This window comes from Cervus canadensis, chromosome 8, assembly GCF_019320065.1.
Source record: "Cervus canadensis isolate Bull #8, Minnesota chromosome 8, ASM1932006v1, whole genome shotgun sequence".
Taxonomy (NCBI): domain Eukaryota; kingdom Metazoa; phylum Chordata; class Mammalia; order Artiodactyla; family Cervidae; genus Cervus; species Cervus canadensis.
In genome coordinates this window covers 14,777,630-14,829,175 of record NC_057393.1, presented here as the reverse complement: position 1 = coordinate 14,829,175, position 51,546 = coordinate 14,777,630, and the positions used below count along the sequence as shown (strand labels likewise).

At 39.0% G+C, this 51,546-nt stretch overlaps 1 protein-coding gene across 2 annotated transcripts; it reads left to right on the top strand.

The window, feature by feature from the left end:
- The first annotated feature begins 2,600 nt into the window (after positions 1–2,600).
- PNLIPRP3 (pancreatic lipase related protein 3) lies at positions 2,601–39,293 on the top strand. 2 transcript variants are annotated; one of them, XM_043476223.1, is made up of 12 exons: positions 2,601–2,767; positions 12,740–12,900; positions 17,917–18,036; positions 18,686–18,817; positions 20,296–20,404; positions 25,421–25,540; positions 25,624–25,746; positions 28,803–28,921; positions 31,786–31,918; positions 34,921–35,032; positions 37,958–38,125; positions 38,409–39,293. In XM_043476223.1, the coding sequence occupies exons 1-12, from the start codon at positions 2,695–2,697 to the stop codon at positions 38,470–38,472; spliced, it is 1,434 nt and encodes a 477-aa protein (XP_043332158.1). In that variant the 5' UTR covers positions 2,601–2,694; the 3' UTR covers positions 38,473–39,293. The 2 variants fall into 2 exon arrangements, with proteins under 2 accessions (XP_043332158.1, XP_043332160.1); XM_043476225.1 differs by lacking the exon at positions 25,624–25,746.
- The last annotated feature ends 12,253 nt before the right edge of the window (positions 39,294–51,546 follow it).

The window sequence follows — 51,546 nt, the reverse complement described above, 5'->3', positions numbered from 1 at the left end:
CTTGAATGATATGAGATCAATGAAATCTAAGACTACATGTTTTTCTCAACAAAGACTGACCATATGTCTACTATGATAGAATTATTGCTAGATGCTGGAGCCCAAAGATAAACAAAAACCTGCCCTTGTCCCAGAATGATTTAGTCTGGGGAAGGAGACTAATAGGTAATTGCCTAATAAGTCTGTGATATGCTAAATGCTATAGCAGTTTCATTGAAAAGTTCTGTGAAAACATCGAAGAGAGATTTTTTTTTCATTTAACCATGTTTATTAACCACCTCCAGCACTGTGGTGCTGGAGAAGACTCTTGAGAGTCCCTTGGACAGCAGGGAGATCAAACTAGTCAATCCTAAAGGAAATCAACCCTGAATGTTCATTAGAAGGACTGATGCTAAAGCTGAAGCTCGAATACTTTCTTGGCCACCTGATGTGAAGAGCTGACACATTGGAAAAGCCCCTGATGCTGGGAAAGATTGAAGGTAGGAAGAGAAGGAGCTGATTGAGGATGAGATAGTTGGATGGCATCACTGACTCAGTGGACATGAGTTTGAGCAAACTCTGGGGGAGATAACGAAAGACAGGGAAGCCTGATGTGCTGCAGTCCATGGGGTCGCAAAGAGTTGGACACAACTTAGTGACTGAACAACAATATTAATTACCTGTTCATGTAGACATGAATAAGATGCAGTCTTCTGAGAGGTATAGATTATGTTATTCATGCTGATCCCACATGTGTGACTGAAAACATTGGATCTTGAAATGCCACTTGGGAACAATGTCCAGTTATAACTGGTGAAACTTTTAGGGCACACCTTTTTTGTGGTGTAGGGCACACCAACTGACTGAACTTGGTGCTGCTGGGTGGTTTAGGCTCTAATCACTACATGTCTGCACGCCAGGGTGGACTGGCTACTATGAGTTCAAGGAAATATTGCAACCAAAAAAGCACCCGAGACTTGTAACTAGTCTTATTCAAAATCTCTCCTTTGTCTGATTCTTGCACAGTGTTACAAGTTTTATATAAAAAGGCTGAATGCTTCATAAATAATTTAAAATTTTAATGCTATTAGGGTGAGACTGAAAAATTAAGAAACACTAAGAAATACTTTCAGCCATCTTCCATGAACATTTAAAAATTGAGAAACTGACCAAGGCATATCTGTGAGTTGAATTGCTCATCACTTAATGAAGTAGCCAAAAAGACAAATTTGTCTTACATTCAAGTGTATTATGAATCCTGTGTACAATGATGTATACCAAGTGTACAAGGGTATACTTAGCTATATGTGAACATAAACTTGCTCTTAGAACAATTAACATACTTGAAAATGGCAATAATAAAATTTACACAATATAGTACTTACTATATATTAGGTACTATTTGTATAGTAAGTAATTCAGTCATCTAAATGACCGTATTAGGAACCAGGATTGTCCCTGGTTTTTTACAGGCAGAGGAAAGCACAGTGAGCTTACTAGCCCAGGGTCATTGCTAATAAGTGCACAGCCAGAATTTGAACCCAGGTGATCAGGCTCCAATCACCAGGTAAATTCTATGCTATATTGCCACACAGGTAAGACAGCCAAATAAGCCATGTTCATTGTTTAATTCATAGCATATTCTGGCAGGGCCTTGTATTAAGTGGATGTTTTCACTCAGAAATGTGTTAGATAATATTCCATTGTTCCCTTTCTTTATCTATTCATCCATCAGTGAACATTTAAGTTGCTTCCATGTCGTGGCTATTGTAAATAGTGCTTCAGTGAATACTGGAGTGCATGTATCTTTTTGAATTATGTTTTTCTCTGGCATAAAAAAGAATGAAATAATGCCATTTACAGCAACATGAATGGACCTGATTGTCATCCTGAGTAAGTCACACAAAGAAAGACAAAAATTATGTGAAATTGCTTATATGTGGAATCTAAAAAAATTGATGCAAATTAACTTATCTATAAAGCAGAAATAGAGTCACAGATGTCGAAAACAAATTTATGGTTGCCAAGGAGGAAAACTGGGGGTGAGGGATAAGTTGCAAGATTGGGGCTAACATAAATACACTACTACATATAAAATATGTAACTAATGAGAACCTACTGTGTTACATAGGGACCACTTCTCGATACTCTGTAATGACCTGTGTGGGAAAAGAATCTAAAAAAGAATGAATGTAAATGTTTGTGTAACCAATTCACTTTGCTGCACAGCAGAAACTAACAACATTGTAAATTAACAACTGAAATTTAAAAATTAATAAAAACTTAAACAAAAATTAAAATAAAGAAATGTGTTAGGGAAAAATACATAAAATGTATAATCCTAGTTTGGAAAATTTTTTCTTTTTTTAATGTTTCTTAACTATAATACCATCCCAAAGTACTAAAATATCTTTCAAGAATGACTCAGTTTATGCCTAACCAAAATATTGCTAATGATGAAACAGCAACACCTCAGAAGTTTTAATTACCCATCACATAACACAAGGCACACCCTGCTAATTATCTCTCTTAACGTGAAGTTAGAAGTCCAGACTATGACATATTTACTTTGCAAGGCAGAAGAATTAAAGGTAGTGTGAGTCCCATGCTCTTCTGGACCTAGAACTTAAATACTAATTGATACCATTTTGAAGAAAACTGCTTGATATTTTTATAGTTCAGTGACTTTGCAAGCAAAAAACTTCAAGATTTTACATGATTTTTAAAAAATCAACTCAGATGTTTGGAATTTGGATTGCTGCACTTTTATTCTTTGACAAATCACCAGGTAAGACTCATAATCTATAATTTCTTTGAAACAGAGTATATTGACATCTTAAATGTAATTGACATGGACTTTGAAATATTGGCTCTGTTTATATTTTATTCTTCATAAAGTTATCTAAAGGAAAATGCACCAGTTTCATAATAATGAATCTGACAAGCATATGAAAAGCATCAATTTCCAATAAAATAAAAGTCACTGGACAGTCTTGTACTGGGCCTCCAGCTTCATCATTTAGTAGCTTTATGGCCTTGGACAAATAATTTATCCATTGAAGTTTCAGTTTCTTCAGTTCTAAGATGAGTATGTAGCAGTAAATAAAGACATACATATTTCCATTTTTATTACCTGATTCACAGTAGATGCTCAATAAATGTTTGAATGAATGAATGATTAATGCTGACTGGAAACTCCACATTGATTTTTTCCATTTGTGTCATGATCTTACACCTTATCTCAGTATTTATTGACTTCTGAACTTTATATTGTAAACTCCTTATGTATTAACATTACCTATGTAGTAGTTATTGGTTTCTTTTGTTCTTACCACCCTGCTTCAACATTGTGCATGTAAGCACAATAAAAGTTAGTTGATGCATTTTAACCAAAATAGAATCAAGGGATTTCAGTGTGTTTTAGTCCCTGCTGTCCAGCTCTCCCTATGGAATAAAAATAAAGGGATGGAGCCCTTGTTAGTTTTAGTATATGCCAGGAGCTATGCTCTATTTTCCATGATTTTCCTACCCCAGGACAGTTCCAGTTGAATGCTGAAAGCAGATTAATGAGTTCCAGAGCAGAATTAACTGAGTCAGGTATGCCCTGGTCTATTTTCTTGTATTGTCACATCTCTTCTCAGTGGTATCACCTCCTCCTAGAGTTCAGAGGCCTTCTTGCTATCTCTACTCCCAGCCCACCCCTCAAAATCCTCTCTGAACAAGGATATGAATACATTTTTCTTTTAAATCAACAAATACAGTCGCCTGCTATGTGCCAAGTACTGTGTTAAGCTCTGGAGACCCAGTTGTGATTGGTAAGTTCCATATCCATCAGAAATACGTGTTTTTCAAATATTTGCTTTCCAATAGGCAGTGACTTCTGTTTAGAATCTCACTGAATTAAGCACAAAGTATAAAATGGCAAGTACCAGAAGACTGAAAACAAATAGACTCTATTAAAAATTGAATAGGTGTGATATAGTTTACAAAACAAATGTGATATGGACTCAGTTTTTAAATTATGGCAGCTAAGATATGCATGTGTAATAGAAATATATATAACCTAAATTTTATATAACTATTTTTAAAAAGGCATTTGATCTGGCAGCTAACTGTCTCCTCAGTCCCCTCCTTACCCAGTTTTAATGTGATCAGTCATGCTTTTTCCTTGGTGTGCACACTGGACTTCTCTGCTGCTCTTGACTCACTTGGTCAACCATGACCCTGATTAAATCTGACACTTTGCAATATTGTGACTGCACTTGTATAGCTGAATGTGCCTGGAGAAAAACACATACCAGGCTGACTGTCTCACTGTGAAATCATGGTTGTTACACTAAAGTGGAGCATGAATCTGCCAAGCCATCATATTCGGCTTCCCTGGTTGTTTCATTTTCCCAGGCTCCTGGGTTACTTCACTCTTCTCCCTTCTTCTCCCCTCTACTCAAACCTCCAGTGCCTTCCTGTCCACTAACACTCTTGGCCGATGGGCTCGTTTCCTATTTCGAAAAGAAAATAGAAATAAAAAGAAGAGTCCCTTCATAAATCCCCAGTACCACACTTATCCAGTTACCTGTATTTCTATGGTAAAACTTATATGTTCACATTAAGTGGAATAAAGAAAAAAAATAGATATATATGGCTTTAGACCCATTTTTTTCTACCGAGTTTGCTGAAAACTAAAAAAAGGAAACAATAAAAACCCCACTTTTTTCCTCAAAGACTTTTAGATTTTGAATTTTCAGACTAAGGTGTCGTGGACCTGCCTCTCCCCACACCCCCCATCCTATTTCTTCAGTTCCATTCAGGGCAGCCTCCTCGTAATTCTTCATCATACCAGATGTGCTTGTACTTCTTCCCTCTGCCTGGAATGCCTCCCAGGAAATCCATAAAGTTTACTCCTCATCCCCTCCAGGTATGGATTCAAATGCCACTCTTCTTCGCTAGGTCTTCCCTGGCCACTCTATTTGAATTGTAACCCCTCCTGACAGAAACACACTTGCACCTTCACCCTTGTCGTGTTTTGTGTTTCTCCCAGCACTTGCCACACTTAAACATATACCATATTTTATGTATTCTTATCCATTGCCTGCCTTCTACCCCCAACTAGATTACATACTCCATGGGTGCCTGAACTACTTTTTCCACTGCTGAGTCCTCAGTGCTGAGAACCACCCCTGGCATATAATAGGCACTCAGATAAATACTTCTTCAATAAATTAATGAGTCTATTTTCTAGCTTTTCTATGTCATTGAAAAAGGCTGTACACAGTACCATAAAGAAAAGACTCATTTAGAAAGTGGAAATTAGGGAATCTGCTCTCATCTCTTTATGGCAAATAGATGGGGAAACAATGCAGTGACAGACTTTATTTCTTGGGCTCCAAAATCACTGCAGATGGTGACTGCAGCCATGAAATTAAAAGACGCTTGCTCCTTGGATTGAAAGCTATGACCAACCTAGACAGCATATTAAAAAGCATAGAGATCTTTGCTGACAAAGATCTGTCTAGTCAAAGTTACGGTTTTTCCAGTAGTCATGTATGCATGTGAGAGTTGGACCATAAAGAAAGCTGAGCACCAAAGAATTGATGCTTTTGAACTATGATGCTGGAAAAGACTCATGAGTCCTTTGGACTGCAAGGAGATCAAACTAGCCAATCCTAAAGGAGATCAGTCCTGAATATTCATTAGAAGGACTGATACTGAAGCTGAAACTCCAATACTTTGGCTACCTGATGCGAAGAACTGACCCATTGGAAAAGACCCTGATGCTGGGAAAGATTGAAGGCAGAAGTAGAAGGGGATGACAGAGGCTGAGATGGTTGGATGGCATCACCGACTCCATGGACGTGAGTTTGAGCATGCTCCAGGAGTTGGTGATGGACAGGGAAGCCTGGTGTAGTGCAGTCCATGGTTTCACAAAGAGTCGGACCTGAATGACCAACCAAACTGACTGAACAGAGGTGGCTCAGCAGGTAAAGAATCTGCCTGCAATGCAGGAGACAAAGGAGACATAAGTTCCATCCCTTGGGTGGGGATGATTCCCTGGAGGAGGAAATGGCAACCCACTCCCGTATTCTTGTCTCAGAAATCCCATGGACAGAGGAGCCTGGTGGGCTACAATCCATGGGGTTGCAAAGAGTCAGACATGACTTAGCAACTGAATGCACATGCCAATTTATGATTTCTTAGCCAATTAAAGCTAGTTTCATATAATGTGCTATATTTCAGATGCTCCTGTAAAGAACTTTTAGATCAAAGAGGAAACAAAACATTTCAGTTGAAAAATACAGCAAAATATGACTCAATAATAGAAGAAACTATAAAAGAACAATTAACATTGAAAGAAAATTTTAATTAATAAAAATAGAGGTTAATGCATTAGAAAAACAGGAAGAAAACAATATAATTGATAAATGTAAGTGGTGGTTGCTACATAAACGTGAAAAAAAAAATGAAGCCATGATGGCAGTTTTAAATAAACAAAGGGAAATAACCATGGATGTGAAAGACATTTAAATGATTACATTTTGTATAAATTTATGCTAAGAAAACTGAAACTCTGTATCAAAGTAAATCCCAGATAAATGAACATTTAAAAGTAAAAGAGTAAAACAAAAATATTATGAAAACAGAGTGAAATCATTAATGATCTTAGAGTGCAGATGGTTTTTCTAAACAAGAAAAAACTCCAAAGCCATAAAGGAAAAGATGGATTATGTTGTTGAATAAAATGCAAACTTCTATATGACAAAAAGTAAAATCTATTAAACAAAAATATATAACAACTAGAATGTCTTTGCTAAATATCTGAGAAAGGGTGTAAATATTTTTAACTGTTCAAAGAGTTTTTAAACATAAATAAAGAAAAATAACCTTTTAGGAAAATGTGCATACAGCATGAAAATCTCACCCGTTAGACAATGTGCAAATGCCAGAAATGCACAAAAAGATGTTCAAGTGTATAGGTAGTTAAAAAATGCAAACTAAAATGGCAAAAGTTGGTGCATATGGGAATTTAATGTGCATACCCTTCTGCGGTAGATTTTATTGTTCCCCCTTATTTACCCCGCCGCCGCCCCCAAAGGGTTCCACAGAGCCGCCTTTGTCCACAGGACACCGTACAGCAGAGAATAGTGCCAAGTCTGAAGGCCTGCTTAAAATCTGCCTGGTTCGGCTGTTACGTCCATTTCCTTGGCCCCAAGAGTGCTGAACAGGGTCTGTTCCTTAAGCTTGGATCCTGGAATAAAGAAGACTGATAGCTCAGAGCCACATCCAACCTAAAACCGTTGCAGTCAAAATACAACATGAATAAGAAATGAACTTAATTTTTATAAGCCAGTGAGACTTGGAAATCATTTGTTACCACAGTGCAACCTAGAAAAAACTAATTGACGACATACCTCCCAGTTCTGTTTAGTGATAGATTGACCTGCATTGTGGTTCATTTTTGCTTATGAAACATTGAACAAGGTGATCACCTTTTCTAAGTCTTCCTTTCATCACACATGACACATAGGGCTTAATCTGTTTTTGCTTTTTTAATTATCATTATTATAAGACAAAAAAGCCAATGTGGACATAATTTGGCGGAAAAATACTTTTTAGTTTTGTGGCTTTTTTCTTACTACAAAGGTAATTTATATTCATTATTGAAAATTTGAGACCATAAATGAATAATATGTTGGAAAAAAACAAAAACAATGCTAACACCATTGTTAATATTTTGGTGAATTTCCTTTGAATTTTATCTTTTCCCTCATACATTTTAAATGAAACTGTATATTCCAAGTAGTTTGCTTATCTGTCTTTTCCCACCAACACTATCATTCTCACTTTCTTTAAGTGTTTCATTGCAAATTCTCTGTAAACATTTAAATGGCTAGATAATATCTTTAATTCTATAATTTTAGAACTATATCCTTTGGTATTTAGGCTATTTAAATTACTGGCCCAATTTCAAGTTACTAATTTTATACCAAATGTGTATTTTTAAACAGCTATTAATCTTTCCATTTTTTTCCTAAATAGTTTTAATAGCTTATGATGTTGATAAGCTATTGTGTGTTAGTCGCTCAGTCTTATCTGACTGTTTGAGACCCCATGGACTGTAGCCCGCCAGGCTCCTCTGTCCATGAAATTCTCCAGGCAAGAATACTGGAGTGGTTGCCAGTTAAATCACATCTAATTTCTTAACCACATCTAATTTCTTCTACTTTAATGCCCTTTCTGTTGCCCTATGGGAAAAGGGCTTGATGACCAATACCCCTGATAAGTTACAAACATAGAAAACATGCAGTATTTACAATCTTCATTTTTAAACCCAAACTCTCTTTCCTTGACTGAATAATGTAGTTGAGAACTTAGAGTGTTGCAGTGGTGGGTGTGGGGGCGTGGGGCATGGAATGGAAAAACTAAGGCAGCTGGACTTTCTATGAAAAATAGATGGTTGTATTAGAAAGCTATTATCCAAATTGAAATCATTGGTTCAAATTGGAACTGAATGTATATGTGCTTCAAGAGGAAAAACAGAATGGATTCCAGGCAGGAGAAATACTGATGAGACGCGGCACTGTTCTAGGGATATATTGAAGAAGGCACATTTTCACACTTCCAACAGGAGGAAACAAAGTCAGCCAGAGAATCCTGGAAAACAGAAATGGCACACAAAAAGCATGATCTGAATGTGGAGTCAGATCAAGTGACACTGACCTGGAGGAATTTGTGTATTGTGGGAAATAAGAGTTCATTTGAATATTCTCCTTTGAAGGGAAGGGGTATGTGAACAATGGAAGTGCCGAGAAGGAAATAGCATGCTGGCTGGCTCTGAAGGGAAGAAATATTTATCGGGTCATAGTAATATAAATTTGGTTTATTGATTTTCAATTTTTTTAGAGTCAGTGTACAGATAAGACAGGGGCGATTTAATTATCGTCATAGAACAAGGACTGAATATTATCAGTCTTGACAGTATGAATGTAAAATTGCAGCAGACAGATATCAGAGATGGAAGACAGGCAGAGATGCAGTATCTCTTCAAACTTTGTCTTGCAAAGGCATGGAGACCTGGGTTCGATCCCAGGGTTGGGAAGATCCCCTGGAGAAGGGAAAGACGACCCACCCCAGTATTCTGGCCTGGAGAATTTCATGTACTGTACAGTTCATGGGATTGCAAAGAGTCGGACATGACTCTTGGACATTCACTTCGCACAAACACCCATCCAGGAGCAGCAACAGTAGTTTACGTTTCCCTAATACTCCCAGAACCAGGCACAGGCTGCCCGCTCAAAGAGGCCAGCCCCAGCCAGCTAGCACCCCTTTCTCAGAGGCCTGAATACCAGCTCCAACCCTGCCACCTCTTCTGTTTCTCTCACCAGCCCTTCTGCTTGCAGCCGCTCCCTGTAGGTTGTTCCTCCTTTCCTCTTCAGGTCTCCAAAACCTGATTAGTAACAATGTATTGTATTAAACTCTCACAGTTAAAGTAACTAGAGTGGTTTCTGTTTCTTGCCCTGGATGATCCAGGAAATAGGTAGATTAATGAAATCCTCATTTATTATTGCAGCAAGTTAATAGATCATGTGTGACTGACGTTGATAAATCAAAACCTAGTAGTGTAAACACATTATTTAGAGATATGGAGGTAACCATAAGAACTGCAGACATGTGTTTTCAGTTGTTGCCTCTGGGGAGAGGGTTGGGTGTATGGGTGGGTAGGTGAAAGATCAGAACATATTTTTAGCATACACACACTTCTTTGATTAAAAATGTTTTAATTTCCTTTCATCTATATTTATATTTAATATAAATGTAATTATATTTATATTAAATATAAATTAATAAATATACAATAAATATTATAATATATTTAATAATGTATAATAAAATATATTAATTAATAAATATATCTCATATATATTTACTATGGAATCTTATTCTTAGGGAATGAAGCAAAGCAAAATTTCCTAAAACTACGAAGTTAAAAAATAGTGGACTTGAAAATCGAGATTTATTTAATATATTTTGGTAAGGGATGAAAGAAAATCCTCAAATTCAAGTCTTCAAATAGCTCTAACCAATATTAATAAATAATCATAAGTTGAATAAATTATCAATTTTTGAATTGAATAACAGTAATTGAATAAATCATAATTATAAATTAAGATCATAATTGAATAAGTTAAACTATCACTCTGAAAAACAGTATGCAATTAAGTTTTTAAAGCATTTATTTATACAAAACAAAAAAAACAGTTGACCCGTTTATCCCAGGCCCACAACCTCCTGCCTCTGGCAACCCCCGGTCTGTTCTCTGTATTTATGAGCTTGATATATCATCATTATCTGATTTGTTTCATTTAGCACAATACCCTTGAGGTCCATTCATGTTGTTGCAAATTGCAAGATTTCATTTTTTAATGGCTGAATAATGTTCAAATGTATAAATGTATGTTCTACAGTTTCTATTCACCAGCTGATGGAAACTTAGATGGCTTCTCTCCTTTTGCTATTATAAATAATATTAAAATGAACATGGGTGTGCATGTGTCTTCTGAGGTTCGTGTTCTTATTTTCTTCAGATAAATACCCGGAAGTGAAGTTGCTGGATCATATGGTAGTTTTATTTATTTATTTGAGGAGTCTCCATACTACTCTCCATAATGGCTGTGGTGGTGATTTAGTCGCTTTGTTGTGTCTGATTCTTGCTACCCCATGGACTATAGCCCACCAGGCTCCTCTGTCCATGGGATTTCCCAGGCAAGAATATTGGAGTGGGTTACCGTTTCCTTTTCCAGGGGATCTTCCCAACCCAGGGATCAAACCTGTGTCTCCTGAATTGCAGGCAGATTCTTGACTACTGAGCCACCAGGGAAACCTGTAATGGCTTTACTCATATATATAATATAAATATATCATATATATAACATCAATATATAATATTATATAATATATAATATACTCATATATATATCATATATATAGTATCAATATAAATGGCTATACTCATTTATATTCCCACCAACAGTGCATAAAGTTTGCCTTTTCTCCACATGATGCCAACACTGGTTATTTTTTTTATAACAGCCATTCTAACAGGTCTGAGGTGATATTTCATTGAGGTTTTGATTTGTATTTCCCTGATGATTAAGCTGTGGGCCTGACATATATGGCCTTTATTGTGTTGAGGTATGGGCTTCCCAGGTGTCACCAGTGGTAAAGAACCTACCTGTCAAAGCAGGAGATGTAAGAGATGCAGGACATGTATGATCTTTTTCATGTATTATTGAATTCTGTTTGCTAAAATTTTGTTGAGAATTTTTGCATTGATGTCAATCAGAAATAATAGCCCCTAAGTTTCTTTTCTTGTGGCATTCTTGTCTGATTTTGGTATTCAGGGTATTACTGGCCTCGTATAATGAATTGGAAGAGTTCTCTTCTCTGCTATTTTTTGGATGAGTTTGAGAAGGGCTGCTATTACTTCTTTGAACGTGTGATAGAATTCACCAGTAGAGTCATCTTGTCCTTTTGTTTACTGGGAGCTTTTTGACCACTGATTCAATCTCCTTAGTAATTGATCTGTTCAGATATTCTGTTTTATCATGATTCACTCTTTGTAGGTTTGTGTTCCTAGAAATATATCCATTTCTTCTAGGTTGTCCAATTTGTTAGCATATAATTGTTCATAGTAGTTTCTTATGATCCTCTGTATTTCAACAGTGTCAGTACTGGCTTCTCTTTCTGTTCTGATTTATGTTTTTGAGTCCTCTCTTTCTTTCTTGGTGAGTCTGGCTGAAGGCTGGTCAATTTTACCTTTTCAAAGAGCCAGCTTTTAGTTTTTGTGTTCATCTATAAATGAAAGTGTAAGGTCATAGTGAAAAATGAATTAGAGTCAATGAATGAAAGAAATGATCAAGACCTAGTTTTCCCCAAACCTCTCATTTTAAAGATGAGTAAAGTGAGCTCCAGAAAGAACAAACAGTTAAAGCTGAATGAAACTTTGCTCTCATTTATCCTCTCTGAAGGGATTCCTAAGTGGTGCTAGTGGTAAATAATACACCTGCCAATGCAGATAAGAGCCACAGGTTTGATTCCTGGGTGGGTAAGATCCCCTGGAGGAGGGCATGGCATCCCACTCCAGTATTCTTGCCTGGAGAATCCCATGGACAGAGAAGCCTGACTGACTACAGTCTGTATGGTCTCAAACAATCAGACACAACTGAAGCAACTTAGCCCGTAGGCATACACTCTGAAACATTTTTCAGACTGTGTGCTGTGTGCCAGGCATGGTACTAGGCTCTGGAGACACAAAGATACCTTTCACCAAGAGTTATAAGTCTTATAAGAAAAAGAAGACCCTCAGGGAAGACACAGTATCCAATCTTATGTCTCTGGCCCACTTTAACGAGGACTATCCTGTGTAATGGTTCATTTAATCTTCATAACCAGGCTGTAAGGTAAGTGGAATTGTCTCCATTTTACAGAGAAGGAAACTGAGACTAAAAAAGGTAACATAATTATCCAAAGTCAGGGATGTGTCGTGTCAGATCTCCCACACTCTCATCTGCGGTGCTGAAGTCCACATGGTCATGGCCGTGAGATGGAGAAGGGGTGGGAGGGGAGGCGGAAGGGAGAGCAGTTTTTGGAAAAGACTCTCCTTGAGTCACACTTGTTTAAAGACTAATTTCAATAAACCCTCTTAGTGTGAAACACAGCCGTTCTCTGGGCCTGGTTCCTATAATACTAACACTCTATCTTTTAGCTGCAGGGGAAGAAGTTTGCTATGAAAGGGTGGGATGCTTTAAAGATGGTCTGCCATGGACTGGGACCTTCTCAAGACAGTTTGCAGGGTTACCCTGGTCTCCAGAAAAGATAAACACTCGCTTTCTGCTCTACACTAGACAGAATCCCAAAGTCCATCAGGTAAGTTAACTCGCTTCCTTCACACACGTATTATTCTAAAATAGAAGATGTTACTCCAAGCACAGAAACCATAGATAACGTATTCTGGTAGAAACTCTTGAGTTAAAGGGAAACATTTCTTTTTAGTGTTGTGAGCCACATATTTCTCTCATTATTTGCCCTGTTATTTAAAAACAAAGATTGCTCTGAATACGTTTTTCATATGGGATAAATTTGATATTTCGTTCAGTTAATATATTAATTGAGAACCTTCCACATTGTAAGACTAAAGAAGCAACAATACCTATTATGTACTAAATTGAATAAACAAGACAGTGCCTTAAATTTACTGCACTAGGAGAAATGAGATATGTAACCTAATAGCTTTGTTGCAGCATGATTTTGGTCTGTGATGTAAGGTAACAGATCAAAGACTTTGGGAACAGAGAGAGGAAGGGATTACCTTCCCCTTGGGAGTGGGGATGGGAAACAGGAAGGACTTTTAGGAGGGTTTGAGGTGTGTCCTGAAGGAAGGGCAGGGTTTTCAAATGCAAAGACAGGGAAATGGTGTGAATGCACACACACACACAGAGGAGAGAGACAAGAGGGAGTGTTTGATAAATGATACACTGTTGGGTTAGACAAGGCAGAGAGGAAGTCTTCAAATGTGGAGTGAGTTAGAAACACAGTTTTAGAAACAATTTGTATAATTCCTTCCTGGGGAGATGGGCTATTACCCTGGGAGCCATGAGGACCCATTGTGAGTTTTTAGGAGGCTCTAGGACCTTTATTCTAGCTGCAGTGTACTTTCTGGCTTGGAGCTGGGAGAGCAGGGGTTGGGGGGTGGGGAGAGGGAGGCACTGCCAGCTGGTTTAGTCCTCTGCTGTCTAGTCAGTAGCCACATGTGGCTCTTGAAATAAAGCTAAAAATTCAGTTCTTCAGCTACGCCAACCACATTTCAAGTGCTCAAGAGCTACACATGACCAGTGGCTACTGTGTTGAACGGCACAAATATAGGACATTTCCATCATCACAGAGAGTTCTATTTGACAGCACTGAATAAAGCTCTAGTGCGATTTGGATCAGACACGGGAGCTAACCAGAGCCAGAGTAATGAGAGTGAGTACTTTAACAAAAAACTGACGTGTTGAACATGTCCTGAGATTTCACATATGCATGATAGGAAGAAAAATGACCCTCTTATCTGAAAAATTTAGGGCAAAAGAAAAAGTTCAATTTTTGACAAGTGAAGTTGGTTTAGACTATTGGAGATGTTAGTCGTACAACTTGGCAGGCGGTCTGGAGCTGCAGAAACACATTCAAAATCTTTTACGCAGAAGTGAGAGTTGAAACTCAGAGTGCATGAGATCTCAGGGGAGAGAATAAAGCATGATACGAGACCCAGGTGGAGCATCTGCATTTAGGGGGCAGGTGGGAAAGGAGCCAGGGAAGGAGCAAAAGTCATCTCCAGTCTTTACCTGCTTCTATAACCTTGAGGCTTGCTTTCCACCAGACCCGTCACATGCAGGGCAGGTCTCACCAGCCAAGACAGCCTTCTTCTAGGCCTTCACACCCTGCAAACATAGCTATCTACTTACCAGACTCACACATACATATGTACACATAACTCTTTACTGAAATATACCATCTGCTCTATAGATTACGGCTCTGGTGAGAACAAAGAAGACAAGACAAGACTTTAATTTGAGTACAGAGAAACTTATAAAGAAAATTTCTTCAAAAGTTTGATTTCTATAACTGTCAAAAAGGAAAGAGAAAAGTATTACCCAGCTGTAGAAAGGAAATGAAATTCTAATAGATGGTACAATATCTTGCAAGTGTTTTGCTAAATTGAATATGCCAGACACAAAAGGACAAATATATGATTCCAGTTATATAACATACCAAGAATAGTCAAATTCAGAGAGACAGAAAGTAGAATATCAATAGTCACTAGGGGTTGGGGGAGGCGGTGATGGGAGTTAACTGTTTAATGGGTACAGAGTTTCAGTCTGAGATGATGAAAAAGTTCTGGAATGGTGGTATTGCTTGCATAACAATGTGAATGACAGTGCAAGTGAATTTTACTCTTAATGATGGATGAAACAGTAATTTTATGTTATGTGTATGTTACCACGTTTTTAAAAAAGGTAATACAAATGTTTGGGGGCACCTCTATCCATTTGGGACTTTCAGGGTGAATTTTTCTGCTCAGGACTAACTGTATCCCCTGATGTTGACCCTCAGCCCTCGTAGGACTTGCTGATCCGTTATCCTTCTGGACAGAGACATGCACTAGAACTTTGTAGAGCATAGGCAGTAAAACAGAAGGTGATGAAGACCAGTCTTCAGGCAAGGCTGAGCCCAATGGGCAGTGGAGAGAACATCAGAAAACCGAATACTTTCCTAAAAAAAGGGCCGTAAAAACAGTGCTTTCCACATCTTTCCCACTCCCTTCCATTTGGAAAGAATCATGTGTGACAACACAGATCTGTACCCGAATTTTGCAATAGATAGACACCTGAGGGTTTGTTGTTAATGTGGTTTTTAATAACAGCTAGGTTGTAGACTGAGTCATGGTGTGATGCTAAAAGCAAGGATCATCACAGGTTTGACTCATGCTATACTGTATACATTTGATTACCTTTGTTTATGAGAAAGAAGTAAATCATGCAGTAGCTTAGCAATTGAGACTTAGCAATTTGGGAATTACCAAATAAGGAACTGGTAATCAAGGCTTAGCAATTGGTGAATTGTCAAGGATCAATTTGTTGATGTAAATGGTCTTCTGAGGCGTAGGTCTCAGCTACCTTCCTGGAAGAATAAAACCAACTTTTTTCCCATCAATCTGTGACTTCTTTTTTTTTTTCTTTCTTTCTTTTTTTATTTTTTAAATCATGAGAGTATAGTATCCGTGACTTCTTAACCTTAGTGACTCACTGCCATTGCTAGTCGTGATGCATGGTTGTGTAATTACAGTGGTTCCTGTTCCTGCAGCTTTTGTCAAGGCTAGAACATGCCTAACTGGTGACTGTTTTTGCCTCACTTATAGGATGGGTTGATTCCATGTCAGTTAGGCTCCATGACCACTCAAAAATAAGAATGTTAAGAGAAAACACCCCAGCACCCAGCTAGACATCAATACTCTACTCTTATCTCTAGATAACCTGTTCTGTCCTGACACCCTTTTTAGTTTCTGTCCTTGTGGGATCCAAGTTGTCTGCTTTTGATTCCATGATGTTGTTTGGGAATTTCCCATTTCCTAAGTTAGTGTGTCATTTTAAAGTGGTGTGCTAGATTGAATGCACAGTGAACAAAGTTGTTTTGTTGCCTTTTCCTATGTTAATAAATCCTTAATGGCTTTTGTGACAACAAAGAATTCTTGGATACCATAATACTTGTCAGATTGCCATTCTGAGGCTTGTTCGAGGTCCCACTTCTTCCAACTATTCTCATGACAGTGGAAAACTATACGTACTTTTTCTACTAAATGACGTTTCCTAAATAGGTTTTTTTTTTTTTTGGTGTAGAAACAGGAATACAGTAGGTGTTTAAGGGGCTCCAGCCAGAGTTGGAATGGGCATTGAGTTCTTTTAAATACATAGATATACAAACATCTTTGCACTTGGATTCGATTATTTAACAGAGAAGTGCTTGCTGAAAAGCCCCAATACAATAGATTTTATTATCTACATCACAAATTCTTCAGCTGGTATGCATCCCATCAGGGGAAAGCACTATGATCAGATCACAACTTGAAAGCCCAGTGGTGAAGTGCATGGCTTTAGAGAGAGACCATGTGGGTTTGAATCCTTCTCCAGGATTCATCAGCTGCAGTACTTTTGGACAAGTGACTTCCTTTCTCATTACACCCCTTCCTAACCTGTAAAGTTCGTACCTACATCACAGCATTGAGAAGGCCAAATGAGCTACTCTACACAGTACCCACAGGGCTTCCCTGGTGGCTTAGTGGGTAAAAAGTCTGCCTGCAATGCAAGAGACCTTGGTTCGATCCCTGGGTCAGGAAGATCCCCTGAAGAAGGGAATGGCTCTCCACTCCAGTATTCTTGCCTGGAGGATCCCATGGACAGAGGAGCCTGGTGAGCTTCAGTCCATGGGGTTGGATAGAGTCGGAAATGACTGAGTAACTAACACTTTCACTCTTTCACAGAGTACCTATAATGTAGATAGATACGAGTTTTATCTGTATTATAATTATTGCCATTTGTAAGCCAGCTTGGGATTCTCTTAATTGTTTGTTCACAGTCTTGGAGAGACTTTAGTAGGTCGTATGATTAATCGTATATACCGTTAAACACAGGTAGCTAGTAATCAGCCATTCATTTCAGTTTCATGAGTATCTAAATTTGCTGTTTTTTAGTTTAAGATTACCATTGTCAAACTTGCTATTTGCTGATTTGACCTTTTATTTTTTCTCTACTTAATTGCTTATACTTTTGACTTATACTTTTTCTCTTAATAACAAAATCACTTAAATTAATAGTATTCTAAAGCCTTCAAGAGTTTTGTCATAAAAACCATCTAACAAAGTACAAGAAATACAAAACAATATTTAACACCATCACATAAAATATCTTAAATATGCTGTTGTATTTCATGTGATAAGGATCTAACCTCTACTCCTCATTCATAAAGTGTGGTGGACAATTTTATCTTGTCACCTTTGGAATATGCATCTAAGCCTTGGATAAGGTAATTCTCATGAGTTATGTTGACAACTGAAAAATGCTGTACAAAAGTAAGGCTTACTGAAATTCTAACAAGCATTACCTTGAAACCAAACATTTTGATTTCTTTTCCATATGATAAAATTTGTATGTTGCATTTTGTAATGCATTAATAATTCCTTGGTACTTTTGCAATATGTAGCAGTAACTATTTCTTTGATAAAAATGTATTAAAGATGGTTGTTAAAGTCAAACTTAGAGGAAAACTTTTTAGCAAATTTAGAATATTTCTACTAAATGTTAAATAATTTTCAATTATTTTACCTTAATTTCTTTTCACCTGAAACAGGAAGTCAGTGCAGTTAATTATTTAACTATCCAAGCCTCACACTTCGCAACAGACAAGATCACACGTATCAATATACCTGGATGGAAATCAGACGGCAAATGGCAGCAAGACATGTGCAATGTATGATGTGAATAATCTCTTCTTTATGGTGTATTAAAGCTTTATGTTTAATGTGAATGTACTTTGCAAGGTACTAACGTGTATTCATGGAAATTCTCCATTCAGTTATTCACATTAACCATATTCCAAGACCCAAATGAATTACCCATTTCCCATTTATTTTCACTGGTTATGAATTGCACAGATTATGATAGAAGATTTTTATAATTATTCTTAGTAAATTTTCATTTTTGACAAAAGATTGAATGGTATGATAAATTTCTCATTTAATTTAAGGAAAACATTTCCAAGTTCACTCCAGGAAATTAATTTTCCTCTCTTCTACTCAAGATTAATAGACTGCTAACGTAGTAAGCAATTAATTATTTACAAGCCATACAGTGTGGTAGAGTCAGGCTGTCTGGAATATTATGGTTCTATTGACTAGCTCTGTGGTCATGGGCAAGTTAATTAACCTATATTTGCCTAGGTTTGCTTATCTTTAGGTGAATATCAAATAAGTTAATATATGTACAAGTGTTAGGACAGGGCCAAGCACACAGTAGGTCCTCAATACTTGCAGATGTTATTTCTTGTTGTAGAATCAGTTGTTTGGGCACTCTGGTTTCCTTTAATTCTTATTTTTAATACTTACAATAAATCTTTTTAGGTGCTGCTAAAAGTGGAAGATGTGAATTGCATTAATTTAGACTGGATTAACGGTTCACTGCAATATATCCACGCTGTAAACAATCTCCGCGTTGTTGGTGCTGAGGTGGCTTATTTTATTGATGTTCTTGTGGTAAGAACAGTTGATTGCTTTAACATTACATTGAGCCAGCTTTGTATCGTAACACCGAGAATTTGGGGGCAATTCTATGTACTTTTTTATTAGTTTACACAAGTACCGAACATGTAAAATAATAAGCGTTGGTGTATGGTAGCCAAAAAGGGAATGTTAGGTTCCTTCTGGTGAAAGAAGTGCCTGTAGTTCTACAAATCGCCACTTGGTGGCAGTGTGTCTTCACCGGCTCCTCACCAAACCCATCCCCGCCCCTCAGGGTCGCCGCCTGGGTCGGCCTGGAGGACCATCTCGGTTCCTTTGAGCACAAGGTAAACCTGTCCTTAACTGTAGAGAGGAAACCGTTTCTGCGTTATGGGCGCTATCTGTGCAGAATGTGAAGTGCGTTTTCCCCACAGAAACTGGGTTCTATGGCAGTGAAATAGGTCCCTCGGCCAGTCCAGGCACAACTCTTGAACCTACACGTTTTCAAAGAGAATAAAATAAGCTTTGCTATTTATGAGGGCTATACTCTGAGACATTTATAAATCTCCAAATGCTCCACCATAATAGAAAGTAGTTTCCCACCATGCAATGCGGTGAAGTTAAAAAAAAATCTAAAGATTTATGACCCTTTCAGATTCTTAAGATTTCACTCCTTACAGTCAACAAATATTTCGCTCCGCACTTGCTGTGGGCCGGGCTCCTTTCTCGGCACTGAAGGGACACGGTGAGCGAGACAGCGTTTCTGCCCTGACGGAGTGTGGGGACAGGACTGTGGGAAAATGCAAGGCAGCGGGAAGGGGACTGGCCGGCGCTGCAGCTCACTTTGAGGGTCGGTCAGGAGAGCGGGCCCAACACTGAGCCCAGTTAGGACTCAGGCCGGAGCAGAGTCAGGGAGCCGGATACTCACGGCTGCCCTCCCTCTTCTCCATCCACCCCTCCTCTTCAGAGAAAATCCAGGTCTAACTAAGCTTTCGTGAATTTCTTCCTTGATCTTGGGGCCTGAACTGTGGGCTCCTAAAGGCGCATAAAAAAAGTCGGAGGAGATTTTGCTGAACTGAAGGGGAACGTGTTGGCTGACTTAAATGTTCAGTGAATCGTTTGCCCCCCCTGGGTGTGAGCTGCCTTTAGCCCATGTGGGGGTGTGCGGGATGGTTTGGGCCTCAGGAAGGATGAACATGGACTGGAAGCTACAGAAGGGTCACTGGGCTGGTCTCCTTCCTGTTCCCAAGAACTGCGAGGCCCTTTAGCACAGGGAGAAAGCGCCGACAGAAGGTATTCCTCCGGCCCACCTGATGTTCTCTCCCTCAGCTAGATAAGGATGTAGGTGGACATGGGGTTGCATTGTCATTTTACCAGTCTCCTCATCCTGGAGGGGGAGAGGGAGAAACATGTCAGCTCCTTTTTCATTTTAAGCCAGTTTCAGCCATTCCACCTGCTTTAAAAAAAAAAAATAATAATGCTTGTTCTGTTTTCCTTTTAAAATATCCTCTCAGAAAAAATTTGGATATTCTGCTTCTAAAGTACACTTGATTGGCCACAGCTTGGGAGCTCATCTGGCTGGGGAAGCTGGGTCAAGGACGCCAGGCCTGGGAAGGATAACTGGTAAGCCTGCCCTGCAAATGGTCCTTGGGTTTGTTTATGTCTTTGTTTGTGTACAAAGTATCAAATATCTGAACACCAAGGAGGTCACAGAAGCAAATGGAAGACAAGAGAAAATGTGACCTTCCCTAAACTAAAACATGAAATGCTTCCAAAGGGTGAGTGTGTGAATCCATTTTCAAGAGTGTTCACCGTAGCATTATCTGTGGTGACAGAGGAATGGGACCTGTGATCATCCACCTGTCGGGGATGGTCGACTGAAGGATGACACATTCCATGCTTTGCGATTCCATAATGGCTTCTACACAGACCGAAACAGAAACTCCACCGTGGTCCTGCTCACCCAGTGTAGCTGTAATGCTGGACTGTTTTGTTTAAGGCCCATGCTAGTCTAGTTGCTAAACTTTGAATGTTGTCCCTGAGTGTGCCTGCTTCAACAACACATATACTAAAGTTGAATATTGTTCCTGAGTATAATGTTAAACCTGAAAACAAGTTGCGAAGTGAGTCCTACGAACAAGGTGTTGGGAATGATATTTAATTGCATCCCTTCCCTGTACTCTTGACTTCCAAACTACTTGAGTCCATTGACTAGAAATCAAAATATCAGCTCCATTATTGGTAAGTTGGGCTGACCCCTCCCTACTCTGTATCCCCTACCAACAGTCAGTCATCAAACCCCTCATCTCCTCCATCCTTCAATCTTCTCCTGCATCTGCATTGTGCCTCTTTGTGGCCCAGTCCCTGTCCCAGCTCAGGCCCTCTCCATCTCCTGAGTTTTTGCCATTCATGACTGGTGCCTTGCCTAGTTCTGCCTGCCAATGAAACATACGCAATGTGGGTTGGATTCCTGGTTCAGGAGGATCCCCTGGAGTAGGAAATGGCAACCCACTCCAGTATTGTTGCTGGGAGAATCCCATGGACAGAGGAGCCTGGTGGATTACAGTCCATGGGGTTGCAAAGAGTTGGACACTCCTCAGAACAGGCTGGTACTCCAGTCTTACACAGGTATTGCCAGTGTCATTATCTTTCTAAACACGGGCTGTGCCACTCCACTGCTTGAAACTTTTCATTGTCTAAAGCATCTGAACTTGTTGTATGAATGTTTCATGTTTCTTCACATATTTTCATGATTCTGTGCCTTTGCAAGTCCTGTTCCCCCTCACCCTAAACACCCGCTGGTCATCCTTTGAGAATTTTCTCAGATATTTCTTCCTCAGACAAAGTTAATTTTCTGCTTCCCACACTCTTTGAAATATGCCTTTATTATATATGAAGACACAGATGTTGTATCACAAAGTCTAATTAATTATTCATGTGCCTGTTATTTTCAGTAGACTCTGAACTACTTAGAAAGACTTTCTTACTGCACTCCCATCCCAGTCCTGGCACATAGTAGGTACACACTTTGTGTTCATCGAAACAATACATTGCAGCTCTGGTGTACACACACACACGCACACACACACACACACACACACACACACACGTGCTTTAATTTCAGATTTAAATTTAAAATATTTTTTCCAAATTCTAAATTGGGTTTAAAGTATTAATATATTGCCTCTGCAGTCTCATGGTATAACAGGCTTTTCCTGCTGAAAGTTTCCTCTTTTTCCCAGATCTCTGATTCTAACTCCAGCCCTAGCCCACCACTACCATTTCTACATAGAATATTAAAATTTGTATATTTACCCTGAAGTTGTTGTTCTTTATTCAGTCACTAAGTTGTGTCCGACTGTTTGCAACCCCATGGACTGCAACATACCACTCTACGCTGTCCTTCACCATCTCCCAGAGTTTGCTCAGACTTATGTCCATTAAGTCGGTGATGCCATCCAACCATCTCATCTTCTGCCACCCCTTCTCCTCCTCCTGCCCTCACAATAATAATCTTTCCCAGCATCAGGGTCTTTCCCAATGAGTCGGTTCCCAAGTTATTGTGTAGCAAAAATCTTTGCCAGAGAATGGAAGAAATGGGCCCACCGTGTACGAATGGAATCTCATGGGGCCTAACAGCCTACGGGAGCATTTCAGCTGTAAATTAAAAGGAAGAACATTGCCATAAATGTGTCAAAAATTCACACTAGGTTGCAATAAATTTATGGAGATTTTGTTTTCCTGAATTCTTATTTCACAACTCGGATAATTTTTAACTTCAGGGTTTCCTGCCAAGTGAATTATCCTATTGAATAAATAGACAATAATAGGTTTTTAAAGGCTCTCTAAACATCTGAAGGATCTGCATAATTTGGATGTTTCAGTCTATATTCCTTCTAAGTGGTTAGTCTTTGAATAATCACATTCCTTGGATAACAAAAGAACCGAGATCTCAAAAAAAAAAATGTTGGCTTTATAATAAAACCAGTTAAAATATGGTAGATTTTAGGACATGCATAAGTTTCTGTGTCTCTGGTCATTCTCTATAACTGGTAGGCAGTTATCATAGATGACTATAGCATGGGGGTTACTCAGTCAAGGTTTTGTTTTCCTTTTATCTATAAATAGCATCAGTGTTTTCCTATTGGAGAAGAGGTTATTCTCTATGCTGATACACTCATGCATCCAAATACATACAAAACTCAGCTTCCAAAGGGTGAAGCTTTCATTCATGCAATAGGGGTCATGCCTCCCCAACTGAGATCAATGAAGAGGTTGAACCTTCTAGTTCTCCCCTCTGTTGATCTTCCTCCTGAGATCTTTTAGAACCACAGATCCAAGATTCTCTCTTCCCTGCATCTTGAAAACACTAGTTGTCTTTTTAAAAAAAACATATCTGGTTGCCTTGTCCTCACATCAACATCATCTGAGGTGTACCTGCTATATTTGGATACATCTCTACTGAGCTCCCGAAGATTTATCTAATTAGCAATTGTACATTAGCATAAACAATTCTCCCTAGAGTTGAAGATTAACTGTGAGACAAATACTTGGGCAGCTTTCTTCTGTTGGTTTGCTTCATTGGCTCTCTGTCTAATTTTATTTTTCACCTGTGCTCTGAGTCCCTTGCCAGCTTTGGGGACCTGACTGTCATTTGTCTGCTTTTCTTCCCATCTTGTCAAGCTCTTTTCCTCAACTCTATTAGAACTGACATGTCAAAAAAAAAAAAACAAAAAACATGTGTGCCGTTTCCTGCTTAGGCCACAGCCTCTTCTCACCAATACCCTAGCTTGCCTCACTCAGATTCCAACTCCTCTAAAAGGAAGTGGCCATGTTTCCCTGAGGGCTGTGCTCTCCTCAACCCACTGCAGTCTGGTTCCTTCCCCAGTCCTGCTTGCAAAACCACTATGACCACCAACAGCTTCTTAGTGGGACTCTTCCAGGCCTTTCCCATCTTTACTTTCCTTGGCCCCTCTGCAGAATTTGACTTGCTAACCCCTCCTTGCTGTCGGAACACCCTCTTTTGGCTCCTGTGGTTCCCCGTCTTGCATCTCCTTGGTTGTCTTTGTTCTTGTCTGACAGCTTCTTTCCAGGCTCCCTCACAGGTTCCTTTTCTTTCACCTTTCCTTACATGTTGGTGTTCTTCAAGGTTCTATCTAGGCCCCCTCTTCTCTCCTCTCCTTGCCTCCTCTCGTTCTATCATTTCTTTCTCATGATTATATGATTCAGAAAAATAAAAACAAAAATGGAATCATTTAACAGTCTATCATGCCGAGGTATTAAACACCCCACAGCTGTGGCACATTCATCGCTCACTCCTGCTGCATTTCCCCAAGGGGTCAGATACAGCTCAGCTCTGAGTCCCCTCCGCTCTGAGCCCTGGTCTCCACTTCACAGCAAAGAGGCTTTGCTAAAATACAAATCTGACTGTAAACCTCCCTTTTGGCAAACTTGTAAGAGCTGCCCATTGACAACCAGGTCATGTCCAAACTCATCGTGGCTCAGCTAATTACATCTGGCTCCTGACTACAATGCTGTCTTCATCTCTCACCAAATTCTGAAATCCTATGCACCGGCCCTTGAAAGCTAGTTGCAGTTTCCCAAATGTGATTAACCCTCTCGCCTGATGGCCACGTATACTCTCTGTCCTGTTCCCAGGATGCTACTGACCTCATCTTCACCCTGGCTGACTCTTCTACTCCCTCAGATCTCTGCTTGCATTTCTCATCTCTAGCAGAAGCATGTCCCAGTTTCCCAAGACTGGGTTGCCTGTTGCTTCTCTGTATTGCGTAACACCTGCTCTCGCCTGTCTCAGCACTGAGCACATTGAATTGCGATGCCTTCCCCTCCAAACAGAAAGCTCCTTGAGGACCTTATTCCTTGTATCCAGTTGCAAAACCCTGTTGCTGGCACATAATAAGTGCTTGATAAATAATCATCAAATATGTAAATGAAGAGTTATGTGAATGATCATAACATTTTAGAGACCTTAGATATCTTAACCTTTGCTTTAGTAGACATTTGAATGGGAGACAATGGACTGAAGTCTGACCACCATTTTGCATCTAATATATGATGGTCCATTTTGCATCTAACATATGATGGCCTTGTCAAGCCCCTTCACTTCTTTGGGCTTCAGGCTTTTGTTTGTAATACAATGAGTGGAACTAAGTGAGCCTTAACTGAGGACTATGATTCTGTTATTTTTATTGTGTTGCTTTGTGATTCATCTTTACATTTTAAAGAGTTCTTGGCTTTTATTTTTTATTTTTTTACATATAAATGTTGCTTTTAAGGTGGTCTGCAATCCATAACCTTAGTTGTCTGTATGGTATTCCATGTACAGACCCTAGAGTAGCTGCTTTGACTTTTCTGACTTTGTTAGCTGGTTTGGTATTGTCCAGACACAGCCTTGCTTGTGTGTAGGAATCTGACATTGCAGTATATACAGATCCTGCATTTATAAATATAAACACATCCTACAGTTTATGTATCTGTCCTTCAGGCTGAGTGGTGTTTGACCTACATAAATCATATAAGAAAGAATACTTTGCCTTCACCATCTATCCTTCCAAAATAGCAACACTGTCAGTGTACTTTTATATGTCTTAGTTTAATACACATTATGCTTTTTCCTAGGGTTGGACCCAGCAGGGCCGTGTTTCCATGACACTCCAAATGAAGTCAGGCTGGATCCCTCAGACGCCAACTTTGTTGATGTTATCCATACAAATGCGGTTCGCCTCTTCTTTGAGCTTGGTAAGTTTTTAACACAAATCGAAAGTGCACTGAAAGATGGAGGAGAGTTTTAGAAGCATGTATCTTGCTTTTTTAAATTTCAGGTGCTGGAACTATTAATGCTTGTGGTCACCTTGACTTTTACCCAAATGGAGGGAAGCACATGCCAGGATGTGAAGATTTAATTACACCTTTATTTAAATTTGATCTCAGTATTTACAAGGAAGGTAAATACTTTCTAAACTGCAGTTATAAACTCAATGAGCACCCTTCTTGGATAGAATATGCTTTTGAATATAATATAATGTAAAAATATATTTTAGTCCAAAACACAGTAGCATGTATGAAGTTCCTAGCAGTCGTGAGGTCTGCAAGGCCAGGGTCCATGTTTTGGTTAAGTCTGTTACCCCAGGGTCTAACAGAATGTCTCACTCAGTATGAACAAGGAGGATGTAGTCATCCAATAGGTATGTATTGAGTGCTTACTATGTGCCAGGCATTATTCTAGGAATAGCAGATGTAGGAATGCATACAAAAGACAAAAATTAGTAGGAGTTAATACCCTACTTTGCTAGAAAAACAGTAATAGAATAAGTGCTAAGGAGACAAAAAGAAGCATGTAACGGGAATATGATGTGTTGGTGATAGTGCAGGTGACCTAGGGGAAGGAGATTTTTGATAGAGTGGACAGGAAGTCCTTACTGAAAAGATGACCTGAAGGAGTTAGCCATGCAGGTACCTGGGCGAAAGGCATTCCAGACTGAGGGGTGGGAATGACAAGTGCAAAGCGCCTGGGGCAGGAGCCTGTGAGTTTCATGGCAGCGAGGAGCCTATTGTGGCCAGAGTGAAATAAAAGAGAGGAGAGTAGCAGGGCATGAGGTTGGAGAAGGAACAGGGCAGGGGGAGATAATGTAGGGTCTTATGGACTGTAGCAAAGACTTCAGCTTTTACTTAAGCGGGATGGGAGCCACGGGAGGATTTTGAGCAGAAGAAGTACATGGTTTGATTTGCTTTTTGACAGAATCACCCTGGATCACAAGTTAATTTAATCACAAATTAAACAAATAGTATTTAGCCCTTTATAGCAGTTTCCAATAATAATAATAAGGCACTTTATAAGACACCAGAAAGTTATTATTTGGGAGTTCCATTCCTCCCTATCTCTATATCATTATCATGTAAATAATGATATGTATCATCCATAATATATGATAAAGCCCAGTAATATAATGTTTGATGACATGATAGTAAATTTTTGGATGATTCTAAATATCCCACTGCCTGATCCCATGTGGTCAGAATGTCTAGATGATGTAATTATTCTATTTTCCATCTGGCAGTTGTAGAGGTTTAAAAAAAACACAGATCCCGGCATTGAGAGTAGCTTGAATTTCCTCTTAACTGGCACTAAGTTACAAAGTTTTACTCTCTGTTTTGAAAGTAAATGTAATTAGAACTATCCATTTGCAATGACTGCTTAAAACTGGTAAAACTATAGATACTCAAAATGAGAATTAAAGCCAGTTCTATCCAGTGCTGGTTAGCAAAATTCTTTCAAAAAAGATCTATTATAAAACTTCTTTCTCATTATTTGTTTTATTATGATTTGAAATAATTTCTATTGGGATAAAACATAGATCATAAGACTCCTTGACATAACTATATTAATTGTTATATACTGAGTACTTGAAATTCTGTAAAATAATGAATTAAAATAAGCCTACATTTATCATAAGCTATCATTTTGAGATACTATAATTCCTACAACTTTATTAGATTAAAAGCATATTTATCATTCATATCTTTAGATGACTTTCCAGCTTCAAAATATTTTATTTTATATTATATTTATTACTAAGAAGTCATTTACTTTTAAAATTCATAGTTCCCTATGTCTTAAAGAACCATCTTGTCTAAACCACAATTAGTTATGAATACAAATTTGTATGTAAAGAAACCTGATATAAGAGAAGTCCTCCTTAAAAAAAATGATGACAATTCTTTATCACTGCTATGTTGCATTTCTGAAATGATCTCAGTTATCTATTGTATAACAAACCATAGTGGCTTAAGAGAACAATGGTTTATTGCCCATGATTATGAGGCTCAAGATTCAGGCAGAGCTCTGCTTTGCTGTGTGTCCATTGGGTGAATGCACATGATTGCATCCAACTGGGAGCTGGGCTGGGCTGGGCCAAGCTGGGTGGGAAGGTCCAAGATGGCCTTCCACGTGCAGTGTCTTGGTACTAGCTCTCCTCTCTAAGTGGTCTGTTTTCCTTGGAGCCTCTCTCCCCAGCCAGTTCACCTGAACTTCTTAACATGGAGACTGGGTTCTAATAGAGCAAGAATAGATACTGGAAGGTCACTGAAGACCAAGGCCTTGATACTTGCTCACTGTCAGTTCCTCCACATTCTATTAGTCAAAGGAGTCCCAAGACTAGCCTGTAATCCAGAAAGGTTTTTCAAAAAGTCAGTTCCATCTCTTGATGGAAAGACTAGTAACATTATTTTGCAAAGAGGTGAGGACCTAGGAAGGAGTGACTGTTTGGAGTCCACATTTATAGATAAGTGATTTGCCACATATACCAAAACCAACATCTAGTGACTCAAAGGTGAGCCAAGTCATGTAGGTCATGACAAGAATAGCCCATGCCATGTAGTAAAAATGTTGTTATGTAAGGAAAAGAGAGCATAAATGACTGGAGTGTATTTCAGAATAACACAAATGTACTTAGAATTTTTGTGAATTATTGCAGTAATCCTAACTACTAGTGGCAGTAATGCTGTGCCTGACAATGACAAAACCAATTTGTCTATAGCATTCTTTACAATACATTCCACCTGTCACATCTTGAAACTCAGCTGAAGGTGTGCACTGGTTAACCTTACTGGCTGTTTTATGATTGAATAAGAGAGAGTTCAGTCATTCCTGCAGAAACAGGGAGACAAGAGAATTAATTGGTCTAAGGCAGAGATACTGTGTACACAGTGATACTTAAACCTCTAAGTGCTCACGTCAGATATCTGGGAAGTGTTGGGGATATTAGTATCAGAACACAGTCATCTACATTAAATGTCCCTTTAGACTCACACAAAGAATTCTTTGGTACCAGAAAATTATATGTAATATTAATAAATGTGCAATATCTAAGACTACACACAAGGTCTGGTGACCCAGATCCAAGTCAAGAAACTATCATTTAACATTACTCTTTCTAGGAAATGTTTCATACTATCAGTTATCAGTTCATTGCTACCAGTTAATTGGAAATTGTTTTCACAGAAGTGTTTTCCTTCTTTGATTGCAACCATGCCCGAAGTCATCGCTTTTATGCTGAAAGCATTCTCAATCCTGATGCATTTATTGCTTATCCTTGTAGATCCTACAAATCTTTTAAAGCAGTAAGTAAAGCATTTTGCCGTGTAATTCAATTAGCAAGTCATTTTTTTGAAGCATGATCAGCCAACTAAAAATTAGAACATTGAGTATGTAGCAAAAAAAATGCATCTGCCATTTTGGTAAATAATAGATTGTTTCTGTGCTGAGTACTGAACAGTAGCTGGGGTTCCTGAAGGGCTTAAATAACTAAACCAACTATTTGTATTCTGGTTGTTTCAGTTCTTTTGAATTATATCCAATTTTGCTTTTTTGGTCATTTGTTATGCAGTTATTAGATGTTGTGTACCAGGCATAAGTCCAGTGCAAAAATTTTTGTGTGTATATATTTTAAATGTCATCCTCTAAGATGCCCTGAGAAGGCTGAACCAATTAATAGGTACTATCAAACATATTACTGTTTACCTGGAACATGAGAATTATTTTATTAAAATTTGATTATTCATACAGAGCAGAACTGAAGCATAGATAGCTCACAGGAATTCCATGCAGATCAATATACATTACAAAATACCAAATCTGATTTTACTTGAGTCATGAAGCATGTGGTGCCAGATCTGAGTGACCATATTTTTCATTTGCTTATCACTATGAAAAGGTAAAGAGGAAATCTGTTTTGTAGTGGAAAGTAGAAAGATTTTCCTGCTTGTGCTTTAGAGACCTATCCCCTGCTTTATCAGGGTAGAAAAATGTGGAGTTTCAAACCAAAGTGTGTTATAAGCAATAGCATTTTGTGAATAAGAACAGTGTTGGGACAGGAGTAAGTGTTTCCCTCCTGTTACAGATCAAGGTGAGTGAGCCCTCAGGCTGTCTTCTCAGTTCCTGGGCATGTCTTCTTTGTTCATAATGTGGCTGGTGAACTGCTATTCTCAGAAACCTTGCCAGACAAGCACTGACATTTCCCCTAAACCGCCTTCTCCCCAAACTCATCCTTCTTCAAGCCCCAGGTGCTGCTCTGAATGGCTAAGGGGATCCTGACATTCACTACATCAAAGGCAGGTGAAAGCAGGTTCTCAGAGTCACAGTATATTCAGAGTTAGTGGGGTTCTATTGGCTAAAAACTGGAGAACCGTAGGCTCCTATGCCACATAGATGCTAATTATGGCAACAAACTAGAGAATGTTAAGTCAATTTCCTTGACTTGTTTTATTGTGCTTTTACCCAACAGTCATAAAAAATGAGATGGAATTTTAAAAAATAAGTAAATAAAATAATAGGGGTTTTAGTGCTACGCCATCTGATTCACATTCTTGCGCCTTCACTTAATAGACAAACAAACTCAGACAAATTGCTTACTTCTCTGGGCTTTAGTTTCCTCATCTGCTAAATAAGGAGACTAAAAATATTATAATAATAAGTGATTTTGTGAGGATTAATTGACCTAAATGCATATAAAGTGCATTAAACAGTGCCTTGCACATGGTAAGCACTCGGTCAGTCAATATGAGCCCTCATTATTTTGTTAGTATTTTTCCTCATTAAAAATGGAATTTTAAATGGGGTGTTTTACTATAATCCTAGGCTTCCCCAGTGGCTCAGCAGTAAAGAATCTGCCTGCAGTGCAGGAGAGGCAGATTTGATTCCTGGGTTGGGAAGATTCTCTGGAGGAGGAAATGGCAACCCACTCCAATATTCTTGGTTGGAGAATCCCATGGACAGAGGAGCCTGGAGGGCTGTGGTCCACTGGATCACAAAGAGTCGGACACGAATGTAGTGACTGAGCATGCACGCGTGCACTATAGTCCTAGCCTAAATATCCATAGTTTATAAGTCTGAAAGTTCAAAAACCTAAAATAGCAAATATTCCAACATTAAATTAGTATTTTGTTAGTTTTGCTTTAGATTTTAAAATACACAGATAAAATTTAAGTACCTTATATTTGCTTCATGCCCTTCCCCAAAGCAAACTTTGAGGGAAATTTATATACATATATACATGGCAACCCACTCCAGTACTCTTGCCTGGAAAATCTCATGGACGGAGGAGCCTGGTAGGCTACAGTCCATGGGGTTGCAAAGAGTCCGACACAACTGAACGACTTTACTATATTTCATTTATTTATATATATATAAATATATATATATAGAGAGAGTATCTAACTATAAGTGTCTTTCTGAATTTGCTTTTAAATTAAAATTTATAAGGTCTACATTGACATACATAGACCTATTGCATTTAGTAGGAATTCTGTAGGAATCGGCCACATTTTATTTATTCATTCCCCTACTAACGTGCATTTTGGTTGTTTGCAGTTTTCATTATTAAAAGCAATTCTGCAATAAACACCTTTGCGTATCTTCTTATGTACTAGTGTAGAAGTTGCTTTATGACATACAATAGAAGTGAAATTGTCAAAGCATATGTGCATTTCCATCTTTATTAGACATTACCAAATGTCTGTCTGCAACGTCTGTTAATTTATATTCCCATAAGAAGCAAATGAGAATTCCCCACTCCATATCTTACCAATACTTGGTATTTCCAATTGCCTTAATTTTTGCAAATCTGCTGAGTATGAAATTGTATGTTGTTTTAATTTGCACTCCTGACAGCTAGTAAGATTGAGCATCTTTTTACATAGCTATTGACTATTGACTTTCCTCTTCTATGGACTCTCTGTCTATTCATGTTATTTACTCACTTTTCTGACAGCCAGCCCCTTTCCCTTATCCCTCCGTTGTTTTTGTTTTATTATGTTTTGTTTTTGAAAACAGGCAGGATGGTCTATTAGGCAACTTAGTCATTCTTAAATGCATATACTTTATTTAGACTCGAAAGATTTATTATAGTTTAATAGTACATTCTGAGTTTATTGAAAGTCAGCATTTCTAATTACATGTCTAATTACCTCTTATTTTCTGTCACCAGGGAAATTGCTTCCATTGTCCCAAGGAAGGTTGCCCTACAATGGGTCATTTTGCTGATAGATTTCACCTAAAAAAAATGAAGCCTAATAGATTATATTATTTTTTAAACACAGGGACTCTTGCGCCATTTGCCCGTAAGTATCATAGCTGAATTTTATTGTAATGCCTTAAGGCACTTACCTTTAAATATTCAACAGTTTTTACTGAGTGTCTACTAAATCACTGGGCATCGGGCCAGACTCTGAGGATGTAGTGAAGAACAACACAGTGAGTTTAGGCTGGGGGAAAGAAAAGGAAAATTCTCAGTTTCAACCCTGAGTAATAAACTTTCTGTTGGGAGATGCAAAGAAGGAATTTCTGCACTCAGATCAGGGAGCCTTCCAAGGAAAGATGCCTTTGACGCTGATTCCTGAAAGGTGAGTAACAGAGGGAAGGAAATAGAGTGTTCCAAGCAAAAGGAACTGCATATGAAAATGCCTGGAGATAAGGGAGAGCTGGAATCTAAAAAAGATCCCCCTGCTGAGATTGTAGAGACCAGGAGGGAGGTAATATGAGTCAGGTAAGATGAGAGAGGTAAATCGGGTCAAAATGAAATTGTGCTCCATATGGGAAGTTTGGGTTTTATTTTTGGGCAGGAAGAAGCAAAAAGGACCTGAGTGAGGAGTTTCCCTGGTGGTCCAGTGGCTAAGACTCCATGCTCCCAATACAGGGAACGTGGCTTCAATCCCTGGTCAGGGAACTAGAGCCCACATGCTGTAACTAAAGATGGAAGATCCTGAGTGCCACCACTAAGACCTGGCATAGCCAAATAAATAAAAACAAATAAAAAGAGTTTTAATTAAACAAAAAAAAAGGAACTGGGTGAATGGGTTTGTCAGTTCAGTCACTCAGTCGTATCCGACTGTGTGTGACCCCATGGACTGCAGCACACCAGGCTTCCCTGTCCATCACCAACTCCTGGAGCTTACTCAAACTCATATCCATCGAGTCGGTGATGCCATCCAACCATCTCATCCTCTTGTCATCCCCTTCTCCTCCCGCCTTCAATCTTCCCCAGCATCAGGGTCTTTTCCAATGAGACAGTTCTTCACATCAGGTGGCCAAAGTATTGGAGTTTCAGCTTCAGCATCAGTCCTTCCAATGAATATTCAGGAAAGATTTCCTTTAGGATGGACTGTTGGATCTCCTTGCATTCCAAGGGACTCTTAAGAGTCTTCTTCAACATCACACTTTAAAATCATCAATTCTTTGGTGCTCAGTTTTCTTTATAGTCCAACTCTCACATCCATACATGACTACTGGAAAAACCATACTTTTGACTAGACAGTCCATCTAGTTTTTCCAGGAGTCTTATATGGATGTGAGAGTCAGCCCTGTCTAACTCAATGAATGGGTTTGAGGGATGCAGAAAGTGGAGAAGTCAAGGATGATTCTAACTGGGTGAATGACATACCATATGCTGAACTTGGTAACCAGGCAGAGAGGCTGGTTTGAAGTAAGTTGATGGGCTCTGTTTGTTACATATTAGGTCTGAGATGTTGTTAGGATTTGGGCATGTGCAGTTAGATTGGGTGTCAGCCTCTGGAGATCACTGTGGTCCACAGTCAAAGATTCAAATGTTTAGACAGTAACCTAAGCTATGAAGTGGATGATGTAATTACCCAAGAAGAATGTATCAGATGAGAAGAAAGAGAGCAGAGAAAGTGGTCCCTGTGAAGGACACTGAGGAATGAATAAAGAGAGAAAAGATAAAACCATGTGGGAGTCAAGAAAAGAAAGATGATGAGGAAGGGAGAATGCATTCACTGTCCCCAAAGATAGGTCCAATGAGACAGAGCCCAAAGGAGTTCGTGGGATAAGTCCCGTCACTGGTGAGTTTAGCTTTCAGTGGAGAGGTGACGGTGGCAGCCATAGTGCAGTGGAATGGTCAAGGAGAGAAACGGAGCTTTCTGACGATGATTAATTTGTGAACTGAAAATTCTAGTAAATTTTTTCCTCTTTCAGAGACTTTTCAAACAACTTTATGAAGAATTGCATTTTTTTCTGTGTTTTTAAGCATACAACAATTTTAGAATTCAGAATGAAAGATCTGTTTAGTTCTAGAGTTCTTTAAAAGTTACACTGGACTGTTTGCAAGGGATTTATCCTACTGGCACGCTTTGTGTTGACTCAGATCTGTACTGACTGGGAATTCCTAGCACAAAGCCTGGTGGGAGAGGAAGGGACAATTCATTCTGCCTCTGAGTCATTAAAAAAAACCAGACTTTCTTGCTCAATAGGTTTTCTAGATATTTTTCTGGATTAATTGTCAAACTATAGCAAATTAGAATTTGGCTATGGAAAGCAAGGAGTCCCTTGGACTGCAAGGAGATCCGTTCAGTCCATCCTAAAGGAGATCAGTCCTGGGTGTTCACTGGAAGGACTGATGTTGAAGCTGAAACTCCAGTACTTTGGCCACTTGATGCGAAGAGCTGACTCATTTGAAAAGACCCTGATGCTGGGAAAGATCGAGGGCAGGAGGAGAAGGGGATGACAGAGGATGAGATGGTTGGATGGCATCACTGACTCATTGGACATGAGTTTGGGTGGACTCCAGGAGCTGGTGATGGATAGGGAGGTGCTGTGGTTCATGGGGTTGCAAAGAGTTGGACACGACTGAGCGACTGAACTGAACTGAACTGATGGAAAGCATACACACCACAGAATACAAATGTAATGGATGGAAGAAGACACACACATTTTTCTAAAGTCCAAAAAATGTATGGAAAAGTAAATAATTTTCTCTAAAAAATATCATTAAACTATTTACTCTGCAAAATCAACATGTGATAGTTTATATGTCTTTAAAAATATAATCTCACCAAATTCACTCAAGCTATATAAAGTTGTATTATTATTTTCTCATGAACATGAACAGCCCTCTTCCACTTTAACCCTGAAAGTTACTTTTACATTAAAGTAGCCAGGAGATAGTGAAGGACAGGGAAGCCTACTGTGCTACAGTCCACGGAGTCTCAAAGGGTCGGACACGACTTAGCGACTGAACAACAATAACAAAGATGTCATGCTTTCCACTTGTTTTAAACCCTTCTCTCTCTCTCTCTCTCTCTGTCTTTCCTATTTTCTCTGTTTCCAGGTTGGAGGCACAAACTGTCTGTCAAACTTGATGGGAACAGTGTCACTCAAGGAAGTATATTTCTCCGTGTAGGTGGAATGACTGGGAAGACCGGGGAGTTTGAGCTTGTCAGGTAGGCAAGGATGATAACCTGGCAGGTAACAATGCTGCCCTGAGTTCGTCATGCTCAGTAAGGCTCAGTCTTTTCTTTTCCTACAGTGCCATCAGCTATCATCTGATAATAACTTTTCTTTTTTCCCAAATATAAAATAGAAATCATAGTATCTATTTCATCCACAGTTCCAGCTACAAACAGAAAATGTTAGGAAATGTTAAGATGGAAATACAGATCTAGATAATAAAGCAAGTGGGAAAAAAACAGGAAACAAGATATGCTTTTAATTCAGTCTATTATTGTTATACAAATTTGGGGATATCACTTTACTTTTAGGGCTTCCCTAATAGCTCAGTTGGTAAAGAATCTGCCTGCAATGCAGGAGACCCTGGTTTGATTCCTGGGTCAGGAAGATCCACTGGAGAAGGGATAGGCTACTCACCCCAGTATTCTTGGGCTTGCCTGGTGACTCAGCTGGTAAAGAATCCACCTTCAGTGCAGGAGACCTGGGTTCAATCCCTCAGTTGGGAAGATCCCCTGGAGAAAGGAAAGGCTACCCACTCCAGTATTCTGGCCTGCAGAATTCCATGGACTCTACAGTCTATGGGGTCGCAAAAACAATATATGCTTTTAATTCAGTCCATTATTGTTATACAAATTTGGGCATATCACTTTATTTTTATAGATTCCATATGAAATAAAGTATTTATATGAATGGCCAAATTTCTAATAAGCTCCCTAAGTAGTACTTACAGGTATAGGATATGTGGTAAGATAGTCAAAGGTAGGAATAATTCAGTAGAGACATTCACCCTGCACTCTCATAAAAGGCTACAGTCTCCTTTTATCTTGAGTTTTCCTTAATTTTTTCTTTGATCAGCCTTAAAATTTTTGAATTATGTCTTCCACTTCCATCACTTAATTCTGCAACTCATTTCAGAATTAACATTGTACACACTAATTAGATGTTACCATTTTGTGAACTGATTAATTAATTAGATGTTTTGGCTCTGTGATTTACATCATCTTCAAATACAAGGCAGAGGCACCAAAAGCAGAGGCTTTGTGGTTGTCGGTTGAGGGATATGTTGGATTAATCACTCTGGCAGCCTTTGTGCTTGTTATCTTGCCTTGGTGCAGCTGCCTGTAAAGATGAGTTCAGTCAGTGATTGTCTGGATCCCGGTTCACACACAGGCTCCAACCCATGATTTCTAGCCGTGCCTCCCACTATTTGGCTTTGTTCATCTTTGGCTTAGCCACATTACCCTGATTACACTACCCAGCATTAAAATACATCTCACCCTTTCCTCCCTTCCTGACTTTTATCCATGCTGTTCCATGTTCCAAATACCCTTCCCTGTCTTAGCAAGTCTCATGTCCACTTGTTCTTCACATCTGCATTAAGCTATTCCTCTGAGGACAGTTCAACACAATCTTGTGTCTGTGGCTCTAGGCCCACAGTGCACTCATTGCCTGAGGCTGTGGGATTTGTGTTCTGCACAAAGGCAGCTGACCTGGGTCAGGTGAGGAGAAGTGCGTGGTCCCCACCCCTTCTAAAATTTGTGAGAATGTTTTGTCATCTCTCTACTTCTTTTGCTAATGTCTAAAGAAACTATTTGTCATATCCTTGCATAATTATCCAATCCTCTTTTTTAAGAATAATTAAGCATTTCAGGTCCACAGTAAATGTTTCATCTTGCATAGAAGTCTGCTAAATGAATTTGTGTGCTGGTCTAGTCCCACTCTTCAGTCAAGCTTTGAGTCTGGCTTCACCATAGATTGCATGCTTGCATGCTAATGCACTCAGTCGTGTCTGACTCTTCTGTGAACCCATGGACTGTAGTCTGCCAGGCTCCTCTGTCCGTGGGATTTCCCAGGAAAACATACTGGAGTGGGTTGCCATTTCCTTCTCCAGGGGATCTTCCCAACCCAGGGATCGAACCCACATCTCCTGACTTGGCAGGCAGATTCTTTACCTCTGAGGCACCAGGGAAGCCCTCACTGTACATTATATTTTAGTTATTTGGGTTTCCAATGACACCATCATGACGAGCTGTACTGTGTGTGTGCTGAGTGAAGGCAGTTCATGGAGCAACAGGGAAATGACCCCTTATAACCTGAAAAAAAGTTGTCCTCTGGTAATGAAATCAATTAATTCTACATGTAATGGAACAAGACAGACCCTAGGAATAGCAACATCCATTCATGCATTCAGCAAACATTTAAATGCCTGTTGTATACCAAGAATTGTTATAACTGCTGGGGAAACAGACACGGGTCCTGCTCTCATGGAACTTTTCCTCCAGTTAGAGGAGACAAGCAATACATTAACAAAGTAAGGAAATAGCAGGACTAAAGATATCTCATCTAGAGTAATTTTGGCTTGCATAAAATATGTCTTATGTCTCAAGTCTCTTATGACTTATTCTCTCTAATCTATTTCCACACTCACCAAAACACCTTTCTATATCATTAGTTTGGTTACCCAATTCTTTTTGTACAGATGAAGAAGGTAGCAAGGGAAGGCTAGGAGTACATTTTGGTTAATGAAAAGGAAGCATTGCACCACTGTGAGCTGATAACAGGCTTCTAGGTTTTCTTTAATTTTTGTGTGAATTTAGTCTATCATTGATAGTCCAATGATTTTTGGGGTGTCAATAAACTCTAGTTTCTGATACCATGAAGCCAAGACCAGAGCTTCACTGGAGAACTAGCCCCTAAAAATCAACTAGTCAGGCTTCTCATTTACCTCACTCTTTTTTTAAGCTTTAGAATTGTGCTGTTCTGAGATGCTGACCAAGGTGAACGGCAAGAATAAATCTCCTATAATCAAATGCAGGGAAATGAAACTTTCTCTTCCATGATACACACAGATGTTGTCTTCAACTTCAATATTATGAATACCCAGTGCAAGCTTATGAGTTTTATTTTTCTATTGACAGTGGAACACTGAAGCCAGGCATGACTTATACAGATTTAATTGATGCAGACATTAATGTTGGAAACATTACAAGCATTGAGTTCATTTGGAAGGAGTATTCATTTGAACGTTCTCAGAGTAAGCTGGGAGCAGAAATGGTGATAGATATATCTGGAAAATATGGATATAAGTAAGTCTTACTTTTTCCTTTGCATTTTCAAACACAGTTTAAACTTTGTAAATGACATTTAAAATCCATATATAATTTTAAATTTGCAAATAGGATAGAAATGTGTGCCCCTCAAATGTTTGCAGTTAAAGAGAAGAAAAATTTAAGAAACCAATACTGTATTTGTGAAAGTGTTTATAAAATAATAACTACTCATTAAATTAGAAGACCTAACTACATTTTCTACCTCACCTACACTGGAATCATATTAATATTGTCTTTTTTCCCCCTTTAAATTTTTCAGATCTGCTTTCTGTAGCCAAAACATCGTAGGACCTAATATTGCCCAGATCCTGAAACCATGCTAATTTCAGATATAATCTTGATGGATTTATTTAATGGGAGCAATGGGAAAATTAATCTCCTTCTAGCTGGCATCCAGACCAAACTTGGCCCTTGTAAATAAGATAGAAAGGTACAGTTGCCTTTTTTCTAAATAGGATGTTTTTCTTATTGAAAAGCTTTTATCTGAACCTTAAAACCAGACTGAGCCCTGGGACGAAGTACAGTACTGTGACTTATAGGATTCTGGTTTTCAGTGACCAAATAGAGTTGTGTTACAATTTCTCTGAATTAAGAAGAGGTGCTCCAAGAATGGTGGTACAGACTTGTCAGTGAAAATGAGCCTCTGTCTGACTGAGTGTTTGAAGTACACTTAGAGCATTTCCAGGTGGAATAACCATTGTTCAAAACTGCTTAAGGAATATTTACTATGTTGTTAAATCTTGCTAAGACAAATTATGTCTATAGCTCATGATGTATAGTAGATGGTAACCCCATGGGTTGGTACATCTATTGATTAATAATGAAAACTAATGAGAGCACATTAGTGTTTTCAAGGTGTTCCTTGGTCTTCAGAGTGAATGTGAGGTAGAAGAGATTTTGGAGCTTATCTGTGATGTTTGCATCAGTAAGTAATAGGTCTTGAGGATCTTCAGCATCTTCTTCTAGAAGCCTCCTATCACAGAATTACTTATCCCTCTGGGCCTTGAAGGTCCCATTACAAATTTGTATTTATTCTAAGGCAGCATTTCATTTCCAAAGCACTTGATGAATACTTTGCATTTATAATAACAATATTGTAATTTCTAAATGTGTTTTCTCTTTTATTTTGCTTCAATTTCATCTAATTCAGTTGTCCTCACCCAGTGAAAATAAAAGACGAGCGTTTTTATTTGTTCTGTTTTCTGTCACTGGGCTCAGTGTTTAGCACTAGGCTATAAATATTATTGGAAAGAAATAACGACAGATGCTCTGCAGGGTATTTCTTGATTCTCCTTGGTGCCTGGCTGCCAACTGAATCTTAAGAAGAGACCTGTGGCTGTACATGAGCTTGAGTTGTGGTGGAAAGCAGAGAACAGAGTGGGGTTACTTTCCCATTGAACAAGGAGGAGGTAGAAGGTTGATTGGAGAGCCAGGCGTAGTGGAAGGAGGAAAGGAGATGAGGATGTCTTTAGCACGGTCGGGCTGAGCGTCCTGACTCCCTGGTGCCGTATCAGCCCGAGGCCCACGCCAGCCCAGGAACAGGGTGGCCAGGAGCAGCCCCCGCAGGAGGGCCTGACCCCTACTCACTGTGTCACAGCCCCGGTACTCCTGAGCGCCCTGGCAGTAGAGTCAGCTGCCTGGCTCTAGGGGCCAGAAACCGCCTGTGAGAGCAGCTGCCCTAAGCCTGCACCACTCTCTGCTCAGCCTTTCTTCCTTTCAGGACGGTCTCCCCAGCTGGAAGGAAGAATTGTGAGCCAGGATGCTGCATTAAACTCTGTGAGTCCTGGCTTGCTTCCTTGTTCAAGGGATCTCTGGGCTGGCTCTTTCTTAGCTTGAAAAGACAAAGTGGAGTCAATTAACTTCTGGGATCCCTACTTTAATTAACTATAGAATTTCTGTCCTATTGTTCTTATATCTGTCCCCTTTTTTTTTTTTTTTTTATGTTGTAAGTATGAAAAACAGCGCAGGAGCCAGCCAGGCAGATCTGAGAGTTCAGGGTGACAACACTGAAGTACATTTAGAGCATTTCCAGGTGGAATAACCATTGTTCAAAACGATTTGAAGAATATTTACTATGTTGTTAAATCTTGCTAAGACAAATTATGTCTATAGCTCATGATGTATAGTGCATGGTAACCCCGTGGGTTGGTACATCTATTGATTAATAATGAAAACTAATGAGAGCACATTAGTATTTTCAAAGTGTTCCTTGGTCTTCAGAGTGAGTGAGAGGTAGAAGAGATTTTGGAGCTTTTCTCTGTATATTGCGACCTAGGAAAGCTCCTTCTAAAAAATTCTTTTTCTCTCTGAGTGCCCTGCGTTACTATAGAAGGGTATTTGTGGTGAAGACCGTTAGGAAATTCTTCTGCTTCTTGAGTGAACTGCCCTTAGTGCTGAAAAGTGACTTCCCATCCCATTAGCCATCACTTCCTTCACTGCCCATCGCCATCGATTTACAGTCCTAACTTGTCATCACATCACCCACAAACACCGCCTCTAAACTTGCACGTGGGAGCATCTTGCTCTTGGACCATATCTGCTTCCTCTTTAGGCCAATGGAGTGAACTTCAGATCTTACATGTAATACCATCTCTCCCACCTACATATCAGTATGAATCTGTAAACAATAGATTTGTTGAACATAACCATAATATCTATCTTATAAAAATTGACAGTAATTTAAAAATGGATTTAAGATTAATTAAAAAAATTAACAATAATTCCTTAATATTATCTTACATTCCAGTTGTTTTTACTTTTCCCAGATTGTCTGAAAAAGGTCTTTGGGCCATTGACTGGTTTAAATTTATATCCAAACAAGATCCAAAAATTGTATATAATTAGTATGTCCCTGTCTCTAGTGATTTCCCCTCCCCCTTCTTTTCACACAAGTTTTTAAATAAACCAAATTACTTGTCCTGTAAAATTTCTCACATTCAACTGATGGGATCCCCTTGATATCTTTTAGTACATTCCTCTCTCCTGTGTATTTCCTATAAACTAGTTACTTAGGTCAGGATACTTGTTGGGATTCAGGTGGGCATTGACCCCTTCCATGCTTGTCTGCAGGATAGACACTTTCTGCACCTTACTTACAGCTTTCAAGTTAACTGGTGATCTTTCTTTTTAAAAAAAGTCTTTGTTGAATTTGTTACAGTATTGCTTCTGTTTTTTGTTTTAGTTTTTTGGCTGCAAGGCATGTGGAATCTTAACTCCCCCACCAGAGATTAAACCCACACCACCTGCATTGAAAGGCGAAGTCTTAACCTCTGGACCACCAGGGAAGTCCCTGCTGGTCATCTTTTATTCATTCAAAGGATTATGTCTGTACTAGCACTTCATAGATTTGAAAGGGCTATACCAGCTAGAGTTGTAGGTAAAATAAAACAGTGAATGTCTTTGACTTTAGTTGCTAAATGGCAGGGTAAGAGGAGAAAGGTGACTTGAAGAAGGTTTACAAGGGTTTGTGCTCTGGGAGGACTGGAAGAAAGGGGCAAATTGTGTAAAGATCCAGTTACGGAGGAGGCATTGACCTCTGCATTATGCCTAGGGCTGGAGGAGGTGCATCATAAATGTTTCTGCAGAAGTTAAGGAAAATTCACATAGCTGCTTATGTTGTGTGTCTGTTTCCCCAGGCTCCTCAGATCAAAGTGAATAATAGAAATCACCCTGTGTAAAAGAGCCCTCAAGTTTTGTTGACTCTGCAAGTCTTCAGAACAAGCAGAGCATTTCAGGAACAGAAGTATAATTTATGCCAAGTTACTGTTTGCCAGCCTTTTAAAATCTAGGCTCATGTTAGATAAACATAAAAATCTCATGTCCCTTCTGGGATCTTTATTCTTCTACTTGGGAAAATCAATTTTTTTTTTTCTTATACCCTCTGGCTAAAAAGATTTGGTAAATCTTTGCTTTCTGCAGATAGTGTAATAAAAATAATAGGTGTGTTTTGTGTTATGTTGTGTGATTTTTCCCCCCAAATACATACTTATATTACAATACCAGATGGGCTTCTTGATTTTACATGTGATTCTCTAGAGTTCTGCTCTAAGTGATTTAAGTCTTATACTCAGGAGAGTGGAATGTTTCTACTAGATTTGACTCCAATATGAGGGAATGTCTGAATGCCTATATAGACTGGGCCAAAGATCTTTGGTAAATGTTTTCTCACTTATACAGTCTATTTTTAAATTTTATTTTTATTTATTTTTGGCTATGCTGGGTCTTCACTGCTGCGTGTGGTCTTTCTTTAGTTGCGATGAGTGGGAGCTATTCTCCAGTTGTGCTCAGCCGGCTTCTCATCGTGGTGGCCTCTCTTATTGTGGAACATGGGTTCTAGGACTGTGGGCTTCAGGAGTTGTGGTGCTCGGGCTTAGTTGCTCAGAGGCATGTGGAATCTCCCCAGACCAGGGATCAAACCCTTTTCCCCTTGTACTGGCAGGCAGATTCCTAACCACTGGACCACCAAGGGAATCCCAGTCTATTTTCAAAGTTTGAGTTTTGCAAACATTTCACCTTTACATAGTCATATATCTTTCTTTTATTTTCATAGGCTTTTAAAAATTCATTCATTTAGAAAACATTTAATGAGTTACCTTTTACGTGCCAAGCATTGTGGCTAAGTCATGGGGTTATTTGAAATATACAAGAGAGCATTGCAGAGGACATAGGAAAATAAATCTTTGATCATAATACATCATGATAAGAACTATATAGAAGCAGACACAGAGGTGACAGTGACATAGAAAAAACCAGCTTATTCAGCTAATCTCACACCTTCACCCTTCGCTCATTGATCTCCTATAAAAGCAATAATGATAAAGACAGAGCAGTAGGTTTTCATTTCTGAATTCTGTGGTTGTCATAAGTATTTTTATAAGTGATTCTATTTTGGAATTCAGTGTACTTTATTTTTCCAGTGTCTTTGGTCCTGGAGAAACAGAACTGATATTTCACTCAAACATTCCACATAAATCTATCCATCACAGATCCACTGACTGTCAGCTGTGGCCAAAAGAGCAATAATTTCCTTGAAGGTCCCAGGATGAGAGAGCAAATGTCATGCACAGTAGATTTAGGATGATGCCAACCAGAGCATGACTAGTCTGCTCATCTCAGGCTCCTCTAAGACACAGTCCAGTGGTCTTAGTGGAATCAACTGTGGAACAGTGCCCATGAGACATGAACACAGATACAGTTATCAAACTTCAATCCATCATTTAGGTATAACCACAGCAAACCTAGGCTTCTCAGATGGCGCTAGTGGTAAAGAACCTGCTTGCCAATGCAGGAGACATAAGAGACGCAGGTTCGATCCTTGGGTCGGGAAGACCTCCTAGAGAAAGAAATGACAACCTACTCCAGTATTCTTGCCTGAAGAATCCATGGACAGAGGAGCCTGGCAGGCTGAGGTCCACAGAGATACAAGGAGGCAGACATGACTGAAGAGACTTCACATGCACAGCAAGCCTAACATTTAAAATAACTGAAGGCTAGAGATGTATGAGTGTATAGAGATGGGTATTTGTGTTAGTCGCTCAGTCGTGCCCAACTCTTTGCAGCCCCTTAGACTGTGGCCTGCTAGGTTCCTCTGTCCATGGACTTCTTCAGGCAAGAATACTGGAGTAGGTAGCCATTCCCTTCTCCAGGGGATCTTCCTGACCCAGGGGTTGAACTCTGGTCTCCTGCATTGAAAGCAGATTCTTTACCATCTGAGTCACCAGAGAGATGTGAATGCTGCTTTAAAGTAAATGAAACACCATTTTTTTTCTGGACTTTTATCTCAAAGAGCTTGTGGCAGCAGGTAATGCTTTTGAACCTTGTTCATTTATATGAGACAAGACCCTCAAGCTCTTTGTTTAAATAAGAATTCTATTCCAATCATAACACAACATGCAAGAGTGAGAAAAAAGGAAGTGTTAGTGATTCCCTTCTGGCTTAAAATGAAAAGATATGCACACTTAGAGCTTCTGGAAAGCAGAACAGAATTTAAATTTTATCTCCACAGCCGAATGTTTTTAAGTCAACCAATCAGATTTAGACCTTTTATAGGGCGAGGGTTATTTTCACAGGATATAACATCACCATCTAAATTCCAGGTATTTTACTAACATTTTCATTATACACAACGCGATTTGCTTTTTCTCTGAAGCTGCAGGAGACAATACAACATTTTTCCTGTATTATTTGCAGAGGTTTCTTTTACCAGTATTTCCAAAGGCTCATGGATTTTCAAGGGTAAAAATTGTAATTCTGTTGGTTGTCACAAAAAGAGAGACAGGCCCAAGGAGTCCAAAACACACAATTTGGAGAAAGAAAACTGCAGAAAACAAATGGAATATAAGACACATACTGTTTTGTACCAACAATGCGGATGATGTTTTCTGAAATCTCAGAAACAGAAGGCTACTTCTTTTTGAACTTCCAAAATATCTTAAGATTTAATGTAGTGAATACAGAGCATGGAATTGTGAATTGGAGGTCTGGTCCTGATTTCAGAATCAATTAACAAAGTGAACTCAGGCAAACAGTTTCATTTTGAGCCCCCGTGTGTGTCCACCTTTAAAATGAAGATCATATTTATGACTTCTGGGATTGCTTTTTCATTTTTAAATCCTTTGGCTAATTAGGTGAGGCTTTACAAACACAAAGGCTTCACTGTGGTTCAGATGGTAAAGAATCTGCCTGCCAGGCAGGCGACCCAGGTTCAATCCCTGGGTTGGGAAGATCCCCTGGAGAAGGGAATGGCAACCCACTCCAGTATTCTTGCCTGGAGAATTCCATGGATAGAGGAGTCTGGTTGGCTATAGTGCATGAGGCCGCAAAGAGTTGGACATGACTGAGTGACTAATACACACATGTATACATGAATGAGTGGATAGATGGGTGAATCAATCATTTAAAAATAAAGTTTAGATTTTTTTCAGTGTTAATAATTTTTCCCAACCATATAATGCTCTCATTATATGGTTTCATAATGTACAGTAATTGTCCCTAATAAATTCATGTTTTCTTAAAGTTTGATTTATCTTTCTATTGTAGAAAGCCTTGCTTACTTAATATATTATTTATTAAGCTGCCCTCTAGTGGAGGAATGAGTGTTTTATGTCATCCAGTGATAGCTTAATGTCAACAAACCACTGAACGACACGATACATTTTTAATAAATCAAACTTCTGTGCTATATGCAGTGAAATTTTTAGTTCTCAAGATCTCAATATGGATTAAAGACCTAAATGTTAGACCAGACACTATAATACTCTTAGAGGAAAACATAGGCAGAATACTTTTTCACATAAATCACAGCAAGATCTTTTTTGACCCATCTTCTAGAGTAATGAAAATAAAAACCAAAATAAACAAATGGGACCTAATTAAATTTAAAAGCTTTTGCACAGCAAAGGAAACCATAAACAAGATGAATAGACAACCCTCAGAATGGCAGAAAATATTTGCAACTGACAAGGGATTGATCTCCAAAATAATACAAACAGTTCATGGAGCTCAATATCAAAGAAGCAACCCAATCAAAGAACGGGTGGAAGACCTAAATAGACATTTCTCCAAAGAAGACATAAGATGGCCAATAAACACATGAAAAGATGTGTTTTATTATTAGAAATGCCAATCCAAACTACAATCAGGTACCACTTCACACCAGTCAGAATGGCCATCATCAAAAAATAATGTGCAAACAATAAATTCTGGAGAGGGTGTGGAGAAAAGGGAACATTTACGTTGTTGGTGGGAATGTAAATTGATACAGCCACTATGGAGAACAGTATAGAGGTTCCTTAAAAACTAAAAATAGAATTACCATTTGCCCCAACAATCCCACTCCTGGGCATATACCCAGAGAAAACCATAATTCAAAAATATATGTTCACTCCAGTGTTCATTGCAGCACTATTTACAATAGCCAGGACATGGAAGCAACCTAAATGTCCATCATCAGCAGAATGGATAAAGAAGATGTGATACATATATACAATGGAATATTACTCAGCCATAAAGAGGAATGGAGTTGTGCAATTTGCAGAGACATCAAAGGACCTGGAATACAGAGTAAAGTAGTCAGAAAGAAAAAAAACAAATGTCATATAATATTGCTTATATGTGGAATCTAGAAAAATGATGCAGATAACCTTATTTGCAAAGCAGAAATAGAGACATAGACATAGAGAATGGACATGCGGGGTGTAGGGGGATGAATTGGAGATTGTGATTGACATATATATAGTGCTATGTATAAAATAGAGCTCTACCCAGTGCTCTGCGGTGACCTAGATAGGAAGAAAATCCAAAAGGGGGATGCATGTATACATATAGCTGATTCACTTTGCTATATAGCAGCAACTAACACAACATTGTAAAGCACTATACTCTAATAAAAATTAATTAAATATATATCACTCTGGTTAAGTTCACTCCAAATTCTGATTTTGAACCTGAAATTTAAGAATAACAACATATATTAAAGGTAGAATATAATTTTTAACCCCCACCCTGATCATTGAATTGTTGCTCTTGGAGGAACAGTGTGCGCTGGATTATATAAAACATGGAGGACATTTTGTTTACCAAATGCATGAATTATGTCAGTAAAGAAGGAGAAGCTTGTGGTCCTGGACTCTTTGCTGGTTTGTTGTTTGTTTTCCCAGCATACATATCAGGTCAGACAAGGAGTGTACCCGTGGAACTAAGAAGCTGAGCATTAACTATAATAGTGATGGTCCAACCTGGTGGCTCAGAATCTGCGAGATTCTTTGGGTTCGAGAGACCTGGGTTCAGTCCCTGGGCCAGGAGGATCCCCTGGAGAAGGGAATGGGAACCCAACCCGCTCCAGCATTCTTGCCTGGAGAATCCCACGGACAGAGGAGCCTGGTGGGTTACAGTCCACAGGGTTGCAAGTAATCGGACACAGCTGAGCACTTAACACTTTCATTTTCACATTCAGCTTCTCAGAATGTCTAGTATACAGGAGGAGAAACAGCAGACCTTGTGGGCATTCTTCAGGTGTCTGTCCTCAGGTCGTATAGGAACTGAGAGGTCTTAGTCACTAGCCTCTGTTTCAGTGTAATTGTTCTTAGTGTAGTAATCAATAAAGATATTTCTCTCCAGAGACTGAACTTTCCCCTTGGTTGAACAGCACCCAGCAGTGTGTAAACACAACATTTAAGCTCTGTCCACAAGCCAATTTAGCACAATTAACCAGTTTTATTTTTGAAAACTAACAAAAGCATTTTAGTCAAGCAGCAAGTTAGTTTTTTAAACAGAATTTCACCAGCTATTGATTTAATTTTATTAATAATATATCAATTCACTAGTTCATCCAAAAAGATAACATTTGTTGTACGTATAGACTGTTATGGAGAAAATAGAAAGCTGTAAAGAGATATGGTAACTTGAATGTCACAGAGTTACATAGCCACCTTGAGTAGTATTTTATGGGGTGACATTTGACATAGTAAGTTTATGTAACAACTCTTCATATTAAATTTAGATTATTCCTCACAGCAAAGGACAGAAAATAAGTAGCTCTATGACAACTGATTTAACGTGAGATACATTTCTATTTTATGGAAAGATTTTATGGTTAATGAATCTGAGGCTCTGATTTTTTTTTTCTTTGCATTGAACAGGGCAAAACCTTACCATCTCTTTGTAGCCTTTGTCATTAGATTGACTTATATTTGCAGGGATCCTCTGCATCTTTAATCCTCACCCTTTATATCCTATCCTTCTGTTGTTCACCCCATTGATGATAGACTGGGCTGAGTGGGTAGACTTTCCCTTCTCCAGGGGATCTTCCCAACCCAGGGATTGAACTCAGGTCTCCTGCATTGCAGGTGGATTCTTTACCAGCTGAGCTACAAGGGAAGCCCAAGAATACTGGAATGGCTAGCCTATCCCTTCTCCAGCGGATCTTCCCAACCCAGAAATCGAACCGGAGTCTCCTGCATTGAAGGATGATTCTTTACCAACTGAGCTATCAGGGAAGCCCAGTAGGGTGCTAGAGGGAGGATAAATGGGGCCTTGGTGGGTGAATCATATGTTGGTAAAGTGAGTATAACCCAGGCCACTATATAACATGGACACCACCAGGAGAAGGACTTAGGTGATTTGTTTCCATTTTCCTCACTTCACTACTTCATTTCATTTCACTTCATTTTTACTGAAGTACAACAAACATACAAGAAAGTGCGCAAACCATAAATGTGCAGTTCTGTGTATTTTTAAAAGGTAAACACAACTTTGTACATTAAAAAAAAACACACTAATGACATTACAGAAATCTCCTCTGTGCATGTCTCAATCATTACTCACCCAAAGGTAACCCCTCTTCTGATTCCTATTACCATAGGTTAGTTTTGCTTGATTTTCTTAATTTGATGTAAATGCAGTCATAAGCATCTATTCATTCTTAGTGTGGCCTGTTGGTGGACACTTAGATTGTCTCTAATTTGAAGTTATTACAAATAATGCTGCTGTAGCTATTTTTGTATGTGTGAGTATTTATATTTTGGGTGCATTATTTTGAGTATAAACCTAGGGATAGACTTGGAAGATTCATGAAATGTGCACATACTCAGCTTTACTAGGAACTGCCAGGAAGCTCTGCAGGTGAGTGTAGCAATTCATACTCCTATCAGCACTGTTGAGAGTTTTCTGTTTTTATTTTTTTGGTTTTTTGCCCTCACATCTTCACCACCTTGGTATTGTCAGTTCTTTTAATTTAGCCATTCTGGTGAGTGTGTAGTGATATCTCACACCACTCTGTGGTTTTCATCAGTTCTAAAAGATTCTCAGCTAGTATTTTTTAAAACAAGCAAAGCACCATACCTTCCAGCTTGAGGTTTATTAATAGGGGATGAGATCAAGAACCCAAAGATATCTTTTGAGCTCACATTCCTTGTAGTAAAAACAGGCTCAAGTCACAGTATTACAGAAAAGCTTATGAATCCAGGATCAAGGTCAGAGACAGACATTTTTGAGAGAGCACAGAATGAGCTATTGGTGAAATTCCTTTATCAGATGAAATTGTTGGACTTGCATAGCATTGTAGGGGAGGAAAATGACACCTTTTTCCTCTACCCTTTGCATTGTTGACTGGGACCCCTGTAACAAAAAACATTAACAAGAGAAAAGCAGACAATATAAGATTAATGTGACACAGGAACCTTCCTAAGGAAATGAAGACTTGAACAAACAGTTACACTTGAGCACTTTTATGCTGTTTGGTGAGGTTTGATGAGAGTGGAAAGTCATGGAAAGATGTGATAAGGCAAAGAGTAGGAGCTAAGTGTAGTAAACTGGGGGAAATTGTCAAGGCTTGTTCATTCACATTCCTCTCTGTGTCCCTTCTTCTGAGTACAGAAAATCACGTCTCATATGGGGGTTTAATAACCTGCTTCGAGGGAAGGGCAGAAAACCCTTCCTGTACATGCCCTTTCTCAAATTCCTTCAATTTAAAATATTCAGTATGCCGAAGGGTCATATTTTGGTGTAGTATGTCCTATAAACCCCATTGCTACCCACAGCACACAACTCATGGAATTGCTATCATTTATGTTGGGGAAGACTCTTGAGAGTCTCTTGGACTGCAAGGAGATCCAACCAGTCCATCCTAAAGGAGATCAGTCCTGAGTGTTCATTGGAAGGACTGATGATGAAGCTGAAACTCCAATACTTTTGGCCACCTGATATGAAGAACTGACTTACTGGAAAAGACCTTGGTGCTGGGAAAGATTAAAGGTGGGAGGAGAGGGGAAGACAGAGGATGAGATGGTTGGATGGCATCACTGACTCAATGGATATGAGTTTGAGTAAACTCCGGGAGTTGGTGATTGACAGGGAGGTCTGGTGTGCTGCAGTCCACGGGGTCGCAAAGAGTCGGACACGACTGAGCAACTGAATTGATGTGAACTGTAGGCATACAGGTGTAGAAAACCAGACATGTAAAGCTGTGTGAGGGAAGATGTCTGATGACTTCTCCTCCTACTAAAAGTCCATGCTGCAGGCAGAAGCACTGTAAACGACCAGTTTGTGAGTCGTAAGATAAACTGGAAAAAGTATACTGGGGACAGTATGAACAGCATCAGCTGTGTTGGCAGCAAAAACACTGTGACTACACAACTGAGAGTCACCAGAAGGCCAGCTGACGCGTGGCTGGATTCATGGGGAACAGTTGGTTGACAAAACGCCTTCTGATCCTGACTTAGTGTTGAAAAAAGGGGTGACATTTTGAATTTGATCGTGTTGTGGCCGTGGAAGCTGTGTTTGGCGTGCTGTGTGCAGAGAACTATGCTTAAATTCCAAGGGGAAGTGTGTTCACATGAAGGAGACCAAAACACTTTCAACACCTGTTTTCAATGCCCCAGTGATACCTGATCCTGGATTTTAAGTGAGGTACCTCGACATTGTGTTCCTTTTCCTGAATAGCCTGAACTTCTCACTTCTTCGGTAACTTAACACATAAGTTTTAATGTTGATGATAAAATTTTAAATTTTCTAAAAAAGAGCAAATTCTGGTAGAAAACTGCTTAATCTCCAAGATTTCAATATTTCCCAACACTTGTTAATTTCCCCCTCCATCCCCAGAATCCCTATTCCTGCCCCCAAAATAGACATATTTTTAAGAATAAAGAAGAAACCTCCTAAACACCCTCTGTTAGGATGTTTAGAATGCTGGATTCTCAGATATTCTTTATTCTTTCTGTAATACACATCAACTGGTATCTATAGCACAGTGACTCAGCTATGTGCCTATACTCCTGCATTATCTCAAGGATATTTGCCCATTGTAACTTGTTGGTATAGGGACCCAGTTTAAACATTGTGCCATCATCCTTATGAATGATTATATCATCTCACTTTAACTATTAAAATACACCCCAAAATCTCATGGGAGTTTTAAAAATCCCAACATCTAGATCAGTCTCTAGCCCAGTTGATACCAGCATCTCTGGAGGTGAGTCCCAGACATCAGCATTTTTTTAAAGATCTTCAGATGATTTCAATGTGCAGAAACAAAGATTGATCACAAGGCTAATTTAAGTAGGAAAAAAAAGAAAAATTTCTGCACAAGTTGTTAGCTTGGTTTTATTTCTCCTCGTTTTTTTTTTTTTTAAATCACAGCTCTCAGTGACCAGACTATCTTCACTGGCTCTGAGGAGTTCTACCTCTTTCTTTTTGGGATCCCTTTACTGAGTGTGGCACTTGACAAGTCTTCTCATTACCATTTTGGGGACTCTAGGATGTAACCTAGCTTTATATAATTGCTGATGAAGTTTGAGATAGTGTGAAAGGCCATTTTCCTCCACCTACCCTGTGTCCCCCAGAAGCCCTATATGCATAGGCATAGTGTCCTTTTATGTTGTTGTTTCATCACTGTCTGTCCA

What these genes read in the sequence shown, in the direction of transcription:
- PNLIPRP3 (XM_043476223.1), top strand. Translation starts at nt 2,695, where the DNA reads ATGATTTTTAAAAAATCAACTCAGATGTTTGGAATTTGGATTGCTGCA. An exon ending in ATTCTTTGACAAATCACCAG is followed by an intron (nt 2,768 to 12,739) that starts GTAAGACTCATA and finishes TCTATCTTTTAG; the next exon opens with CTGCAGGGGAAGAAGTTTGC. An exon ending in GGCAGCAAGACATGTGCAAT is followed by an intron (nt 18,037 to 18,685) that starts GTATGATGTGAA and finishes AAATCTTTTTAG; the next exon opens with GTGCTGCTAAAAGTGGAAGA.